Here is a 72,089-nt window from a genome sequence, read left to right as displayed (position 1 = left end):
AGAGTTTGAGACGACATCGTAGTGCCGAAGACGTGACGTTTTATTGGGACAATAGAGATTTAGAACCGTACGAAATTAGCCACTTCTCTGATGGGGACGAAGTAGATCCTGAATTACAGAATGTGCTAGGAGAAATGGATCCATACAGTGACGAAAACTCGGACGAAGAAATGGAAAGAAGAATAAAAAAATTAGTGGAATTGTCGCAATATGCTGTGGAATCCGAAATAGAACAAAGAAATTCTGAACCACAGAGCGATACAATAACGTCAGACAACGACTCTGTTCATATCAGTGAACGTGAAAAACCTAACGAAAGGGATGAGCTAATCCCTTTGCAGAGACGAGAACTATCGGTGACGCCTAATGTGAAAATTGGTGAACCTAAAAGCCGAAGTACTCTATTAAATAAGGGACCAACGGGTATTAAATTCAAGGGACTCGAAGAAATACCGGAAGAAAAGGAAAGTGTAAATACCGAGACTACACAATCCCCGGTCGAATTGAATTTTTCGAAGGCTCCCATAGATGATGACTTCTTTTTCATCCTGCCTCACGCAAAGGGACCCATAAGTCAGTATAAAAGATCTAGTGATTATAATAATCCTAGTTCCTCAAATACAGAAGATAGCGAAACCCTTTTGGGTCCTGGGTATTTCACTTTGCAAAATAATGTGAGAAACTCTCAACAATGCTTGACGTACCAGAGAGACAACATAGTACATTTGATTTCACGGGATTGTGATAATACTACGGCAATAGTCAGATTATTTAGCGAGATAGGCGCTATTGACCTACGTAATATGAAAAATAAAAAACCTAAGATTGGACAAATTTTAACGACAAATTATAAAAAACATAAGATATATTCCGTAGTGGTAAAGGACAAATATTATAACTCAACGAGCGTAGAAACTATAAAGGTCGGATTGGCGAATTTAAAGAAGCTCTTAATTCGTGATAAGGTTAATAGCTTCCGCATATCTAGGAAAGGTGATTACGCAGATGATTTGGGACCAGGTTTGTTAATGGAACTATTGATCGGAGCCTTTGAAGGTAGTCCGATAACAGTTACTGTATGTTACGGGAAAACGACTTTGCCTCCCAAAGAAGAGAGAACAAATATCATTAAAACGTTACATGATAGTTTAATAGGAGGTCATAAGGGAGTAAACCAAACTTATCAGAAAATAAGGGCCCGATATTACTGGCAGGGCATGAGAAATGATGTACTGGACTATGTTAGGAAATGTCCGAAATGTCTAGAAAAGAAAATAGACAGACATAAAACCCATGAACCGATGATTGTCACCGATACTCCTATAGAAGCTTTTGACAAGGTCTCAATAGACACGGTAGGCAAGCTGAGGACGACACCTCGTGGTAATTGTCATTTATTAACAATGCAATGCCACCTAATGAAATACGTAATCATTGTACCCATAAAGGATTTAAAGGCGACTACTATAGCCGACGCACTCGCTAGACATCTGATATGTCAATTCGGAGCCCCTAGGGCTATTCTTTCAGATCGAGGGACGAGCTTCTTGTCGGATATAGTTGAATCTTTGTTACACCTCTTTAAGGTAAATCACCTTACTACGTCCGCATATAGGCCTCAAACGAACGGGTCATTGGAACGTAGCCATGCCCCTCTTATGGACTTTATGAGGACTTATTCAGAAAACTTCGATGATTGGGACAGGTTGGTTTCATTCGCAGTCTTTACTTATAACACCAGCGTTCATGCTGCAACGGGCTATACGCCTCATGAACTTGTATACGGACGAATAGCCCGATTCCCAATGATGATACCGCGGGAAGAAAAACTGCGTACTTATAATCAGTACTTAATAGACCTCGTTAATAGATTATCGGAACTAAAATTAGCTGCCGGTACGAACCAAATAACTGCGAAAGTACGATCTAAAAAACGATACGACAGTAAAATAAACATGTTTAAGGGTAAGAAAGGCGATTATGCCTGGGTCTTAAACGAGCCCCGCGTAGGCAAGGCAGATAGTTACTATAAGAACCCTCTTAAAATTATTGAAATACTAGGACACAAAAATGTTATTTTGGAGTTGCCAAATGGTAAAAGAATTAGAAAGCATGTAGACAAGCTTAAGTTAAAACTATAGTATATATATTTTGTTTTAATTTTATTATGTATTTATTAATCACTATTAGTTGCACTATTATACATGTTGAAACTCCTTTCTTCTCTTCTTTTTGCTCCTATTTATTTTTTTTTACTTTTCCCCTTCTATGACGAATCTGTATTTTTGTTCTTTACATGTGATTACATCTATTTTCAGGACTATCCTACTATATTTTTTTTTTCCTCCTCTTTTGCACTAACCGATATGTGTATTCAATTCTATCTACTGTCGTTGCTATTTCTACCTTTCTTATGGACAAAAGGACAGGAAACATATACAATAGAAAAATTAGACAATAATCCTGGACTGTACTATGAACAATTGAGTCAGGTTAAAATGAAAAGAGCTGATTGGAAAGTTTATATAGCTCTCGATATCGCTTATTTAGTAACACAGTCGCGACAATCGGTAGATTTCCGCTCATTTTATGACAAATGTGTTATTCATCTACACATGGCGACCTGTGCCAATACGTTGGGAGAACAAGTACTGGACCTAAAAATGAAAACTTTAAATAGTTTGCACAAGGACGTCATTCATGTTTTTAAAACAATGGACAGTATTGCTCCGCCCAAAATAAGGAGCCCACATAGTATAAGAACTAAACGTCTAACGCCTTTTGGAGGCATTGGTACGCTTAGCCATAGCTTATTTGGACTAGTAACAGAAGACGAAACTAATGAGATAAATAAAAATATAGATCGGCTATTTGCAGACCAGAAAACTATGGCAAATCTAGTAGAAAAGAAAACTAATGTAATATTAACCGGCATGGACAAATTATATACTATGATGGACAAACATAGCGAAATTATAACACGCCTAGAATCGCAAGTTACGGATGTACTAAATAAAATGGAGGACGACCGGAAACAATGGGACTACATTATGCTCTTGTATTCTTACGGAAAAGCACTAGAGGCGCGTTTAGATCATTGTATTGATGAATCCAGAAGACTATTGGACATATTACATAATGTCAGAGAGGGTAGGACACATCCAGACCTGCTTACCGCCGACGTACTACATCAAATAACCTCTGATATCAATCACGCATATCATGACTTGGATTTTCCGATACCTTCAGAATATTTAAGAATAGAAGAGATTGTAAAAATTTCTAAGGTAGATGCAATTCACAAATCAGGACGGACATTCATAGTTTTGCATCTGCCCTTAGTGGACAGAAACTCATATAACCTTTACAGGTTGCATTCCATATTAGTCCCGCAACCATACACGTCTACAGGAAATTCAGCCTATATAAGATACAAATACCCATACCTGGCCCTGAACAATGACCTAAAACAATATATGCGTCTGGATTATACCAATCTAAAAATCATTTATTTGCCCGACCAAGGCGCCGCTACTGGACATTAACCTCAACCAGGATTGTGAAGTCCGAATACTATTACAACCGTCGCAAAAGGAAATCTATAATTGTGACTTGGTAATTAGGACACAACGAACGACGCAGTGGAATTACATCGAATCTGACGGATCCTGGTTGTTTTCAGCGATAAAACCCGACAACTTACGTATCAGTTGTCCGGGTCATAAAGATGAACCTGTCCGTCTGGAGGGCATTGGTATTATTAGATTAGCGCCAGGGTGTATAGGACACACAACTGACGCAACGTTAATGACCGAAATAGATAGAAGTGCTACAGAGCAATATATCTACAAACCGGACCTCACCCTCAATGTATCCTTCCTTTACCCTATACTAAATGAATCCCCCGATAACCTCCAAATAACATCACCTAAACGACAAGAAACGATAAAATGGGCACCTCAATTGGTCGGCTGGAAAAATAAAGAAAGAACACTAACTGAAATAATGGACAAAATGGAAATAGTAGGCGAGCATAAACGAGTTACATCCTATCATTCGAATCTAATCTACGGAGGATTAGGAGTGAATGGAGTTATATTCCTAACTGCTACACTCTTGCTAACTTATAAATGTTGGAAAACAAAGAAATGGGAAACGTGTACTAACTATACTAAGAAAACTAATGAATTGGACATAAAACAGAACCCTGCTACTGTGATTACCTTCACCAATACGCCAGAAACAACTAACGTCACTCGACATAATCTTACTAATATGTTACCCGACCCCGAAATTCCCTTTCCCTTAACCAACCTAGAGATGAAATCGGGACTTCCGAAACAAAGCCCTGTAACAACCTAAACTACTGACTAACACAATTGGGACCATTAGTACCGGACTTTATCTCGTGTATGGAAACAGTATGGACGGACCCGTATATTTTTTTTTAGCCCTAGCTTTCTTCTTGGACATAATGAATAACCAGCTTGCTTCGAGTATTGAAGATCCAAGAGGCATTAGATTCTTGTATTCGACCGACATAAAATTGAGCGACTTACTCATAAAATTGGAATCTGTAGGGACGATTATAGAATTCCACTCCATAGAAAGTACATCAGGACCAGATACGAAATTGGCACTGTGTCGATACCAAGACGTCAAACAGGCTGAAAAAGCTAGAAAGCTGGCGCAAGGCATTACCGGAACTTCCCGAAAGGAAGCCGTATATTCAGCTGACCTATGATCTCGAATATACAAAAGTATAATAATAAAACCAAAGACACCCGTTAATAAAAAAAGATTATTTTGTAGACTACCTTGGACGGTCCCGGAACAAAATAGGGAAATTGAATTTTTCGAACATTTTGCCGAATTTGGACGACTACTATATCATAGAGTAGTAAGGGACCATAGAGGACGACTTTCATTGGGGTATGTACAATACCGTGATGAGAGTGATGCAACCATAGCTTTACAACTCAGTAACCCTGAGTATGGTGCGCAATACGCTAAAGACCGCGAACAAGAAGCGAAACGAACCATATTATGCTGGTTATGTGACGACTATATCGATGCAAAACGAGAAGATGAACACTTCTATACTTGCAAGTGGCAATACCAGAGGACATTGCGATTGAGCAAAAATAATTCTGCATTTAACAACGAACGACGTGAAGTTAGCAAAAAACGGCGTACATCAAACTCACTCGAACGACTGTCGGAGAAACCTAGATACATGCCAAATCTATTGGTACAAATAACAAACACCGGAGCCGCCGGCTCCTCTAATACACTAACCGAATCACGAATAGGACATGAAATGGACGTTACTGAAATATACAGAAAGAAACCAAATCCAAAATATGACCGTCCACAAAGAACGGTCATCGAACAAGACTTGGAAATGACTGACGGAGAAATCGAGACTGAGGTCAACTCGGAAGATGAAAAATACTTAGAAGATACAACTGCGTCATAAGAAAAATATTATTTTTTTATTTTTTTTTATTTTTTTTTTACTCCTCTCTTACTTGAACTATTTTATATATGCAATTCTATATAGCTTCGTAATGTTACGAACATCTTCATTTATCAAAACCTGCATTATTTTACCTTAAATTTTAGTATGTAAAATGGGTAAAATGACAATAATCATGTAATCGGACTTCACAGACTGTCTTTATCACTCACAACTTCATTCATTCATATACTCTCTTTAAAATTCTTACTAATGTCTCCCTTGTATATCCTTATCCTACTATTATTTTCTTATAAATGGACATAATTTTACAGGACATAATCATGTCAACGCCCAATAGGATGAACGCCTTAATGAAAGGGGTCACAGTAGCACCCTACCATCAAGAAGAAAACACCTTAGTGATTACTTTCCCTTGGACTACCGCAGAATCTGATGTAGTCCAAAACCTTCTAACTTATGGGCCTATCGAACAACTGCATCAATTAGAGTCTAGACTGGATGGACACAAGTCTCTACGTATACGCTACTGCGCCCACGCGGACTATCATTCGGCCTTAAACAACTACCTGAATGATAGTATCCAGTCCTTAAATCCCAACTCTTCCAGAGTTGTGATTAGAGAAAACGAATTTGGACATCGGGTATTCCTCCGAATCCCGATGTACTGTTCGCGGGAACAAGTATTCAAAGACTTGGCACTCTGTGGGACTCTGGACTATATGTATTTCACACCTATCACAACATATGGTTCGCACTTCCATTTGACTTGCAGTGCGCGATTTGTGTCCAAAGGTTCTGCTGCTGAGGCTGTCCGACTATACCATAGGGTATATGGGGCTAAATTGAACGAACTGGAGAGAATTGTACCCCTGTCTCTCCACAACAAGAATCAGCATGTCTTTCATGCACAATGCAAAGGCATTGTCATGAAGAGAGATATCGAAGCCCATAAAAACCTATGCAATAAGCAAATAGGTAAAAATTGGAAGAAACACTGGCTATGTGACAAGTCCTTCGAAAAACGTAGCTTCCACCTCCACCTACGTCAATGTCAATATGAGGACTGGGTGGAACCGGAACAGTCCGAAGAATCCGTAGGACAAAACTTAGTATTCACCACCATCCTAGAAGACATGTTGGACGAGTTGGCAGCGATGCTCACAAACGCTACCAACCTTTAACCTCACCAATCCTTAGAAACCCTTTTTTTTTTTTTTTTTCCTCTTCTTTTCTCCTACTTTTATAAAAAAAAAAATATATAATAATAAATAATGATATAACACGAATAGTAACCATTTTAATAGTACATATATTACCCTTTTTCGTCATCCTTAATCATTCATGTTTACTCATTCTCCTTGGACATATAATTCCCGAGGACGGTAATCATTCTAAGGGGGGGAGGATGTTAAGTGAGAACTTTTAAAAATTCATCCTGATATATGTAATGTAAAACTTATATGTACTAGTATTATGTATAATCGCGCCGCGCGTATTAATTGTACACGTTAAGCACGCGTAGGCAGTTCGGCAGCCGCGTAGTAATGCGATGACGGTAGTAACACTCTCGCGTGGGATGACTGTATCGCCCACGCCTGACAAAGGCAGTCTAGCGCCAGAGCTAATCACGAGCAGACGTATTCCGTTCAGATATACATACAGTTTTTATTCAGCTTCTTTCATATAGTTTTAATCTCAGATTTTTTTTGTCAATCAGTTTTTATTTATTGTTAAATTCATCAAATCAGTATATTCATATCCTTGCTATCAGCTATTAACGCATTATTATAAAATACACACACATATATATATATATATATATACGTATACGGCGTACGTTCAGGTCGATTACAGCATAATTACTTGTACAAGGATAACAGTTATTATAAAGGACCAACAAAAATAAAAGGATTATATTTCATTGGACGAATATTTTGACGTTATACACAATTATAACTATATAATTTCGAGGACAAACCTACTAATAATAATAATAAATAAACTTCTAACAAGTAAGTAACTCAAGGTTCATTAATGTAAACTTATTTTCTTCTTACCTATTTTTCTATAATAATAACAATATTTGGATTAATTACCATTTGGCAAATTTCCGCATATTCATTTTGTATATAACTACATATATATATATATACATATGTATATACGTAAGCGTGTACGCGTTCGTTAAATTTTTTTTAATTATTTTGGCTTTGGTATTTTGCTTTCGCGACTCTTTCCGTTTATTATCATAAATACCGGTCGCGCCAGACTAACGCGATCTTCTCAATTACATAGCGTTATAGCCTACGCTGACTAAGTATTTAGAAATTAAGCACGTCCCCGGATAACATGATATGCATGCGTACGGGATAAATCGTACGTCTACGATATTTCGACAAGCTCGGTTCCAAGCTGCTAAAATTCCTGAGTAAGCTTTAATTCGAACTTTATAAAGAACCCCTATATACATATATATATATTCCAGTTATTTGATCTTTTTTTTTATAAATATACTTATACGATTAAAATATATTTAATAATTAACTAGCGAGCGTTAAGTGAGCGGGGCCTCATGTATGCAGCGATACACCACATCGAGTTATAGTGTCGCTCGTTTGCTAGAAAGACACTAACAACATGTGTGTCTATTAGGATACACATAACAAATACTGACAGTGTCCTGAACCTGCAAGTTTACCACAGACTGTGAGGAAAAATTAAAAGAAACTTATCCACTTCACTTTGAATTTTGAAGGATTGGTTCGCTGACGTGGATTATTGCACGATAAACAACAAAAATAATGTAAGACGCACTTATTCTAACGATTTCATTGGAGAATAGAACAAGTTTAGTGAAAACGACTGTAACGGGGTAAGACCGTTTAATTATTTTATGCGCGCAAATACACTAAAAGGACGCGCGCAGTTAATTATGCTCAGTACGTAAATCGGAGAGCATGTAAAGATAGTCGCCAGTCAACCAGTATGTTCTCTTACCGAAGGAAAGTGAGTGGAAGCTATGAGATATAAGCGAATCAAAAGAAAACACTTGTTAGTAAAATGAATTAGATCTTTTATTATTTATTCCTTATACTCTACAGAAGGTCGGTCCGCGCGTTTGTTTACGTTGACGCTCGCTCATCGACAACACACTTTGCCGGTACGCTCGCTGCTCTTTGTTATTAGAGCCGTTACATTCACGCATCGAATATTAGAAATTAGTCATAAATCATGCGATCGCGATCGCGAAATTAAGCTGGCCAGCTTACCTTATATTTGCAGGCGATCGGAGAACACAGCGATAAATCGCACAGCGCGGAACAGTTTTTAACGTTTGTTTTGCTCGCGGGTCGCGAATGCGCGCACACACTGGTTTCGCCCTCGATGGCGAAACCTCACACACTCTCTCTCTCGTCCTGGTCTCGAGCTGTCGGATGTCTGGCACCTCGGTGGCAGCTGTCACGGCTATCTGGCACTCTCTAATATCGCTGATCTGGCGTGTAGTCGTCAAGGGCACGTGAATCGGCGGCGGTAATAGCGAAAGCGGGCGGACACAATGATGGTCTAAGCTTCACTGGTTCGAATTCTATCGAGCACGTTCCGTCTGCTCGCGTGCCGAATTCCTTCGTTACCTATTTTGTCCCCTCGGCAGGTGCTGCCCTCACATGCAGCAATTAAGCTAAATAATCAGCGCTAATTTGACGTTTACCGTCACACGACATATCGGTTAATGACTTTGTAATAATTCTTATATTCGTTTAATTTAGAATCTCTATTGTATCGAAGTATTGCGAGTGGTGTAAGCGTGATCACGTAACTCATAACATTGTTTAATAAATTGAAAATTAATTGTAAGGATCAATATAGTGTGTTATTGCCATGATCTTGTTCCTGAGCTCTTAGTCGTTTGCCTGTTTACATATGCTCTACCGATATTTAAATGTCATGTTTGTGTTGGCTCTTTAATTCAGGTTTCGAATAATATTTATCTTGTGTTATTATCATATTTAATTTTTTACAAATATCTGATTAAAAAAATTTTTGAATTCTGTACTTCTTGATAATAATGTGTCTTCATGAATAAAAAAATAATATAATGGAAAATCCATTTGGTTGTCTTGAAAATACTTGCTTATATCCCACATTATAAAATGTTGTAAATAAAAAGTAAAGTTTATTCCATTAAAATCATCAATGTCTATAACTCCATTTAAACTTTTCTGATTTGTTGTCCAAAAAAGCAAATTGCATGTAGAGGAATAATATTTCAATCGACGAATATGTAAAAAAATTATACATTGATCTCTTGAGTTTGTTCTATGAGCAGCTTTTATTCTTTCCTTCATTTGTACACTACACATATCAGTTTGTATTATTTTTGGAATCTTATTTTTTATTTTCCATCTAAGATTGTAGAAATTTCGTATTTCTCTATTAAATAAAAATGTATGTAAAGAATCCATTTTTAAAATTTAAACTAACGAAATCGAATATACGTCTACCACTTTGCACGTAATGTGCGTCAGCGATTGTAGCCGATCGTCTTTTGTTTTTCTTAATATGGCTGTATAAACTTTCTTTGTGTATGGAGCGATAAAAGGTAAATCAAGTAAAAGAAATTATATTTATAGTTTGCATATTTATATTGCAATAAATATTTATTTTTATACAAAAAATCAAACACTATTAATGTTATAATTCATATCAATAAATAAGACGTCATATAATTGTCATATAACTATATAAAATTAGATTTGATATTTCGCGATCCGTTCCAATGATATTTGCATAGATTTGACCCTTCGATGTTTTGTAACAAGTCAAATAATTTTTCATTTTTTAATACAATGAAATTCAATTGATAATCATATGTATATATTGTAACAGGCTGCCGTTTAACCTTTAACCTATTTAACACGCCTATGAGTTCGGTAAAACGACGCCTTGTTAGCTACGTGCTGTGGGCACGTTAACTCACCTTGTCCGGGAGTGCGCCTGCGCAGAGTTCCCTTACCAATCTGAGTTGGGTTCTTGAACTCTCCGCTTGGTGGCGCTATCGCGCTTGCTTAGCAGCGCTCCGTCGGCCGCTGCTGGTAACCCAGTTGGCAAGTCGCTTCTCTCGATACCTACGCGATCCGTGCTATTTTACCGGCTTATTCGAATCGGACGTAAACAATAACATGCACCCGGGACAAAGGAAAGACAAAACAATACCTCAGTTAAGAATAACTCCTCTTCACTTTATTTGACTGAATCAAATACACGGGAGGGATTTGCCGAGAGACTCACGCACGCGAATTCGTCCGACAATGTAAACGGGGAGAGAGAGAGAGAGAGAAAATCGGGATCGTCGCGGACTAAACGCTCGCACGCTTTATATAATTTCGCCGCGCACGCTGCGCGGGATCGCACGCTAATTACTATTAATCAGAATAGACATCTACCGCGGATTAGATGGTGATACGGTGGCCCACCGTATCCGACGCACACGCTGCTGATAAACCGCCTCGACGCTCTCTGCTCAGCCGCTGTCACTCCGCTGCAGATGCTGGACTACTCGCTGCTGCTGGTTCCGCTGAGGTTGCTCTACCCGCTACTGGGGGTGTTGCTGAGGCTGTTGAGCGAACTTTCGTAGCTGCCGAGGTCGCGCACGTTGAACAATGCGCGCACTCGGCACTCCACTCGTAACTGTTCCTCTGGTTGTTCACTCACCAGCAACATACTCGTCTCCCTGAATCTCTCAAAACTTCACGCTCACGTTGGCAACTCGAGAAAACGGTAGCTAAGGTGTAGCCGGACTGAGTGACACAGTCATACTGGCTAACGAACTCTCCCCTCCCGGTCAGTGCCCCTACGCGCCCTCTCTCTCTCAAACCGATCACAGCCGCTACGCTCAGCCGCTCCGTAACCTACGCGAGTCGAAACGATTTTCGGTAATCGTTGCAGCCCCCTCCTAGCTTCGGACTACCGGGACGAACTGTTTCGCCGAATCGCGACCCTAAGGACAGGAGAGGGAAGGGGAGAAATCAACACACTCCATCCTTATAAATATAACTCTTTATTCGCCCCGTCCGGGCCACCACTCTCCTCCTTCATTTGCCGGAGCCTCCTGGCGCCTTGTGTCTCGGGTAGCGTCAGTGCTCCACCTTGTTCGGGCACTTCGACGTGGTGGTGATTCCCGGATGGCCACAAATGTAGTAGCCCTTCCGCACCTATCCGGGGGTGGTTGCAGACCCACTGCCCCTGCCCACAGGCCTCCTTTGGCCTGGGGCACTGAGTCGAGCAGTCAGCCACCTCTGGCTTGCTCGGCTCTGGGGTCTGCACCCCCTGGTCCGTCGTGGACATAGACCGACGGCCCTCATCGGACGGACCGTCGGTCTGGGTAGACACTTCCCGGGTTGACGCGTTCCTTGGTTGTGGCCTCAACCCTTTCCGGAGGAAGTCGTCCACCCGCTGGCGAGAGCGTTACTCCCTGGCAGCCACCTCGACCTGGGCCCGGACAAAACTTCGGGCCTCGCCGATCAGACGATCGGCGTCCGGGCCCAGCCTCAGATCCAGAAGCATCCGGGTGGTCACCTCGAACGCCTCTTCGCTGATCACCAGCTTTCTCTCCATCTGCAAAAGAGAAGAGGGTGGTCAAGGGATATCTCAGGTTCAGCCCTTAATCTAACCGTCGTTGCGTCACGCTTGACGCTACACTTTACGATGACGTCCCGGTCCCCTGCGCTTCCCTCGCGAATATGGCCCACTTGCGGGGGTAACTGGCAGGACTATCTTCCGCACATGTTGGGTGGTTCTGCGGGGCCTGCCTCTTCCCTTTGCCGCATTGCCATTCAGGTCATCGCCACCTGATGCCAGGGGTTCGCTCGCAGGGTTCTTGCGCGGTCTACCACGGCCTCGCTTAGCCGGCGCCTCGATCGGCGTCTTTGAAGCCGCTACGGACTCATCACACTCGTTCGCGGGGGCTACAATCGTGGTGCGTTCGAATACCGGATCCCCGCTGGGATCCTCAACCTTCGCGGGCGGGTCGCCTGCGCCCTCCTCTTCCTCCAACGGTGTTAAGTCCCCGCCTTCCGGTTCTTTGTCGTCCTGGTCCGAGAATGGGCCGAAATAGGGCTTCAGATCCTTGGCGTGGACCAGCTCGGGCAATTCCTCCTGCTGGTTACCGAAGTGGTAGGTATTAGTCCCACATACCTCCTCGATAACATACGGGCCGGCATACTTCGGCGCCAACTTCGCCGATACGCCCTGAGCTGCGGAAGACAAGATACGGTTCCGCTTCCACACCCAGTTCCCAACCCTAAAGTCGGCCTGGCGTCTCCTCCTGTTATAATAGACCGTCTGACGTCCGCCTCCTCCCTGGACTTTGAGCTAGTGCGTTCCCATAAGTTAGGCAACGGGCGTATGTGCTCACCCCATTCGGTCAGTTCTTGGCCCTCAGACGCTTCCCTGGCCAACTGATCCTGGGCTCTCCTAAAGGTCGAGGGGGGAGTGGGCTGTCGACTGAAAACGAGCATAGCCGAGCTATAGCCTGTCGCGCTATGAGTTGCCGAGTTCAACGCGAAGTTAAACTCTGGCAGGTGCTCATCCCAGCTCTTATGGTCCCGCTTCACGTACGACATGAGCATGGCCTTGAGGGTTTTGTTCACTCGCATTGTAGGGTTTGCCTGTGGGTGGTAAACTTGGGTAAAGGCGCGCCGGATGCCGTTCCTCAGCAAGTAGGCATCGACATCCTGATTTTTATATTCGGTCCCATTGTCCGAAAGAAATATCTCGAGCGCGCCAAACCTGGTTACCACCCTCTCATGCAATTCCCGCACGATGGTCCTTCCGTTGGCCTTGCGTACGGGTACACACTCAACCCATCGAGTGAACAAGTCTAAAAAGACCAAGATGTATTCAAACCCTCTCGAGCTCTTTGGGAATGGGCCAGTAATATCACTGGCCACCACCTGCCAGGGTCGCGACGACCCATCAGTCCGCAAGGCGGCCTCTGTTCCGCCTTGCACTGTTGGCAAACCGGGCAACTCTTAACGTATTCTCTGACCTGTTCAGACATTTTTGGCCAGAAATACCGGTGCCTAGCCCAGGAGAACGTCCGTTCTCTCGCCTGATGTCCCACTGCTGGCGCATTATGTACCTCCTCTAGCACTTGATGCCTTTTCTCAGCAGGAACTACTAGCTTCCAGGCTTCCTCGTTGTCGATGGACCCTTCGCTCTCCTCAGTCGGATTGTAGTGGTACAGTCTCCCCCCTACTACCTTCCAGGTAGGTTGAGAATGCGGGTCCTGGCATACTTCTCGGTATTTTTGTAGATACCAGGCATCGGCAGTCTCCGGCTCATGAGTCATGGCACCCACTTCTACCACCCCCTCCTCATAGGCCCTAGACAAAACGTCTGGAACCACGTTGAGGTCTCCCTTTCGATACTCTATATCGAAAATATGTCCTTGCAGTGCTAGCGCCCACCGCGCTAGCCTTCCTGTAGGATTCCTCATACTGTGGAGCCACCTAAGGCAACTATGCTCGGTGATGACATTGAAGTGGTGCCCCTCAATATAAGGCCGGAACTTCCCGATAGCCCACACTACTGCCAGGCACTCTCGTTCGGAGACTGTATAGTTCCTTTCCGCACTGTTTAGGGAGCGACTAGCGTACTCAATTACGCGCTCCTGTCCATCGATTTCTTGCGTCAATACCGCGCCTATCCCGCTATCGCTCGCATCCGTTTGTAATACAAACTGCGCGCTGGGATCTGGCGACTGCAAGATTGGTGCAGAGACCATTGTGTCTCGTAACCTTTCAAATGCCTGCTCCTGTTCCTCCTGCCAAGCGAACGGAATGCTCTTCTTCGTCAGGCGGTTTATCGGCTCGGCGATTGTCGCGAAGTTGGGTATAAAGCGACGATACCACGACATCATCCCCGTAAATCGCTTCACCTGCTTAATAGTCCGTGGTGCTGGGTACTCCATAATAGGCTTGATCTTCTCCGGATCTGGCCTTACCCCTTCACGGTTCACAAGGACCCCTAGATACTTGACTTCCGATATACAGAAGTGGCTCTTGGTCTTATTTACAGTGAGGCCCGCACCCAGAATTCGTTGTAAAACCAATTCCAGGTGTCGCTTATGCTCCTCAAAGGACGGCGAGATAATGATCACGTCGTCGAGGTAAGCAAAAGCGAAAGGATCTAAGTCCGGGCCAATCACTTTATCCATCAACCTCTGGAAAGTCGCGCCGGCGTAGGACAATCCGAAGGGCATTCTCTTGAACTGAAAATGCCCCAGGCCGGGGACTGTGAACGCCGTAATGGGGCGCGATTCTTTTTTAAGAGGAATCTGGTGGTACGCGCTACTCAAGTCCAGTGTCGAGATGAACTTAGCATCCCTGATCCTTCGCAGGATGTCGCTCATGAAGGCAATGGATAGGCGTCCGGCTTGGTTACCGCGTTTACCTTCTGGTAATTTACGCAGAACCGATACTTGCCATCTGCCTTCTTCACCATTACCACTGGACTTAACCACCCGCTGGTTGCTGGTTCAATGACGTCGTTGTCCAGCATGGCCTTGACCAGCGCGTGCATTTCGTCTTGCACCCTGTCGGAGACCGGGTAGTACTTTTGTTTACAGAGTCGAGCGTCTCCGATGTCTATCTCATGCTCGACCCCCACAGCACAGCCTAAACTCTCACCTGCGTCGGGAATTAATCCATCGACGAGGCTAGTCACTTCTTGACGCTATGCTTCCGTGGCTTCTACCAGGCCTACGGGTGCGAGGCACGACGTACCAGTGACGCTTGCCACTTCCAACGGTACCGCCACTTTGGCTTTCGCCAAGTACAGCTGGTCCGTGTGAGGGTTCAGGTTGGCGCTGAATTCCCTCACGAAATTCGCGCCCATATAGCAGTCATCAGACAGCAGTGGCGTTATAGCGACCCTTACATCCTTCGTGATTCCCCCTACCGTGAAGGGGAAAATCACATGACCCAAGATGGGGCATGGGCGACCGTCGGCGAGCTTTGTTTCTCCCGCCCGCGTCACATCTAGGCCCAGCCCCATGTCCGATACCAACCTCAGCCCGAGTTGACCCATTACCGTCGATGAGGCCCCGGTATCATATAGTGCCCTTAACTTGTAGGCGCCTATGTCCACCTGGAGTCACCATCTGGTCTTATCCTCGGGATTATACTTACGGGGAGCCTTCTCCGTCCCTCTCTCCTCTGTGGACCGGAGGCTTTCACGACTCTTCTTGCCAAGGGCAGCCGCTACTTGCATCGACGTGCTCTCACCCGTGGTCTTCTAGGTCACAGGCGTATCCTCAGGAGCGTCGGGTGGTCTCCTGGAGCTTTTGGGACCGACGGTCTCCTCTCCGACCCATTCGTACCCGTGCTCCACCACTTGAATTCGACCTCCATACCCTTCGAGGATACAAAATGCCCGGTTACCCAGATCAGGCATCTGCTCGGTCACCGTCGCTTCAAACGCCACCGTACTGCCGGGTCTCGTAGGATCTAATGTCCCTTCCGAGACCTGCCTGAACCCTGGGGTCTCTGACGGGCCTCTGCCACTTTCTAGCGACCCGCGACGAGAGGTCACCTCTATTGGGGACGCGGAGGGGACCTCCGTCCTCCGTTTCCCTGCCCGTTTCCCTTGTTGCAATCCGGGCAATACCTCCTAGTGAAGCCCAGCTTGTCGCAAGACGAGCACTTGATCGGTTGGGAGAAATCTATTTTTCTCCTCTGACCCTCTCGTCGCTGGCCAGGAGACTCAGGGGGAGTTTTATTCCTCCCCCTGTCTTGCGGCCGACCCCTTGGCCGCTTGGGAGAGTTAGCCTTCCTCTCCTTGAAGTACCGATCTATCTCGCGTCACAGGGTCGCTACTTGTGACGACAAGTCTTCGAAACTGTCTGTCGCCTGCGTCGCGGAAATTGAAGACTGGTCCTCGGATTTCCTGGCCTGGTTTTTCATCGGTGACTCGGGTTGCAGCTTCTCCCTACCCCGGGGTTTGATAGACATGGCCACCGTTCGGGGTCCTGCCCGGGGCGGTGGTGCCTTCGCTGACACACCCATGTGCTCGGGGTACAACGTGGACGTAGGCTCCAGCCTGGTCCTCCGGCGCTTGTCGTCCCGCAAAGCGGTCTCGATCTCGTTCACCCGGGCGTGGAATTCGTCCACGTTGGAAAACGTGTTCCTCCGTAACTGCATTCGGATGGCGGGCAGGAGATTTGCGTATAACAAATCTAATTGTCGCTGCTCCGGTAACGGCGGGCGTAGCTGGGCCAGCATGAAGAGGAGGTGGCAGGCATACTCTCAAACCAACTCTCCCTTCTCCTGGTACCGTGCTTGAGCCTCCTGCAGCAATCTTTGTTGCTGCAACTCACTTGACCCAAACCAACGTCGAGCACCAGCTACGAAGTCGGCGTAACTCCTCCACTTAAACTTGTTGAGCTCGTACCATGTCCTCGCGACACCTTCGAGGAGCTCTGATACCGAGCACAAAATTTCGCCGTCGGTTAGCCCGGAGCCCGCGCGTAGATCCTCCAGTCTTGACAAGAAGGTATCCACGCACTCTGAAGCCGTACCTGAATATCGCAGCTTCCATCCTCGGACTATCCTACCCACATCCCGAGTCGCGTAGTATCCTGACACCGCAATGGTGTCATACCAGGCGGATCCTTCCGGGCTCGCCTGCTCTTCACCCCGCGTTGGCAACTCGAGAAAACGGTAGCTAAGGTGTAGCCGGACTGAGTGACACAGTCATACTGGCTAACGAAATCTCCCCTCCCAGTCATTGCCCCTACGCGCCCTCTCTCTCTCAAACCGATCGCGGCCGCTACGCTCAGCCGCTCCGTAACCTACGCGAGTCGAAACGATTTTCGGTAATCGTTGCAATATTCAATTTTAAAAGCTCAAGTTCTTTTTTTTTAAATAAGAAATTAAAAAACTAACATAAATCCATAAAAATAAAAACAATTCAATATTATTATTCAATATATATATTGTAAGAGTAATAGTTAGAAAAAAATTTTAGACTAAAGTAATTAATCTGCCTTTTTATAGATTGAATAAAAATGCATCCAAAGAAAAGGGGAAGACCAGCAGCAGTTTCATCTACAGACATATTAGATAAATTAATCAATTTTGATTCCAGTTTATTTGAAAATGAACAGCTCAAATGTAGAAGCCACAAAATATGGGCAGAAATATGTGCTTCATTAAATAATGAAATAAATCCAGTCAATTTATATAACTTTGTACGTCAAGATAGACATAACGTATTAACTCAGTATTGCAAGTATAAAAATATAGAAAATACAGTCATTGACAATTTTAAAAGTGAACCGAATGATGGGAGTTATTATTTTGATATTAATGAAGATGAAAATGAAATAGATGAATCATCAGCTAAAAGAAGAAGAATTGTTCCAAGGAAAGGTACAAGGCTAAATTTTAACATTTCTTTGACAAAGGCTGAATGGGATACGATAAGCCCACTTGAAATTGAGTCAAAAGTTGAAGAATGTCTGAGAGAAGGATGGGCAGATTTATTTAGAAAAATTATATGGGAGACTGAAAAATTACCTTGTGCATATAGTTTCCAAAGACATAAAATAAATAAGATGAATGTTTATTTAAAAGCAGAAGGAATTTGTACAACTAGTCTGTATCCAATCAACATAATTCTCAAAGAAAAACCACATAATACTCTGCAAGGCACTGACGTTATTGAATTTGAAGTGAATACACTTGATTGTAGACATCTACCCCATACTAAAAAAACAAAATTAAAAAAGAATGTTAAGAATACGGTAGAAAAAGAATTAATAAACCAGCCACCAAAGCAATGGAGAAGAGAAAATGCAAAGAAGTTGATGAATCATGGAGATGTGGAATCCCCTCAACTATATAGCTTAAAGCAATTGCAAACTGCAAAACAAGATGGCAAAAATAAAAAGTTGGGGATAAAATCTGGCATTAGCTTGTTTGACTCATTAGAGAAAATTAAAGCCAGTGTTGAATATAGCAAATTTGTAAGACACATTGGATTGAACAAATTTTTTGTCATGTATTTTTCCCCAGAACAGATTCACAGATTCACAATGATCTACTTGAAACAATAGGTAACCCTCTTTCTTTAGATGCGACAGGATCAATAGCATGCAAGATAAAACGACCTGATGGAGACTCAAGTAATATATTTTTAACCATTTTAAGTACCTATATTGAAAATTCAATCATTCCAGTAGCTCAATGTGTGTCTGAAAAAAATGATACCAATTTTTACATTTTTTGGTTGCATTGCTGGCTACAGGCTGATGCAAAGATCCCAACACAAGTTGTAACAGACATGGGAAAAGCATTACAAAACTCTGTAACAGAAGCATTCAATTCAGTTAGTTTTAGTACATACAATGATTTGTGCTTACGAATGTCAGCAGGAGAAAAATTAAGTATAATATTACATACCCAGTTGAAAACAGATATAGCCCATCTGATTAGAGCAGTGACAAGATGGACCTGTTTTAATAACAAAAAAAGTATAGTGGCATTATTATTTAAAAAATGGGTTGGTTACATGACAACTATTGACAACTTAACGCAATTTACGACTTGTTTAAAAAAGATTCTTATTATAGCACATAGTCAATACTGCACAAACATTTACGTCAAAGCAATGAATGAAATTGGATGTACATTACAAACTTATAGTTTTATTGATAGTTGTCCAGAATCTGACTCAAATAATGATGATCATTTCAACAATTTAAAATATATAGAAAATGAAGAAGATAGACTATCGTATGCTTTTGTAAAAAGAATTGAAATGTCAGTACTAAAAGTAATTGAAAATGAAAGCAAATCTTTTATTGGTGTTCAAGAAAACGACTATTACCTTCCATCATTTGCCAAATCTCTCATAGATTTATGTAAGGAATTTCCATGCTGGACAAATGTTGTGAATCATTATTTTGATAATTCAAGAAGTGTCGCTTGTTCAGCTCGATCTGAAACTCTTTTTGGCCAAATTAAAAGAGATTCACAAAAAGTCCTCCAAAGAGTAGATAAATTTCTCATTGAACATTGTTATGCAATTGAATCAGACATCATTTTAGGTCGAGCCGTATTAGAGAACTTCCAAAAAAAGAATGAACTGAAAAAGAAAACAGAAAAAAAACATAACATGAAAGATCATCTGAAAGCCATAGAAATTTGGCATAATCAATATACGCAAGATATTTCTGATTACCTTATACTTAGTGACGTTGAAGATTTACCAATGAATGATGTTGAGTTGATCATGCGAAACAGTAAGGAGAAAGAAATCAAATCTGATGAAGCTCAAATGCAAAAAGAGGAGATAAACCTGGAAATATCAAAAGAATCAATTGCATCCTTGACTGATCATAGCTATTCAAAGTTCACAACAAGTATTAAAGCATCGTCAAGTTTTTCAAAAGAAGCTGATTCAGGTATTCCAGCACATCTTACAAAAGACTTGGTTAATGTAGACAAGCAGTCAGATAAAAAAAATTATCCAATGAGTCGAGGTTTTTTTGTTTCTCCTGATGCAGAAATTGATATTCGTCTCCAAATGCCTTATAGCAAAAACAAAAATGATCACTCAAACATTCAAAATGGAAATAAATTAAAACCTATTTTGGTTAAGAAAAAGAAAATCTTTTTAATGAACACATGTGCTTATGACTGTATTGCAGAGATTGTTGGTAATGGCTGCAGTAAATCCCAAATGTTTAAAGATTTTATTATTGACAATAAAAATCCAAAATTACATAGTGATCATTTATGTTTTGCAACAATGATAAACGAATATAAAGTGTCAGGAATCAGAGCATCACTCTATTCAACCAGAGTGCACTTACTGTATTCACATTTTGATGTGAATGACAGTATCATTAACTATAACATTAACGTAGCTACACTGTTTACAAAATTGATGAGTCAGTACAATTGCTCTAAAACAATTATGCAGTGTAGTTTGTGTAACATCGTAGATGAAAGCAACTCACTCATTATTCCCTTGCCAAATTTAGATATAGTGTGGAAACATAATTTTACTAATTTACAAGCTGAACTAAATGAATATGTGTCAAATAAAGTGTTTACCTGTAGTAATTGTAACTGCATAAGTGCCTGTTGTCGGTATGATTTAGGTCCTTATCTATGGATAGACACAGATGATGCATATACCTATTCTAGTTATGCTAAAGAACTAGGAATGGAAAATGTAAATCTTGTGTCAAACTCAAATGACATTCCACAAAAATTAATAATAAAAAATGAGACGTACATTTTATGTGGAGCAGTGAAATATGTCCCACCTCTTACATCCCAAGGAATAGGCCACTACATAGCCTTTTGTAGACAATTGAATGGTATGTGGAAAGAGAGGAATGATCTTCTCAAGTACTGTAAAACACATAGCATGAAGGCTCAAATTTTTATAAAATTAAATGCTATTTTTTATGTGAAATATAAACTGTAAATTTTTTGAAAATAAAAATATTAAAAGCATGTTTAACTTGCCTACTTTTGTCGCTACAACTCTACAACTGGTAAACAAAAATGAACTAATAAATCTCTGTAAACCAACTTGCGCTCTCGACTTATTGAGTATACTGAGTATCAGCTGATATATTTGCATACTCAGCGTCACACACACACACACACACACACACACACACACACGCACACACACACACACACACACACACACACACAAGTAATCAGCAGCGCCGATTGCGCAGAATCCGTAAGCTGACGCATGCGTGCGATGACCATTTGATTTGCTTACGGTATAAATTACGATATTTTAATTTTTTTATAAGAAAAAAATTAGTTTTGAAGCATTTTATAACGGGGCAAATTTCTTGTAGTAGGGAGTAATTTTTTAAGATTTTAGGAAAAAAAAAAAGATTGATATTTCGGCAAGATATAATGATTTAAAGTTTGAATTAAATCAAAAGACTAATATATTTTTTTTCTTTTGAATGTAAATTTAGCAAATTATTTGGCCAACATAGGTACACTGAGCAAATTCAACTTTACTGAAAATAATTTTTTTTTTTTAATTTTGAGTATTTTTCGGGGCTGATCTGGGGGGTGTAATAGTGAGAGTCCCAACCTTCGCTCTCACCTGTGAGGTACTTCCTTTCGAATCAACGCTCATGAGTCACCTTTACATTGAGATAAAATTCAATGGAAAGGGCTACATTAAGAACTTTTTTTTTACCTCTCCACAAAAGGAAATAAGAGGATAGTTAAATAAAGGAAAAAAGACTATTTAATTAGATATATTTTTTTTTTATTATTCATAGTGTAGCTATTTACATTAGTATTATAATACATTTAATTACTATTGGTTGAAAATACAATTATGTTTAAATTCGAAGTTTGAACCGACAATATGGTAAATAAATAACTCATCCTTCTCACTAGTCTGATGTAGGTTGTTCAACATTTCTTCATCTTTTTCGAGTACTATGTTGTTAACCCTTTTAGGCAGGAACACATCAAATTCGTCATCAATAGTAATAACAACGCTAAATCCATATTTCGTTGTTAATGATCTAACTTTAGTAACTTGATATAATGTGTTCAATGTTAGTTGGGACATCGCCTTCCGAGGAAGGAAAGTCGTCTTGGAAATTTTATTTATTGCTGAGAAATCCATTCTGTAAAATAAAAAATCAAAGAATTAAGTATTTATTTATTTATTACTAAAGTATTAATAAACTAAAATTATTTAAATATCTTACTTGTTTCAATAGTTAGTGGAAGACGTATTAGAGGTAAGACTGTTGCTTGAGTGAGAGCTGAGCAACTATTTCGAACAAGAGTGAGCTCTTAGTTTTATAAGTGGCATCCCCACTCTTAAAGCTCAAGCCGCCGTCGCCGGTTCCCTCTCTTTCAGTCTCCCCTCTCTCATGATTCTTCATCTAAAACCATTCTCCCACTTTATCGACTCAGGTATCCATTGTTTCTCCCTCTCCATTACTAGTCATCAGCGACATCTAGTAACTGTCGAAGGAGTAAAATTCTTTCGCTGGTGCTGCCCTCTAGAATTATTTTCTTTAATTCTGAATCTGTTCATATTACTATTTTGTTCTATCACTTCGTCTTCTTCTCTATACCTCTTTCTTCGTAGCTGTTCAACTCTTTCTTTCATTTCAGCAATTTCGAGAGTTTTATAATGCCCCCATGGAAGTGTGTCCGGATTATTATTAAAAATACATCGTTTATCATCATGAGGGCTTAGTGCTGTCTTTTCCTCTCTCTCTGTTGATACTTGATGTACAGTGCCGCTTACGCACTTTTACCCCCCCACGGGCAAAATCAGTCTAACTTCAAAGTTTTATATCTCTGGTAGAAATTAACGTACAGAGACGCGCGTGGGTGCGTTTGAAAGGTCTTTCGGAGAGCTTTCAAATGATATGACTCACGGTTACCATCGAGTGTTTTTTTAAATTTTGCAACAATTATGCAAAATTGAAAATTCTGAAACTTTTTTATTATTTTTGACAGTTAGCCAATTTTGGAAAAAAAATAGTACGAAAATTTGAAGTACGCCATTTTTTAGCTATTACCAAGCCCTATCTGAATCACTCATCAAAAATTTATTTTCGTCAAATATGACGCGCGCACGGGCATTTTTTCCTGGAAGTGACAGTTTTTTTCAACATTTTTTATCTCCATCAAATTGTAACAATCGAAAAAAATTTATAGGAGAAAAAATGTTTGTTTTTTCACGTAGAATACTGCAATAATTTTTTTTTTGGTTTTTCAAAAAATTTTTTTTTTCGGTTTTTTTCAATTTTTTTTTCTCACAGTCGGTACGCTAAAAAGATGAGAAACCACAAAAAAAAATTTTTTTCCACCCATTCAATAATACTACATAACAAGTATCGTAAATTACATAAAAAAAAAACTCTTTTTTTTTTCGATCTTGAAAAATAATTTAAACCGAAAAAAAAAATTTGTCGAAAAACCAAAAAAAAAATTATTGCAGTATTCTACGTGAAACAACAAATATTTTTTCTCCTATAAATTTTTTTCGATTGTTACAATTTGATGGAGATAAAAAATGTTGAAAAAAACTGTCACTTCCAGGAAAAAATGCCCGTGCGCGCGTCATATTTGACGAAAATAAATTTTTGATGAGTGATTCAGATAGGGCTTGGTAATAGCTAAAAAATGGTGTACTTCAAATTTTCGTACGATTTTTTTTCCAAAATTGGCTAATTGTCAAAAATAATAAAAAAATTTCAGAATTTTCAATTTTGCATAATTGTTGCAAAATTTAAAAAAACAATCGATGGCAACCGTGAGTCATATCATTTGAAAGCTCTCCAAAAGACCTTTCAAACGCACTGACGCGCGTCTCTGTACGTTAATTTCTACCAGAGATATAAAACTTTGAAGTTAGACTGATTTTGCCCGTGGGGGGGTAAAAGTGCGTGAGCGGCACTGTAATTTAGATCGAATATTACATTGAGTACGTTTAATGATTTCCATTTCGTTTAAACACCTTCGATAATCTGAGTGAGTTATTGTATTTTTTACTGTATGTTTTTTCACTCCTTTTGCCTTTTTCAAGGGATCCTTATTTATTATTTCAATACTTTATAGTTTACTTCGTAACCCAATGTACTCCCTCATAATAGCAGCATTGCACTCATCCTTCATAACACTAAGAACTTTTTTGTTAGCTAGAGGTATTCCAAATTGATTTATCAGCAGGATAGTCCGATGTGTCAAATTCATCAATGTCTACTTTCATGATCTTATACATATCGACATCTTGAATTTCATAAATGAGGCTGTCAGTATCAGTATAAAGTAATTTACATTTTTCACCAATTCGTTGCTTCATGTAACCATAATGAAAGTCATAGACTAATGTTTTTGAAAGATCTAATACACATAGACCGATGTATATAGGTTTTTTAATACTGATAGTTGTCCACGATAATTGAATAGCAGCTAAATTTTCATGAAAGATGGACCTACTATAGAAATTTGGTTGGGCAATTCGAGCTTCAGCGCCATATCTACCACCCCATTGATTGATCAGCTTGACATCTTTTCGTTTTCTTTCGTCTTCCATTGTTTTTCCATATACTGCATTAATCATAAGCTTGTAAAATAATTTTTCAAACTCATTTTTAGCTTGCTTTCTTTTTTCAGTATTTAAATCACATATGGTTTCAGCTATTGTTTTTGTTTGAATTCTAGCGCTCTATATATCTTTTTGAGTTTTAATCCATATTTGAGAGCTTGTTTTAACGCTCTATAATGAATAACGTATCGTTCTTTATCATAAAGCGTTGTCAAAAGTTTTTTCTGTTTTGATCCGGGTGGTTTAGTATGTTCAGGACAAAGAGGTAGGTCTTTATGTTCATCATGCAGCTCTTGTTGATACTCTAGATCTACTTCTAAAATATAGCCTACGTCGCTATCATCAGAGATATTGAAAAAATTTGACATATCCACATTTGAAACCCATTTGAAGCCCTCAAATGATAGTGATTGAGTCATAGCCCAACCATAAAGGTTGTTTACGTCATAATACATTAAAAATTTGTTTGACTAGTAAAAGTACATCAGTTTTCAGATAGAGATCAGAATACATTCCTCAATCTATTTTCTTCCAAATACTACCGAAAATATTCCATACGTTTTGAGCATGCTTATATTCTTCTGTAGGAATATCACTATCTGTCAATTGACTATGAAATTTTTCAATAGATGGTAACTCTGTCTCAGTTAGTCTATTTAAATTTTGTATGTATTCATATGGGAAAACTCCTTTTCTTTTGAGTAAATTAATCTGTTCTAAAGTGTAATTATCTTTCTAAAGTCTCTCTGTACAATATCTAGCTGAGGTAAATAATATGCTAATTTATCTAGAGATGTAGGCATAAATCGAAAGAAATCAATGAAACGAAAGCTAATTCGACTGTTTGCAACTTCTTTTGTGAAGGATATGTATCGCTCCTTGTTTTCAGCGAGAACAGAGATCTTTCCTTCAAATTCTGAGTTAGTAGTAATTTCTGTTATAATAAAATGTGAGTCATAGCCTGTAAAGTTATGAAATACGACTGGTATGAAAGCAGCATTTTTATAATTCAAATTGCAATGATTGTGAGCTGCACCTCTAAATTTTCCTGTTAAATGACAATGATCACGAACTCGTTTTTGGTTATCTTGAAAATATTAGTTGCAAATATGACATCTTCTTGCCGTTTTGAATGTCTGTTCATTAATAAATGATAAATCCATTTTTATTGCATTATTATATATCTTTTCTATTTCAATCACTAGGGACTTCAATTGCTTTATAAACCATAATGCTGGTGATTCGTCTTCATTTAATTTTTTTCTATATGACTTATATATCGATTTACTATCATCATAACGGTATTTTACATATAATCCAATGATATAGGCTTCATGTTCTTGGAAACTATGTCTCTTAACATTGAGATTTCTATTCGGATATTCTATAGTTATTAACAGACATTCAAAATCCGCGTATATAATAAATGGAACTACCTCTTTATGTTTAAAATTTTTAAATTCTAAAGTAGCATCGTCAAGTAAATTAATCCGACACTTATTTATTTTGGAACAGTCAACTTCATGAGATTTCAAATTTTCCTTGTTAGTAAAATAATGAAGGCAACGTTCGGAAAGATAAATTTTTTCAGTATGTTGAGTAACTTGTCTACGAAGGAGAGCAGATAAAGTTTTAATCCATACGTAGTGAGTTTCTAATTTGAATTTTTCATCATCTATTGATATTCGTGGTCTATTAGTCTCATTTTCATCAATATATTCGTTTTGTATTAAGAGTAAGTTCACATGTTTAGTTTGTTTTAATTTCGTTATACAGGGTGGACCATTTTAAGTGAGCCAGTACGTTTTCTCGGAAACTAGTGGGGATAGCGAAAAATGTTTGAAACAAAAGTTGTCCAACTTGGAGAGGGACATACCCTTATGACCTTGCCTGTGTCCTTGGATGTAAGGTTCAAGGTCATTTCAAGGTCAACTTTGTTTTCTTAAACGGGACCCCCTATTTTTTACCTTGGATTTGGAAAGAACGGGAAATTCTACGTTCAGATGACCTATTATACGTGGGGTCTGGGGTGACCCTCAAGGTTATTTGAAGGTCATTTTTATTTTTTTACGAGTGTAAGATTTACGAAAGATAGTTTCATACAAAAGTTGCTCAACTTGAGGACATACCCTTATGACCTTGCCTGTGACCTTGGAGGTCAGGTTCAAGATTATTTCAAGGTCAACTTTGTTTTTTTAAACGGGGCCCCTCATTTTGACCTTGGATTCGGAAAGCGTTGATTCGCCCCTTTTATCATATGCTAGCGCAAGGCCGTATGCTTTTCTAGCTTAACCATCCATTTTACCCCATAAAAGTAACATTTACCGTGAAGATAGAATATCTGTCATTGTATGGTTTGGCTTATCGAATCTCTTCATTGTCCCAAAATAAAAATTATTTTTTAATACAGCAGCTTAGTTTATTCGTTTATTTCACTGAATAAAGATTTTGTGTTCATTGAAGAGAATTTTTTTGTTACAAATTTTTATTAAAAATTAAATCAAAAACCTTTTGTTTCGGAGTATGCCGGATTATACTGCGCGTGAACGTGTTGACATGATTATTATTCTTGGTCTAGCCGGAGGGAATTATCGTAGAGCTGCAAGACTTTATCAAGAACGTATCCCGTACCGAAGACACCCTAATCGTAACACCATGTGAAGGCTCATGGTGTTACGATTAGTGTCTCATGGTGTTTCAAAGGGTTCATGTGAAAGCTCAACAAGGACATTTATTTCGTACGCGAAGACATCATACTAACGATGAGAATGATGTTCGCGTGCTTGTGATATTGGCAATTATTCATGACAATCCTCATATTAGTACATACACAATTCAAAGAGAAACTGGCATACCAAAACAAACTGTCTTGAGAATTTTGAGAAGCCAAAAATTCCGACCATATCACATCACTCTCACTCAAGCCATCACACCAGATGACATGGAAAGACGACTGGAGTTTTGTCGTTGGGCAAGAGAAATGATTCAAAACGACAGAACTTTTTTCCGTAATGTCATGTTCTCTGACGAAGCTACATTCAAAAATAATAGGGAGCTCAACAAGCACAACTGTCATTATTGGTCAGCTGAAAATCCTCATTGGCATCGACACACAGATCATCGGCATCGTCGGAGCGTCAACGTGTGGTGTGGCATTATCAATGGACATGTGATTGGACCTTACTTTTTTGAGGGAAATGTCAATGGGGAAAACTTTTCTCGATTTTTACAAAATGAAGTAGATGCACTACTGGAAGAAGTTGACCTCCAAACAAGACTGAGAATGTGGATGCAGTTAGATGGAGCTCCTGCGCATTTCCACAGAAATATTAGAGCTTATCTGGACAACAGATTCAATGGTACATGGATCGGTGGCGGTGGACCAGTTGCATGGCCACCACGATCTCCCGACTTGACATCTCCTGACTTTTACTTATGGGGATACTTGAAGAATGTCGTTTATCAAGAACAACCAACTACCCGAGAAGACATGATAGATAGGATCAGGATCGCATGTCAGAACATACCGCAGGATGTACTACTAAGGACAGTAGATAATTTTCATCCGAGAATTGAATTATGCATTCAAGGAGAAGGAAATATCTTTGAACACTTACTGTAAAATATTTCACATGTAATTAAGAATTGATTAATTTGGTAAATAAATAGTAAATCTAAAATACTTTAATCACCTATCTTCTTCATCACATTACGACCATGAATAAACAGGGCAACATAGACCTTACACGTGACGGCTAAACAAGACGTTGAGTAGAATTTCCGGTCTTTCCGAATCCAGGGTCAAAAATAATGGGGCTCCTTTAAGAAAACAAAGTTGACCTTGAAATGACCTTGAACCTTACATCCAAGGACACAGGCAAGGTCATGAGGGTATGTCCCCCTCCAAGTTGGACAACTTTTGTTTGAAACATTTTTCGCTATCCCCACTAGTTTCCGAGAAAAGGTACTGGCTCACTTAAAATGGTCCACCCTGTATAGCACGGTGAGACTTCATATTTCGATCCATATTTTTTTAGTATATATAAATTTACACTTATATTATCCAACTTTTCACATTTAGGAATACTTTTTATTTTTACAGGGAAGCTTATACCATCAAAATTCAGTTCATTCTCATAGGGCTTGTACTTAATTACTCTGTTTGGATTTCTTGCAACTGGATGATGGCATGAAAGTATAGCCCATTTAAAACATTCATTGTCTTCATTTTTAACATTAACACAGGCTCTTTTATTATCTATGCTTGACGGTAATAGTATATACGAGCATGGTTTAAATGGATTATACTTATTTATATTAATAGTGAGACCGACAATAGTTTTTAACGACCAGCCTGAGTCTCTTTCTTAAAATTCTTCGATTTGTTTAAGTATTACGTCTCGTGCATAAACTACGAATAGCAAATGTGCGAAACGTACCAATATAGTACTAGTGGCTGATTGAGGCTCACAAGTAATGAATAATATACGATGTATGAATAAGAATGAATGTATTTATTTATTTTGTTGTACTTACAGTTTGTAGAGTACTTTCAGTATCGTAGAACTTGGTATTTGGATAGGTTCAATAATGAATTTGCACGTTCTCACTTTTTTGGATCGCGTATTTATTGAGATCAAATAATGTAGTTTGACAGGTAATAGTTGAATAATTAGCCAAATTGTCGAACAGGCTTGCACGCGACTGTAGCGTCGATACGTAGAGTTTATTCGTCAATTGTCGAACTGACGTGTACGGAGTAACGATAATTGCTGATCACCTTTCGGGTGATTCATCTTATATACATAAATTTGTGCTCAATAAATCGCTGATGTTTCTTGTGTAGTTGAGTAATTTTCTTTTTGAGTTCATTGTGTGTTGTGTAATGCTGAGTATGGTCTTTGTGTTTTGCTGCCGTATCGTTTTCTGGTGGACGTGTATATAGTTTTGATTTTACGAAATTCGGGATTGCACTTTTAAAGAATGTAAATGAGTAAAGATACGTCTTGAGACGTAACACCTCGGGGCATAAGATATTGCAATTAATATGTATTGATTGCAATGGTTGGTTTTCGGTGGAAAAGATTATTTCATTATGTGCATTTCCGAGTTTCGGAAGTGTTGGAATTTGATTGCGTCGGTGGGATCATTTTTCTGCAAGGTGTACAAATTATTTGGTATATAAAGGCTGCGTCGTTTCAATAGTTTACAAAGTGTTCTCTGCGCTTGTGACGAGAATACAGAATTCAACATGTATGGTTTCTCGAGAAAACGCCATTTGATGGTTTGCGTAAGTATTTTACAATTTGATTTCTTATTCATTGTTATTATTATCATTATATTTCTTTATTCTAGTTTGCGGATTGGCAGTATTCCCGTGCGGTAAAGAAGGCCAGACGGGAGGGCTTGCCTTTACCGGTCGCACCTAAGCCCGGGACCCGAAAATATGTGAGAATAGATGTAAGTGTTTTACAATGTATGTTTGTATATTGGTATATTGATATGTCTAATTTGTTTCCTATTTGTTTGTTAGTTTCAGAGATGGCAGTTAGTGCGTACTCTGAGGCATTGCGATCGAGTGACGCGGACGGCCTTCTTCTTGGGGGAGTATGGTCCAGATGAAGATACTTGGAATCTACGCGAACTATTTTTTTATGACTTGTTAGTGTATTGTAATGGTTTTCGTCGAGTATGCGTGGAGGTTTTTAGTGAGTTTTACAATGTAATCATAGGTCCAAGTGTAGATCATCGATACAATTGTAATTGTATATAAGTGTAATTGTATTTGTAAACATAATTGTAATTTTGTAAAAATATATTTTTCTTTTGTTTTTAGATAAGGAATTTGTTTTTAATTTAGATTCCTAAAGCGAACATCTCGCTTCCCTCCCCGCTTAAAATGTAGCAACATTTAAGGAGTGTCATGTTTGTATTAGTTTAGTTCTAGTGAAAACAAATGTTTATGTGTAGTTGAAAGAGCGGTTTGATTGTTGAAGGTAAAAGGTGGTCTGTTTGGTAGAGGAGGTGGTGTTATGCATCTAGGTGTTGAGATAGGTATTGTGGGGATAATCTTGATTTCTTGCAGTTCTATGTGTTTTTCTTTGTCGTTGTCTGTTCTGTTTTTGCTGGGTTTCTCGAGTTTGATGAGGAGGTGTGTAATAGAGCTGAAGATGGCTCCGAGTAGGTGGAGCGACCAGCCGTAGATTGCGTGTAGTGCATATCCTCTAATTATTGTATCTATTATTAATTTCATTGTGTTTATTAAGATCAATGTCATAATTATAACTGAAGAGATTGATCCGCAAGTGATCATTTTATTTATGATCATATTCCAGGTGCTGACTGCAATGTTTTTTATGGTATTTTCTGAGAAGATGCTCCCACTCGTTGTCACGTCTCCCGTTATTTCTCTTGCTATGTCGTTGAGTATTGATGTTCTCTCCATAGGGAACATTATTTGTTGTTGTAGTTCGTCTAGTTCGTCTTGAGAGTATACTCCACTTGTTGCTAATGAATTTATTGATTTGAAATTCCATCCTATTTTTGTGTTAGGTCTGAGTGTGTTTGGTGCTGCGCATGGTTGAGGTTTGGGTGTGAGTCTTACCCATTCTTCTTCGAGTTTGTACTATGTTGGGACGAGTGCGTTACAGTTTATCTGTTCCCCTTTCTTTTTGAGGATGTGTGTTTTTGGTGTCAGGAACCATGTTTCGTTTCCAGAGGTTACTGGGAGTTCGTTGTAACATTCTTCTAATTTAATTATTTTTACTGTCTTTGGTACACATTTTATTAAGTGTACTGCTTCTCCTGCAACTCTTGCGATGTATCCTGGTTTTTTCATGATGTCGTATGCAAATTCGTCAGGGGAGAGGGTGGCAATGGATAGGGCATTTTGTATTACCTTTCTTTCAACTTCGTATCTTTCTGTTATTAAATTTAAGTATAGTTTGTTCAATTGACTCTTTAAATGTTTTTCTACGTATACAAATTTTGAATTGACATATGTAAATAGGTCTAGGTTTATGGTGCTTCTTGTGCTTACTAAATCATTTTCTAGTTGGTATGCGTTTATGTAATTGTCTTTTTCTACGATGAATAGTTTCGGGTGTTCCGTTCTTACAAGTTCTCTGTTGCAGCGTTGTATTTTGTTTCTGGCACTTAGAGCAAATGTTATTTCACTATGATTTAATGCGTAGATTATTTCATGGTCATAGTCACTAGAATATTTCGTTGCTATGCCTTTAAATAGTACATCAAATTCGTTTTTGAAGCATTCTTCTCCTGGTAAAATATCCCAGAAGGTATAGCCTGCTTCCATGTCTATACATGTTTTGTCAGAGAACTTGCATACGGTCCCTGTGTTTAATTTATCTTAATTTATCGTTATCTAAGTTTACTTTAGCTCTACTTTGTATTAATGTTATTTTGATAAAGCCATGAACAAATACCTTATTCCATGATCCGAAGCTATCAGCGTAGGCTGCTCCATAGCAGGAATTTCCTTCTGCGCTACCCGCGAAATCGATACTTTTTGAAGTAGTTTTTGGAAAAATTTGCATTTACTCGTTTCAATTTTTAATCCTGCTATTCTTAATTTTTCTGCTATGAGTTTGAATCTTTCATTATGTTCTTCAACCGTATTTGCAACGATAATTATATCATCGATGTATAGGTAGCAGAACCCTTTTTCCAATAGGTCTCCGAGTACTTTTGTTAGTGCTCTTTGGAAGACTCTAGGTGAGTTTATTAGTCCGAAAGGTAATACTTTGAATTCAAAACGTCCCATGCCAGGGATACTAAATGCCGTTTTATGTATATCTGACTCTTTCATTTTTAGTTGATGAAATCCGGAAACCATATCGATAGTGGTAAAAACTTTGTTTTTTCCTATGCAGTCGAAAATTTCCAATATATTGGGTATAAGATATGGATCTGGAATAGTTTTTGCATTCAATTTTCGATAATCTATTACCATTCTCCATTTTTTCTTTCCATCTTTTGTTAATCCCTTTTTTGGCACAATCCATACTGGCGCGTTAAACGCACTTGTTGAAGGTCTAATTAAGTTATTTGTAATTAGTTTTTTTGTCTCATCACATGCGATTTGCTTGAGTGTATATGGCAGAGGAAATTGTTTAACATATACTGGTTTATCATCAGTTAAATTAATTTCGTGTTCTTCTATGTTGCATTGGCCAAGTTTATCTCCTTCTAACCAGCATATGTCTTCAAATGACAGTATTAAATTTTTTATGTTTTCTTTTTTTCGTTGAGTCAGGTGTTCTAAATTTATTGTATCTATCAGTAGCTTTCGTCGTATTGTTATTTCATGTTCTTGTTTCTCTTTTTGTGTAATTTCGTTGTGCGTAGTTGTAAATATATGTGTCGGTTTTAAATTAGTTTCTTTAGGTGTGAATTTTTCATTGATGTTTTTGAAGTTATTTTCTATATCATTTATAATGTGAAGGTTCGTCATTTTGTCATATTTTCTATCGATCTCTCCTGCAACGTTATCTCTCAATGTGTCGCAAAAATTTGAATAATCATTAATAGTATAGTTCTCCTTGGTTTCATTGGATTCGTCTTCCAGGGCTTTATTAATGTTTCCAATAAATTGTGTTAAGCTTGAGTTATAGTTAGGTTGAGATATTTTTGTTTCTGGATTCCCATATATTTGATCATTCGTACTATTTTTCGTTTCTTCTTGTATGTCGCTTATTATATTTAGGATTTGAATTACATCTTTATGTATTGATACTTCTTTGCTGTGTGTAATCGTATTTATTTCGATATCATTTTTGCTTACTATGTATCTTTTATCAAATGCTATGGGTTTCCATGTGTCATGATGTTCATTAATTTCTTTTGAGGTTTGTACTGTAAATGTGTTTGTTTGATTTCTGCTAGTGATTTCTTTTAATGGCACTTTTTGATTATTTATTTCCAAGTATCCTCTGTCTAATCTTAATTTGTGTTTGGATAAGGCATTTATTCCTATTATTCCATCGTAAGGAATAGAGAAGTTATCCGGTGCTACATGGAAATCAAATGGTTTATCTGCAATATATATTTGTGTTGAACCTATTGTTCTTATTGCGTCTTCTGTGATTCCTGATATAGATATTTGTTCATTTCTATTTAACTGCTTTTGTTGAATGCTGCTATTTTTGATAATATTTAGTTGTGCTCTACTGTCTACTAGTAGTTGCAGTTTATTATTCGAATTTGGTTCGGCTATTTCTATGTACTTGAGCAGGTTTTTTAGTTTGATAATGTATATTTTGGTACAGTCATTTGTAATTTGTTGGTTAATATCAGTACTATTTTAAGCTATATCTGTTTGTAGCATGGTACTCTCTATTTCCTTTATATTTTCTTTGAATTTGCTGTATGTATCTATGTGATGTTTTGTTTGTGTTGGGAGAGTGAGTGTTTTGTCGTGGAACGTTTTTATTGTCTGCTCATTCTTTAGGCGTTTCTTCCCAAAGGAGCTCCAGAGTTTTCCGAGTTTGTCCCATGTTTGCGACATTGTTCTGTTGTATGACTGACACCTTTACAGATTCTGCAAAATATTCTTTCTTCTTGTAATCTTTTAATTTTTTCACAGTTATCTATGTTATGTCCAGTTTCGTTGCAACCTTCGTATGTGATTGAAATATTTTGAGTTGGATAATTTTTTAGTGCTTGTAATTTCCTACATTCACTTGCTATGTGACCTATATTTTTGCAATAAGCGCAGAATTTTTTCCTTTGATCATTGTTAAAATTGTTTCTGTATCCGTTGTTGTGGTTTCTATTGTAAGTGTTATAGTTTTGCTGATTTTGCTGAGGGTTTGCAGATTGTTGTGTATTCGCGATTTTTCTGCAGTACTTTGCTGTGTGACCTAATTGATCACATAATTGGCATTTGTAACTTGATTTATTTCTTTGTTCTGTGAAATATATTCGCGCTTCTTCACAATCTTGTTCTTCGTGTCCCTGTTCTTGGCATAGGGTGCATATTCTATAAGGTGATCTATTTTTACCTGTTGTGCAAAATTTGATAGAGTGACCTTTTTTATTGCATTTTTTACAAAAGACCTCAGGGCATACTTGCGTTGAATGACTTCCTTCGTCACAAATATCACATTTATTTACCTTTTGTGTGATCTTATTTTTACACTTGATGGCTTCATGTCCTGTTTCTCCACATTTCCAGCATTTTATGTAGTCGGCAATGTAGGGGCATTGACCTACCTCATGTCCTAATTCTTGACAGTATTGGCAATGGATATTTCTTCGTTTATTCAGTGGGCAAGCGCTTATTGAGTGTCCTTTTTGGCTGCAGTATTTGCATATCAAATTGATTTTGTCTAATGAATTTTTACAATTATTAGAAAAGTGATCTGATCCTTTACAATAGACGCATGCTACAGAATGGCAAAATAGTGCTTCGTGTTGGGGGTCATGGCAAATTTGACATATCATGATTTGTTTTGGTAATTCAGGTCTATAATAATCATTGTATTCGGCATATGTGTTATTAATTGTTACATTTTCTGTTGTTTTTCTAATATTTATGTCATTTTCAATTTCTATGGCTTTTTTGGACATTTCTTGTAATGTTGTCTCATTGCCCAGTTCGTATTTTATTTCCGTTCGCATTCCTTTTTTAAAACATTTTGCTGCGTCCGCATCTAATTCTTCGTAGAAATTCTTCCTGGCTATTTCATTTGTTTCTTGTATTCTATATATTTCTTTTATTTCTAAGACTAATTGACATAATCTATTTTTGTGTATTGGATAACTGATTCTGTAGTTCCTTGTGTTATTTTGCGTATCCTAGCACACAGATCGTGTATGTCTTCTTGAATTGGGTATAGACTTCGTATTGCTGTAATTAATTCGTATATTGTTTCTACACAGCTGTTTCCTAAAGCTTCTTCTGCCTCTCCCTTCATTCTCACTTTCAATAATTCTACTAAATTATGTTCATCTTGGTCTTCTACTAAATTTTTTACTCGTCGTAATCTTCTGATGTACTTTGCGGGTGGCATATTTTTGCCATCGAAGTCCGGAACATAATTTACCAATTCTTTGAGTGATAATTTGATTGGGTGTGAATTTGCCATGTTTATTGGGTTTGTTGCTGGACTTGTGATACGTTGGTTTTCTTGAATTTGTCTTTGAATTTGCCGAGTGTTTCTTTCACTCTCCTTTTCGTTTATGTATTGTGTTTTGTTTATTTTTCTAATGTCTTTTTTTGAATCTTCGATGTTCTGTTGTTGGTTAATAGGTTCGTCAGAGTTTTTTGGTAATGCGTATTTTGTGTAGACAGATTCTTCGTTTGTGTTTATGCTGAATAATATATCTTTTGGTGTCCCTAATATTAGGCTTTGTTCACCTAAAAATCCTCCAATGTCTGAATATCTATCGTGTTTTTCTGAGTCAAATGTGTCAAACGTCTGGTTTAATAGTGAATATTTGTCTGAATCAGTGTAGTCGGTTTTATTTGTTTGTTTTTCTGTTAAATCAACTAATTGGTCAACTGTTGGTATGATTTTCTTTATTGCTCCTGTGTTTTTCTCTTTTCTTACGATTTCTTCTTGGGTCTTGGTCTTAATAGGCGATCTTTGTAGCTTGTTACTCTTTTTGAAAGCTATCTCATCCAGTCCTTTTTCTAAAAGGTCTTCTAATTTTGGATTCTTGTCGATTTGTGATCGCGTAAGTTTCCTAATTATGGATGATGTGTCCTTCGTTGTGCTGGACTTCTTGCTCATTTATTGCACTTTCGTAATAAACGGAATAAACAAAGGGAATTCGACAAAATCAAAATAGATGAAGTAGAAAAATATATAAAATAAGATAAATTATTGTTAGCAAAAAAAAATTATGGTAGAAGTATATGGAAACACAATTACTTATTTAGATGGCAAAAATAAAAGGGGAAAAAGAAAAGAAAAAAGGAAATTCTATCTACGTATGGTATTTGACCTACTGGCTGAAAATTATTTCTTGGTCACTTATTTCTGCTGTTGTCTTAGTTTCATAATTTTGCAAAATTGCAATTTTGAAATTCGGTCACTATGAAAGAAAGTGACGTGTGCTGCTTACTTCTGTAATACAACGCCTACTCGTATATCCGCGGTTTTCGAACTCTCTCTTTTCCGTTTGATGCGTTAATTCATTAATAAGAACTAAGTTTTAATATGTATAAAAATAATTTTCTTTATCTCAATCAAATGTATTTTTCGTACCGGAACCAATTGTTACGTCTCGTGCATAAACTACGAATAGCAAATGTGCGAAACGTACCAATATAGTACTAGTGGCTGATTGAGGCTCACAAGTAATGAATAATATACGATGTATGAATAAGAATGAATGTATTTATTTATTTTGTTGTACTTACAGTTTGTAGAGTACTTTCAGTATCGTAGAACTTGGTATTTGGATAGGTTCAATAATGAATTTGCACGTTCTCACTTTTTTGGATCGCGTATTTATTGAGATCAAATAATGTAGTTTGACAGGTAATAGTTGAATAATTAGCCAAATTGTCGAACAGGCTTGCACGCGACTGTAGCGTCGATACGTAGAGTTTATTCGTCAATTGTCGAACTGACGTGTACGGAGTAACGATAATTGCTGATCACCTTTCTGGTGGTTCATCTTATATACATAAATTTGTGCTCAATAAATCGCTGATGTTTCTTGTGTAGTTGAGTAATTTTCTTTTTGAGTTCATTGTGTGTTGTGTAATGCTGAGTATGGTCTTTGTGTTTTGCTGCCGTATCGTTTTCTGGTGGACGTGTATATAGTTTTGATTTTACGAAATTCGGGATTGCACTTTTAAAGAATGTAAATGAGTAAAGATACGTCTTGAGACGTAACATAAATATAATATCTTTAACGTTATTTTGAAACCATCTATCAAGATCAGTAGTCTTATAAATGCAAACATTTTCTGTATTGAAATACTTGATTTGAATATCTTCTTCTTGATTTTTCTTTATGATAAATTGTGATGCCATTTCTGTATTTATTTTTAAGTTATTATGGATAGCAAGAAATTGAGGTATTTTAATTTGTAATAGTTGATTTGCGGCAACTAGAAATGTTTTTATATCTAAATCATGTTGATTAACTATACAGACTGTACTAATTCGATTTTCAAAGGCTGAATGAATTGGTCTCCATACAACTCCATCTCCTAGAATTTCATCCTGAATAGCTGTTAATGGTTGTATACTTCCACCAACTTTTATAGTTTTACTTAAATTGACTTCAATAGAATTCAAATGACAAGCACAAGTTTGACACCTTTGTCGAATTGCTCTACTTAAATCAGATCGTTTCATAAATTCATTAATTGAAATTATAGCATTAACTGTTAGATTTCTCCATCTAATACAATCGTCTATATCTAAATCGTTCGAATGGTTATAAGCTTTCCATAAATTTGTAATTGTTTCTTCAAAATAGGCGATAGAAGTCATGTTGTTAGTTATCTAGTTTTTATTGTCTTGTACAGTCACTTGTCTATTGTTGTATAAAGGATTATTATGATGAAAGGATGGAAAAGGTAGTGAACAGCTCTAAAATGAACTTGTTCTCAGTTGGTAATGAATATTGATTTGTTAAACAAATCAATAAGGATTCAACTAACTACTGAGGAACTACTTGCAAATGGCGTAAGGTAAGGCAAGCTTAGCTCGCAGGCTGTCTCGAGAGACGGCGCTCTTTTGCTAGGCCAAAGCTGCTTTTAAAGGTTAAGTGAGGGCGCTGTCAGCAAACTGAGGGCGCTGCCAGCAAACTGAGAGCACTGCCTACAAAGTGTGGGCGCTGTAGGCAGTATATGGAAGGGTTAGCTCAAACGAAAGAGTGGGGGTGAACCGACTGTAGCACCATCTAACTTATTAATTTAGTATTAAAGGATTTATATATAGATCTTCAGAATAAAAATATAGTCATTATTGCTTTGAGATACGATTCAGCTCACATATCATAGAGAATAATGGGATTTATACTCTAAGATTGACTATATTTTAGATATTTAAGGCTTTCAGAGTCTTAATAATACTTTTATTTGTAAGGAGTTTGCCTATTTAACAGTAAATTCTAATACTTCACCTACAGTACTACTTTTTAAACCTCCTGCAACGGTAGTCGATTCAATTAATCGAACCGTTCGCGATTCTGATTTTCGCGCGTTAGTTCTAAGTATTGAGAGAGAGAGGGGACGCGCGATCTTTTGAATTAGCAGTTACGTCTCAGCTGTTACTTGTGTAGTACCGTCAAAATAGTTTAGCATAGTGTTACAACGATTTGCCAATAAAAAAGTTTACTGGGATTTTGGATACGTGTGCAAGGGTGAGCGAGGAAGCAGCAACAGTAGCAGCATCACGGAAGCAGCAGCAAAAGTGACAGCTATTATACAGCAGATTTGCAATCGAGGCAGCACAGCTGATTTGGATCGGAGGAGCACCTTTAATTTGCTTCAACAATTACGGCTGATCACCGTAATTGCACCGCAGGGTAGGTGCACCTCCCTTAATTATCGCGTGACAAAATACATTTGGTATTTTGTCCAACCGTGTTAGCATTAATTTTTTGTATTCGCGCCGAGCGTTAGATCGCGCCAATATTCGTATCTTCTCTCTCTCTCTCTTTCTCACCGAAAGTTATTTAATTGTAAATCCTATTCGCGTGCGTCAGTCTTTCGGCCCGACAAAGACTGTAGAGATTTTTTTATTAATAAAATCTATTAAACTTATTCGCCGATTTCGTCATATAATTTTTCCCAATAGTTTAAACAATTGAAAAAGGCTTAGGTTTTAATCCGATTATAGCTAGGGGATTAAGTGGATTAGGAGCAAAGTCGATTACACTTAAAACTCATCGAGTATCACAAGGCACGTGACTTAAGGTGAGTTCAACTCTGCTTGATCGAAGACAACTAAGTTAAGTCAGCTGACGTTAAGGCGAATACACGTATCAACATACGTGTTAACGTGGCGGCGGTTTGCTCTGCATCGTGGGAGTTTGTTCTTAAATAAATTTCTCATTTTTGCAGATTTATCCTCCCGTTACACTCCATATCATTGGCTCAAACTGTCTATTGAATATCAAAGTGTTAATAAGTGGTTGGAATTACATCATCATGGTATTTATTTTTATTATCGTTAATTAACATTGATTTTATTTGAAATATTCAATATAATCAATTTTATAGGTATATTATGGAGAAATGGTATTTTACCATATAATTTTTTAAATTGTATTATACGCAATTATTTACATAATTGTAGAAATATTTATGTGAAAGGATTACAAAAGAAGCAATGGCTCAAAAAAATTATTCCTGAAAAGTAGGTTCAAATAATATACAATAGTACAAAATTCTAAATTCGAATTTAATTAGTTTTTTTTTTAATTACAGAAATATTTTAGATATCGAAACTGAAATGAGATGTCTGCAATTGAAAAATTTAAGTCTTAAATTTAAACCATCATGCATATATCATAGTCAAAATCGCGAGAATATAGTATGTGCTGCAGTAAATACACAAAAGATACACAATTGGATGATAGAAAGACAAAAACAAGTAAAATCAAAAGGGATCGACACAGTCGAAAGATTTACAGATGAATATAATTCATATAAAAATTCAACTGAATATTTAAAAATGTCAGACACTGAACATAAAGATTATAGATAAAGTGTACTCTATTCAATGTATAATTAAAAATAATAAATATTAAATAAATAATAAATGTGTGCTTATTTAAATAGTAAAATAATCATAACGATTGTAAGAAAGGATGAATGGATGGGAATAAGGTTCTCTCCTAGCAGAGATGTTTAGGAGAAACATCTCAAGGAGGTGTAAGTCGAGCAACTGCATTCGTAGTCTCTAGCATTCTCACGAAAACAGTTCCCTTCGTGGAGAGAGCACGTATTGACTATAGACAGCATACGCTCCCCTCCGCGCACCATGGTCCACGCTTAGCTAGAGCGTAGGAGAGAGAGAGAGAGAGAGAGAGAGAGAGAGAGAGAGAGAGAGAGAGAGAGAGAGCGCACGTTTACTACTACTATAGTAGCGCATCCCCATCAGGCCAGAACGATAGACAGCATGCGCTCCCCTCCTCCTCCGCACGCTCAGGCCCTATACCAAATGTATGCGTGTGTAGCTAATATACACAATATGCATCCTCTAAGGTACATGTGGCATTGGCTCTAATGGTAGAACGCTAGCCTGCCAACCCAGAGGACTCCGGTTCGATTCTCCGGTCTGTCTCTTCATTTTTTTCAAAAAATCGTCGCTATTTTCTATTCGTTTTATTCTCAATGTAGCAAGTAAATTGTTAATAATATATATATTTATAACTTTAAAAAAAAAACATTTAAATTTAATTAGACTGAAAGCACTAGGTATAGGGTCCCTACGGACTAGGAGCCCTAGGGACTAGGAGCCCTAGAAACCTTCCTCAAAAATTATAAACAATTATTAACATTAATAATAATAATTAACATGGAAGGGATAGAGGCCAGGAAATCAAAGGGTAAAACCAAGGGACCTCCCCACGAATATTGTTAATAATAATTGTTAACAATAATTATTATTATTAACAATAATAATTATTATTAACATGAAAGGGTTAAGCCAGGGGGCCAAAGGGTTAAGCCCGGTGGGGTCAAAGGATTTCAGACCCTCCGCAGGTGTGCTGGAACATACATTGCTATACTACTGAGAACAAATAATAACTGATTTCTTTTATATAATTACCAGTCGAATTTGCTTGCGAGTTTAATTTCAAATACGTCATCTACCTAAGCATCTGCAATTTATGGTACACCAAAAGATTTGACTTAGTTGGGTTACTGCGTTCGTTGTCCTAGTTGGGTTGGGTTGGATTATTGTCTTAATGGATTCTAATTCGCAAGAAAGGAGTCATTAATCGAAAAAAAAAAAATGAATCCGTGCAACGTAACCCCCCTAAATATTAACCTGCTATACGAGGGTACTCTTGGAAAACCAAAAAGGTAAAATTCACGGGTGAAAAGTCACTTTTCTAGAAAAATATATTAAACAAATTTTTTTAAATAATTTTTAAAAATGTGAAGCGTTAACTATTGGATAGCGTTTGGAGATCCAAAGATATCGAGCCCTGGCAGAGCTCCGGGGGTTGGGTGGTTGATCGGAAAAATTTCGTAAAAACTGAAAAATCCTTAAGTTTCGATAAAATTACGAAAAATGCGAAAGATCATTAAATTTTGATAAATTCAAGAAAATATTGAATAATTCTAAAATTTCGATAAATTAACAAAAAAAGTGAAAAATCATTAAAGTTCGTCAAATTCACGAAAAAACTAAAAAATCTTGAAATTTCGTGAAATTGACTAAAAACGTGAAAAAGTGAAAAAAATCATGAAATTTCGACATATTGACAAAAAATGTGAAAAATCTTGAAATTTCGAAAAATTGACGTACAAAGTGAAAAAAAAGTAACACAAATAAGTATATATATATGTCGTATCTAATATTAATCATAATTATATTTCATTGTATTAATTAATTTTAAAAAGGTAAAATAAAAATCTCAAGAATTCCTGAAAAGAAGCTTGAATTTTATTCCGCGCCGGTATCTGGTTTTCCCCGCATGTTGAGACCGATGCCGCCAGGCAAGAGTCTATATTTTATTTACACATTTGAATTCGCGCGCTAATTATCACGCGCACTCTCGCGGGAGTGCGAGGACCGTGTTTTGCTCCTCCCATTTCCGCGCAGTCGAACGTCGCTTCGTTTGACCCTCACTTTTGAATTTGGAGTTCGGTGAGTGCGTGCTGTGCCTCATCGCTCCATTTTTATAACCGTTATTTTCAACTCTTTTATTATTAAATTCAATTGCCTTTAACTAGTCAACCTTTGTAAATAGTAGTACAAATAAATTGTTAAGTTTGAAGTGGAATAATCCAATCGGTTATTTTTCCTACTCCAAGACAACTCAACCGCTCAAAATTCACCGACACTCTCGCTTCGCAAAAGATCCGCGTAGTTTTACTTGGATCAAGAAGGTAGTAATTGATCGAGATTGCTCGCGAAAAATACATGGTCCTTCGAGCCGGATCTTCGATCTCCGGTGAAATAAAGTGCCTGGTGATATGTTGAGTGAAAAAGAGTTCGCGAGGTGAAAGTGCAAAAAAAAAAACGTTTTTTTTCCCTTTTTTTTTGCCCTTAATTTACAAGACACGCCGAGGAGACGATCCCGTGTTTTGTAAATTGCGGTTTTTTGGGGCTTTTCACGGAAAGTGTGAAAGTTGGAGGAAAAACGGCGAGTTTTTCAAGAACGCAAAAACGACCGTTAACGGTGGCGTCGGTTTTCTCGGCGAATCACAGTGCCGGAACATCATCACGCCAAAACGAAAGTGAAAGGGGCGGAAGGTGAGTGACCTCGCACGCACTGCTGCGACACCCCTCTCCCTCTCCCTCTCGATCACTTTTGCCCTCAGGTGCACACGCACTTGCGCGCTCCTTCTCTTCGAGGTCCGCGCTCTCACAGAGACCCCCTGCGGATTTTCTGGAGTTCGAGCTTGGCCTCTCTCCGAGCCGCGCTTTCCACGTGACCTTTTGATGTCTTTTGAAACCAAACTGTCACGTGACATTTTAAAATTTTCGTCTGCTTTCAAACGACAACTTGTTGTGACAGCTGTCACGCAGTGCTGGAGCTCGTGCTGTGAGACCAGTAACTATTCATTGCTAGTTGGTGGTAGCAATAAATAGTGTGTGTGTGTGTGTGTGTGTGGTAAAGTGGAGTGATTACAGTGAAAAATTGTAATCTTGTGCTGTGTTACTGTGAAGAGTCACCATGGGTGAACCATCAGATTCTTTGGAAGACCAGCTTGATGATGGCAAAAACATCATCAACTTTGTGACCAACACTGACAAGAGTAAGGCCAAGAAGGACCAGACTCTCCAGTTCCTCACCACTAGACTGCAGCTGCTCGAGAGCTACTGGCAGGCGATCAAGGACAGAAGGTCGTTGGTACGCAGGGAAAACAAGGCTCTGGCCAGCACGTATCCTAACTTCAAGGATGATCTCTACCACACTTATGAGTCGGAGTACTCAATTGCCAAGATAGAGCTAACCACTCGCATGGCTCCCATGGCAACTCCAATCCAATCCGCTCCAGGTACAAGCACCGCTCCAAACATCCAAATGTTCTCCACGCCATCAGCATTTCCAGCCTTGAAACTCCCATTGTTCAGTGGGGAGCAGAGAGATTGGGAAGCGTTCAAGGAGAGATTCGACGCCATGGTGATCAAGAAGACTCATGTGGAGGACTCTGAGAAACTGGATCGACTACTGTCTTGTGTAGAAGGCAAGGCTGCTCAGAGGCTCAAGGGTATCCAGATTACCAATGCCAACTGGACTGTGGCCTGGAATATTCTGCTCAGCACTTACGACAATATACGTGTCAAGCTGGCAGATCAGATGGGACGTCTCTTCACCATGCCACCTGTCTCAAAGGCTTCCGCCGCTGAAATAGGTAGACTTCTGGATACTGTGGAAGAGGCCAAGCGATCCTTTGAGTTGCTTGAGCGACCAGTCGACCAGTGGGACGACTGGTTTGTCCAGCTTGTTGAGAGGAGACTCGACAAGGTCACGAAGACTGACTGGGAAAAATCCATTGAGAGGAATGATGGATTTCCTCCCTACCAGGATCTGAAAAAATTCTTGGAGTGTAGGTGCCGTACGCTGATGACTGCATCAACCATGGATACTGAACCAGTCACATCCATTGCTAAATCCAAGCCTCTGGAGAAGAGTAATGGTGCAACGAAAATGAATTCAGCCAAGACACACAGCAGTCATACTACTCAAGTCCAGCAGCCACCTCCAAGTGCCGACAACAAGAAAGTGGCCAAAGTGAAAGAGCCATGCTTGTCGTGCAAGGGAAATCACTCCCTCGGTTACTGTCACAACTTTGTGAACACCAACTGTGCTGGAAGATGGAGATTGGTGGAGAAGCTGGGAGTATGTGTCAACTGTCTACGCTTGGGACACAACTCATCAACCTGCCCATCACCTATACGCTGCAGGGTCACGAACTGCAACCAGCTTCATCACTCCTTCCTCCATGGTAACAGTATGGGCCCAGCTGCTGCCTCTTCGAATGAGCCAACTGGACCATCCCTATCTTCACCCTCAACGTATCACACACAGAGCAGAGGTAAGCGAGTGATACTTATGGCCACAGCCCGTATAATTTTGGAGACAGCAGCTGGTGAGACGTTGCTGGTGCGTGCCCTTCTGGATCCAGCCTCCGAGGTGTCTCTCGTGTCCGAACGAGTGGTGCAAGCCCTGCGTCTGTCCAAGCGACGCTCTTGCACTAAAATCACTGGCGTTGGAGGAGAGACTGGAGCCAAATCAGTTGGAGAGGTGAACCTCATGGTGAAGTCCAATGGCTCAAAGGACTTCAAGCTGCACTTGACTGCCCTGGTGGTACCACAGATCACCACATCGCTCCCAGCAGAGCCCATCCAGTATGGTGACTGGAGTCACATCGCAGGGTTGGAGTTAGCGGATCCTAAGTACTACGTGCCTGGAGGTGCTGACTGCCTTTTAGGAGGTGACGTGTACAACCTGCTCATCCTGGAGGGTCTGAAGAAAGCTGCTGAGGACGAGCCGGTTGCTCAAAATACCGCTCTTGGCTGGGTACTGACGGGACCCACAGCGGCCACATCGTCATCAGCTGCCTCATCGGCATACCACATCGTGCGATGTTTTCACACATCCACGAGCTGCTGCCAACTGCGTGACGAGATTCGTCGCTTTTGGGAACTCGAGGAGGTTCCAATGAAGGTACCCCTCTCTGCTGAGGAACAGGAGTGCGAGGAACACTTTGTGCGCACTCACAGCAGAGATGAGACAGGCAGGTACGTCCTCAGAATACCTTTCTCAAAAGAACCCGAATTTCCAGGTAGCCTCAATATCGCTAGATCCCGGCTACTGAGCAGCGAGAGGCGCTACCACCGCAAGCCCGCGGAGCGCCAGGCCTACGTTAACTTCATGCGGGAGTACGAGGAGCTGGGGCACCTGGAGCGCGTGCCGACTTACGACGTCAACTCTTTACGCGTGTACTACATTCCACACCATGCTGTCTTCAAGGCCGACGGCAGTGGGAAAATTCGGGTCGTCTTCAACGCTTCACAGCCAGCCGAGAACGATGTTTCCTTCAACGACACGGTACACGCTGGACCCAAAACACAGACGGAGACTCCGGTGATAATGACACACTGGCGTAATTATCGCTACGTTTTCTCCGCCGACATCGTGAAGATGTTTCGCCAATTCCGGATCCATCCAGAGGACACCGATTGTCTCCGCATCGTTTGGCGCGACACCATAGAAGAGGCCATTCAACATTACCGTCTCACCACTGTGACGTACGGCACGGCTTGTGCTCCCTACCAAGCCAATCGAGCACTGCGACAGTTAGCCGAGGACGAGAGAGAAAAGTTTCCGCTGGGTGCGTCCATCCTCGAGAACCATACCTATGTGGACGACGCATTTGCCGGTGCAAACACCATCGAGGAGGCTTTGAAATCCCGATCACAGCTCATCGGCATCCTCAAATCTGCCGGAATGGAACTGGATAAGTGGTCGGCCAACGATCATCGTCTCCTCACCTCGCTCAACGACGTCCACACGCAGGAGCTGGATCTTTCCGCTGATGATGTTGTCTCCACGCTGGGCCTACGATGGATACCCTCGCTCGACCAGTTTTGTTTTAGGGTACAATCACTGGCAGCCGAGGCTCCACCGACGAAGCGCGGTCTCCTCTCTACCGTCGCTCGTCTCTTTGACCCTGTTGGTTGGCTGGCACTCATTCTCATCCGAGCGAAAATTTTGATCCAGCTGCTGTGGCTTCAAGGATACGACTGGGATCAAACTCTTATCGACGATTTGTTGGACGAATGGACAGCGTTCCACCAGCAACTCCGAGACATCGAAGCAATTCGAATTCCAAGGTACTTCGGCTGCAACTCGAAACCTCTCTGGTTTCTTCACGGGTTTTCAGATGCCTCTGAGCAAGCCTACGCAGCCGTCCTGTACTTCGTAACCCAGGATGAAAATCAACAGTGGTCGTCATCCATCATCATCGCCAAGAGCAAGGTATCGCCCATCAAAACTGTCAGCATCCCACGGCTGGAGTTATGCGGGGCTCAACTGCTAGCTCGTCTCATCGCTGCGCTCACGCCGCAGCTTCTACATCCACCAGCCAGGACTTTCTGCTGGTGCGACTCAACTGTCACTCTCGCTTGGCTGCGCGAGCGCGCCTCCCATTGGAAAACGTTCGTAGCCACGCGAGTTGGTGACATCCAAACGCTGCTGCCTGATGTCTCATGGCATCACGTCGTCTCCGAGGACAATCCAGCAGACTGCGCCTCACGAGGCCTTTCTCCGGAGCAGCTGCAAGCCCACACGCTCTGGTGGAATGGACCATCCTGGCTTTGCAAGGACTGGTCTTCATGGCATCCCACACCAGAGTCGGCGTCGTCGGATCTCGAGCGAAAGTCTCCGAAGTCTGTGGTCCTTCATGCGGCCAAGCAAGACACGACTTTCGAGAGCTACATCACCAGGTTCTCCAGCCTCAAAGTCCTCATCTACGCCTACGCCTACGTTCTACGGTGGCCTGCGATTAGAAAACGCAAAGCGCTACCTGACAAGGATCATCAGCCTGGTAGAGGTTTGACTGCCGACGAAGTGAGAGGCGCTACTCGCTTTATCATTCGAGCAATTCAGGGTGAGTTTTACGCCATCGAGCTCAAATGCTTACGAGAGCACCAGCCTTTTCCACGAAAGTCGTCAGTTCGTTCTTGCTGGCCATTTATCGATGAGCACGGAGTTCTGCGCCTTGGCGGCCGTCTGGACAATTTTGGATTGTCATACGACGAAGCTCATCCACCAATCATCCCTTTGAAGAGTCGTCTCACCACTCTCATCATACGCGACGCCCATTTTCGCACCATGCACGGAGGACCTCAACTTGTCCTCAGCTACATCCGTCGACGCTTTTGGATCCCGCAAGTGCGCAACACCGTGCGGCAGTTTGTTCGTCGCTGCGTACGCTGCATCCGATTCCAAGGCCGAGTGGAAGAGCAACAAATGGCTCCGCTTCCAGCCTCTCGAGGAGAACAGTCTTCTTCATTTTCTACCTGCGGCCTTGACTATGCCGGCCCGTTTCCGGTGCGCACAAGCAAGGGACGAGGACAAAAGTCGACCAAAGGCTACGTCTGCGTTTTCGTGTGCTTCGCCACCCGAGCAATTCATCTGGAGGTTGTTTCGGACATGACAACGAGGCCCTTTCTCGACGCCTTCTCTCGCTTCACCGGACGACGGGGAATTCCACACACTGTCTACTCCGACAATGCAACGACTTTTCAGGGAGCCAGTGCAGAGCTTTGTCGCCTCTTCGATGAAGCTTCCTCATTTTCAAAGGAGGTCAAGGATGCCCTCGCAGCAGACTGTGTCAGTTGGGAATTCATCCCTCCACGCGCTCCTTACTTCGGCGGCCTCTGGGAAGCTGGAGTCAAATCCTTCAAACATCATTTGAAGCGAGTCCTCGGCGACGCCACACTGACGTTCGAGGAGTTTTCCACCCTCACCACGCAGATAGAGGCCTTATTAAACTCTCGTCCCATCTGCCCTCTCAGCAACAATCCCGAGGATTCGACAGCGCTCACTCCTGGATATTTCCTCATCGGCAAGGCTCTCACAGCTCTCCCCGAGCCTTGTGATATTTCTCGTCAAATTGCAGGTGTCGCGCGCTACGAGTTGACTACAGTGATGCGGAATCACTTCTGGTCCCGCTGGCAGCGGGAAGTGATACATCAGCACCAGCTGCGCTCCAAGTGGCTCACCCGCAATTCAATTCTGAAGGAAGGTGACCTCGTGCTCATCACAGACATCAATCTTCCTGCTACCAAGTGGCCCATGGCTCGAGTACTTCAGCTACATGTTGGCCGAGATGGCCTCCCTCGTGTTGCGACTCTCAAGACCGCTACAACGACATTGGATCGCCCCTTCGTGAAGCTCATCCGCCTCCCGGTGGAAACCGAGGTTTTAGACGCTGGCTTCCCGGACAATCCCATGGCGAGCGGCCCCAATGTCTCCACGGCGGGCGGCCTCGGTGACGACGTCTCGGACGCCAACGACTCAATTTCCAGCGCTAGCGAAGACTAATTGCTCTCTCTTATTCCTGAATTTGCTTGCCATTTATTTAATCTTGAAGATTATTTATTTTTTTTTAATTTGATATTTATTATTTGTTAATTTGATACTTAGTATGTAATGAAACAGTTACTCTCTTTACCGTCGTTGTTTCTCACAACGAGGCGGGCGGTGTTGAGACCGATGCCGCCAGGCAAGAGTCTATATTTTATTTACACATTTGAATTCGCGCGCTAATTATCACGCGCACTCTCGCGGGAGTGCGAGGACCGTGTTTTGCTCCTCCCATTTCCGCGCAGTCGAACGTCGCTTCGTTTGACCCTCACTTTTGAATTTGGAGTTCGGTGAGTGCGTGCTGTGCCTCATCGCTCCATTTTTATAACCGTTATTTTCAACTCTTTTATTATTAAATTCAATTGCCTTTAACTAGTCAACCTTTGTAAATAGTAGTACAAATAAATTGTTAAGTTTGAAGTGGAATAATCCAATCGGTTATTTTTCCCACTCCAAGACAACTCAACCGCTCAAAATTCACCGACACTCTCGCTTCGCAAAAGATCCGCGTAGTTTTACTTGGATCAAGAAGGTAGTAATTGATCGAGATTGCTCGCGAAAAATACACCGCATTTTACGCAATATCGGCGCAACGCGCTTCCCTTTCCCCCACTAATGACAACCGTCCGGAAAATACACAACGTCTGCCGCCATCCTTCGTCATTGAACTCACGAACCTATTGAATGGCCGTGGAAATATGTAATATTAATTAAGTCAATTAATTTTATAAATTAACACTGCCGGTCACGTAAGTTTGCCTCCTCCCTCGGGTAAAATCAATCGAAATCGCAGGTAACTCGATCTTACGCATAAAAAATGACATACCATTCGATCACAATATAAAGTTTTGTCCCGAACGAAAAAAATTTTTTTTAATTTTAATTTTTTTAAATTCCAAAAAATTTTTTTTTTTCAAATTTCCCTATTTCTTTATAAAAAATCGGCCATATGTCATTCTGTAAGCAAAATTTTTGAATTTTGAGCCCGGATGTAGATTCAGCACACCCAAAAAAATAAGGTATGGTACCCTGGATCAATTTATCGTTTCGTTTTACAAATTAATTTTGCGGTCAAAAATATGTCCAAAAACTGACCTCTTTGGTCGTTAATGGGTTGAAAATTTTTTAAACATTTTCTCGAACGGAACGTCGTGGTAAATTTATTCGAATAAGAATTTCCCCATCAGCTGTTGTTGAGAAAATAGCAGCTACTTAAAACAGATAAAATAATACATGACAATAGAAGTTTATTAAACTATTAGCTTATTTTATTAATTTATTGATTGATTATTAATTTATTATTTTATTTTATTAATTTATTAAGCTATTAGCTTAGTTTAACCCATTAGGCTATAACTGGAAAAGATGGCGTTAAACTAACTATGCGATTCATAGGCAAATCGAAAAAAAAATACCCGTATTTTTTTTTGTCATTTGGAATAGTTTATAAAAAATTATTTAAACAAAAAATTCTTATAATATATACTAAAAATAATTAAATAAATAACCGAAGAATTATTTTAAATCGAAGTAAATAAAATTCATTATCATTATATATGGCCTGTAACAGGCTGCCGCCTAGCCACAAATCCCGGGTAATCGTAATCCTCAATACAGCCAGACGGTGCGCTATTAACTGTGTGCCTCCAGCACACTTACTCACCTTGATCCGCTGTGCGCATGCGCCGTGTTCGCTCAACGATCTGACTTGGGTGCGCGATCCCTCCGCACAGTGGCGCTGGCGCGCTAGCTTACTAGCGCTCCGTCGGACACCGCAAGCACCTCGGTCGACGAACCGCTTCTGCTACGCTCGCACGATCCGTGCTAGATTACCGGCGCATTCGAATCGGATGTCAACAATAACACCGATCTCGGACAAAGGAAAGACTCAATGATAAGATCGTTCTCGGGGATCTCTAACCACTTTATTCAATTAACTCTGATTTGTATAAGGGAGGGATTTGCCGAGAGACGCACGCTGTTTCGATATAATAATTCGAACGGGGAGAGAGAGAGTAAATCTCGCGATCGTCACGGACTATTCGCACGCACGCTGTCAATAAACCCGCCACGCACGCTGCGCGGGATCGCACGCTAACACAATGGAAAAGTGCCGTGCACATACCGATAAATCGAAGGGGATACGGTGGCCAACCGTATCCGACTATCTGCTGGGCGATGAACTGCCTCTGCGCCTGCTTCTCCGCTGGGGCTGTCGCGTTGCTGTTGAAGCTGCTGAGGTTGCTCTCGTAGCTGCCGAGGCCGCGCACGTTGAGCAGTGGGCGCACTCGGCACTCCACTCACAATTATCCTTTACACTAGTGGTGCACACGTTCTGCAGTGTGCACACTCGCCTTGTCACTCGCTAATTATCTGTTCTATCTCACGGTATCACTCGAGTGGGAGAGAACTCTTTATTTTTCCGACGCAAAGAGCTGCGAGGTCGCCTGAAGGACACAGTCATACTGGCTAGCTAACTCTCCCCTCCCGGTCATTGCCCCTAACGCGCCCTCTCTCTCTCTCTCTAACTCAAACCGATCGCGGCTGTTACGCTCAGCCACGCTTAGTAGCTCACGCGAGTCCAAACGATTTTCGGCAATCGTTGCAGGCCATAGAGTAAAATAATAAGATAAAAATTTTGGAACATTTTTTTTTTGGTGATTTATCCAAGAATTGCATGGCTACAGGTGCTCCAAAAAATTTGTAACCAAAAAATTTGAAATCACTGAAATACAGCCTGTTGAAAATTGCTAAAAAAATTAGAAATTTTCTTTATTGCTTTAACTTATGCGTGAAATGTAGTTAATTATTATAATAATTTTTATAACTATATATATTATAATAATTTTTTTATAACTATATATATTATAATAATTTTTATAACTATATATATTATAAAAATTTTATAGCTTTATAATATATATTTGATTTATTCTAGATCATGGCGTCATCATCTTTAGCTTCTGGTGAGGAGAATCGTCTTCGTCGCAGTTCACGGCTTTCTTCACGGGATCTGAATGTAAAGCCTCAGCCCATCGAGAGGTAAATAGTTAATTTTTATGTGTATAAAAGATGATTGGCAAATTATTGATAAATTTATGTTTTTTCTTTATAGGCCGTCTGGTGAAATCAGTTTAGACGAAATTGATTTGCGCGCATACTACGACTATTTCCCTCACCGTTATTTCAACGATGACGTTGAAATGAAAGTTGAATGAACAAAATTTTGGGATAACTGATTTCACGCTCCGACAAATCACAGTGAACGTGAAGAAGTGTGCTTCTTTGCAGCAAGTGACTGGCACCATCTTGCACAAGATGTGCCATATTCACCTCTACTGCAAAGACGGTGAAAAGTTCGCTGACTGCGCCGATCATGGCAAGCTTTTTGAAAAGAAGCTCAAGATGATTAACGACCAAGGCGAGGACAACTAATACACGACAATAGTATTTTATTAAACTATTAGCTTATTTTATTAATTTATTAATTGATTATTAATTTGTTAATTTATTTTATTAATTTTGAGCTATAACTTGGACCAAACTGCGCCTAGCGATCGGCCTGCCCTTCTCCTCAATTAGTTCAGTGTACTTACGCATACGTTCCTCTCATCCATGTAATGTGTATATAGTTAGTGGTTATTTGATCTGTACAGTCGTGTGCGTCATCGAGAATTGCGCCCTCATGATCACAATCAAATACTTTCATATCTAGGATAAACACCTTGTTGCTGCCTTTTATATTTTTGATCAATAATTTCTTTCCAGATGATTGACCAAACGATTGGGCCTCCTGCATCTTTCGGCTTCTGAGAAGCCACAAACAAAAAATTCAGTTCCGACACGTTCCGACGTCTAAATCGGTCGGTCCCATCCCTGACTTTGGTCCCGAAGGGCACAGAAAACGAGCAGGAGCAAAGAGCTTCAAGCTCGCGGACACCTGTGAAAGGCAAAACGAACGGATCATTCATACGGGGCAGCAACATTCTTCTTAGAAGCCCGGCCTGACGCGGGTCGCGATTTGGACCAAACAGCGCCTAGCGATCGGCCAACCCTTCTCCTTAATTAGGACAGTGTACTTAAGCATACGTTCGTAAAGTCCCCCCATAATCTAAACAATTGCTTCTACCTATGAGACTCCCCGCCCTGGCTTCTTAGAAGCAAAAATCTTTGAACGAAATACGCAGCGAGACGCGGGTCGCGATTTGGACCAAACTGCACCGTGCGATCGGCCTACCCTTCTACTTTATTCGGACAGTGTACTTAAGCATACGTTCGTAAAGTCCCCCCACAACCTAAACAATTGCTTTTACCTATGTAACTCCCCGCCCTGGCTTCTTAGAAGCAAAAATCTTTGAACGAAATACGCGGCGAGACGCGGGCCGCGATTGGGACCAACCTGCGCCGAGCGATCGGCCTACCCTTCTACTTTATTCGGACAGTGTACTTAAGCATACGTTCGTAAAGTCCCCCCATAACCCAATAACCCAAATCTATTTCTACCAATTTTTAACAAGGAATTCTCATCAAAAAAAACAAAAATTTAATTAAAAAATTAATTTATTAAATTTTCCTTCAAATACACGATGATTACGATTACATGATGATTACAAAGAAAGATACATAATTATATATGCGATATACACTATTACGCAAGTTTTGTCATTCGCTAAACACTGTAACGGGGTATAACCGTTTAATTATTATATTCGCGCAATTACACTAAAAGGACGCGCGTAGCTAATTATGCTCAGTACGTAAATCGGGGAGCATGTGGAAACGTGCGTCAGTCAACCAGTATGTCCTCTTATCTAAAGAAAGTGAGTGGAAGCTATGAGGTATGAGTGAATCGAAAAGCACTTGTTAGTAATACGAATTAGATCTTTTATTATCCCTCATAATCTACAGAAGGTCGGCCCGCGCGTTTGTTTACATTGACGCTCGCAATAAACATGAGTACAGCGGCAACAATGACAACAAGATGGTACAGCAACTCAATGACAACGATAGCTACCACAACAGTCTTGACGAGCAGCAAGACCAGCCTGGAAACAACAGCTTCAAAGCAATAGTGAGTTGTAACATTTATTAATATTCATTCTATTGTGTGGGATGACGTTGAGTAGTTAATAATTTATCCTTCTTGTAAAATGGATCAATCACATTTTTTATTCGCATATCCTCATCCCTCACAAATGTACGAAGAGAGTTAAACAAGCTGAATCTACTTGAGTATCTAAATGTTTTCTAGGTACGCAGTAAATTTACAATCGCAGAGATTCATGAGCTTATTCGAAAATCTTTCCTATGTTTTAATCTTATATGTCTTGCCGCAAACGCGCCGGTAGAAGTATCCAAAAAATGAACTCTCACGACTTGTCCAATCTTTTGAATTATAGCTTATCACATGCTCAAAACTTTCTGGATTATGTACAAACTTTGAAATTTCCTTGAAAATAAAAAAAGTAATTTAAGCATTGTCTTACGTCAACGATTCAATAAACTCTCCGCATTAGAATTTATTCAACACTTTTTTTCCGACAGGAAACCAATGCCTGTCCCACAGATTTGGAAAATTTGCAATTTTCCGAATTGAAAGAAATCATTAATAATACACGCATAAGACGGTGTACTGCAGATCTGGATTCTATTGTAGTTATCGGTCACGATCTCAGCTTGTTTAATATTACGAGATCATTTTCTCTTAATACTGGACAAACATCTCCACGGGTTTCTAATCAGAATAAATCGTTAATAATTCTCGATCCTAAAAAAGAAAAAATTTGGCTCGAGTTCAAATTAGGTGGAAGATGTACTGAATCTATAAATATATTGATATCTGTTGACAAAAAATTTATAGCAAAAAAAAAGACGCTAATGGTGAAGGTGATACTAGTGATGATGATGATGATGATGATGATGATGATGATGAGGAGGAGGAGGAGGAGGAGGAGGAGGAGGAGGAGGAGGAGGAGGAGGAGGAGAAGGAGGAGAAGGTGGATGATAGCGAGGAGAGAGACAAGGAAGTGGAAGAGGAGAAGTATAACGATGAGGATGAGGATGATGATGAAGATGATAAAGATGATAAAATGGTTCGTCTAATTTACCAATATTTTATGAACGCAATTGTTAGGAAAGCGTGCCATTACTTGCCTGCTAAATGTCGAACATTACATTATGGCAATTTAAAGAATTTTATTCTGTACGACAAATGTAAAACTCCAACTATATATCCGGAAGATTGGCAGCACTTTTGTAATGGTATAAGTACGCTGTTGCGTGACCCAAAAAATGTAAAAAAAATGGAAAAGAAATTTGGTATCAGCGGCGATTATGTTATGAGGTACGATCATGCCATAGTTATCAGATATAGGGAGTATGCCAAATTTCATTCGTTTCATGACAGAAAACGTGAAAGTAGACCTGACGTCGAAAAGTGCAGATCTCGTTCAAGTACATGAGGCAAACACTCTAGAACCAGAAGACGATGTTGCTATTGTTGTGAATCATTCGAATTTGCATAAATCAATCTTTAAAAACGTTAATCGTTACAACAAATTTTTCTTACATGGGTACGGTTATGTGACAACAAACAGGTACAGAAGATAATATAATATATTTATAATATAATATATAACAAATGACGTGTAATAGATATAAAACTATTACACGTCATTTTTTACTCTTAAACCACAGAATTATAATATTTCATATACTTTCTATACCTTAACAGCAAATCTTCGGAGCCATTGTGGGAAAACGTGACCTACGTTCAAGCGTACTTGCCTGAGATACACGCTTATATTTGTCGTCGCCCGAAAAGATGGGGTAGCGTAACAGGCTACGTCGCTGCTGGAGGCTACAGGTATGGCAAAATAAATAAATAAATTAGTATATAAATAAGTCATTCAAAAACTATTGAATTGCAGTTATTTTCCAATGGTGCCGAAACAACAAAACAAGTCCGTAAAACGACTTATGTCGGATGTAGAAGGATTAATTTCAGATTATAAGTGTGGTATAGAGGTCCTGACATCGTCAGCTTCGTTAAGGATCGAACAAGTTAAAACTTTCATCGGATCCACGTGTCTCGTTGACGCACAAAATTCTTTGGAACAAAGTTCCTTTTTAACTTGCGGTACAAAAAAGTTTTTAGACCACGGTGCCTTATATTTAGCCAGCAACTGGACTCGTTACATGCTCCAGCGAACGAAAAAGGACTTTGATTTCCTTGAGAAAATCTTCATAATGGTTAAGACTACAGCTGGTAATTCAGTCACAAGATCTTTAATAGAAGAATGCTATGACTGTGAACAGCGTTTACGTTTTTTTTTGATGGGTGACTGGAAGAATATTCCTACTGCACGGTTAACTTAGCTATTAGAAAATCCACGAGAAGGTTGGCGAGGAAAAAATGTTCGAGAAGGTGCATACTATTCTAAGTACATATTTAGAAGTTGGCAGAAAAATAAAATACCTACGTTAAAGGAGCGACAACGTTTACGGCAACCCGTCATCGGATTGAAATTGGAATATTACAGATGGCCGTTCTTGAGAGAAGCCATTGCTGAAATGTCACAATACTACCCAGAAGAAGAATCAGATTTACATACGCCTATGAGCAACAATTTGGACTTGAAAATTCATTATTTGATAACAAGGCTAATTGGTTTTTCTCGACTTTTACATGGCTTTCCATATTATAGTTTCAAGTTTATCGAACATGCTTTTTCAAAAAAAGTTATAAATGCCAAAATATTACAACAAGGTTGCGAGATCAAAGCGTACATTAGCGGGGTCGTTCCTGTATCAACTCTTGTTAGGAAAATATTGAATCCCACCACACTTATAGGTAAGGAAAACCACTTCGTTATATTTAAGTTTTGCTAAATAAAATTGGTTATTTGTATACTGTTAAACTTTTTAGGTAAGTTGATCAGAAGTACAGTACATATATCAGAGCCAATCAGACAATGGAAAGATGTACTAACAAAATTCTTCAAAGCGGATACTTGCGTATTTCCGCTTGCATTGTTGAATCAAAATAATCGTAGCAACACGTACAAGTGGTACATGATCAGGAATACTTACACGACTCATGAAAAACAAATGATGACTAAAGTGCTAGATTCCACGTTCGTTAGTCAGCAGAACCTTAAACAGAATCAACGGAAAGTGAGTACTAAACGAATTTATTAATGAACAAACTGAATATTATTATTATTATTATTATCGTTATAAAAACTTTGTTTTTTTTCTCAGACGTGGATGAAAAAACTGCAAAACTCAACAGAAACTGCAACGAAAACAACAAAGATGACGACTAACGATGATGGATACAACATCGTCGTCAACGTCGAAAAGCGCAAGTTCAATGTAGAATACTTCAAGAAACGACAATCGTCAAAAAAAAGACGTCCACCACAAACCATAGAACAAGACGAAAACAATGAAGACGAGGAGGAATCTTTTTTGCAATCATCAGCAAAAAAAAAAACGAATAAGAAGGCGAATTATCGAATCGTCGTCATCATCATCGTCATCATCATCATCATAACTGTCGTCATGTCATCGTAATCGCATCGCGATCTATGTCGAAATATTATTATAATATTTGTAAACATAACATTTTTTTCTGTAAACAAATTGTCTTCCATACACTGTCAATAAATCTTACTGTCTATAAAAAAATACATACATTTTTATTATTTCAAATGCAAACACTATCAAATCAATATTATCAGGACATATGAACATGTAACGAAAGCTCCGCTCGTTATCAATTTTAAAGGGGTGGGCAAGTGAGGCGCACTCGCTCATAGTAATCGAAAAGAGGAAAAGTAAAGAAATGAAATTAATCAAACATAACACTTCAAATCAAAATCACACTTCAAATACCATAAATGAACAAACCGTATAATTATGATCATAACCAGCTTTACAAACCCTTAACCTCTAATGAACACAACGGTGTTACAAACACGTCTTAACTCTACAGAACACAACGGTGTTCTTTACACCTACTACAATAAAAGAACACATTAACTGATTTACCGTGCTTACAACAAATCTAACCGACATATAAACATGCCGCCCGGCAGGTGACCGCCTTGACGATAAACCGACTTAGCCTACTTATACTAAAAGAGGAAATCGCCCGGCGAGGGATCGTCTTGACAGTACGCTACCTTAACAAATTAATGATGCCAACCTACCGTAATTACGGCAGGTAGCGGGTGTGTTCACGCCTTGCTACCTACCTGACTCTTACAACTACTCGCTATGCCATACTGCTGAAGAGAGAGAGGAGAGAGAGAGAAACAAACAGAGAGAGAGAGAGAGAGACAAAGACAAAGAGAGAAAGAGAGAAAAAGAGAGAGAGAGACAAAGAGAGAGAGAGAGATTACGAGCCTGACCTTACGAGCCTTGACCTTATCAGCCTTGACCTTATCAATGCGTTGAAAATCGCATTTTCCATAAAAAAAAAAAAAATAAATAAAACTTTTATTTTGATACTTAAATCGTCTCTTTTATTTTATCACTATATTAACTGTAAATAATTTATAGTAATAAAATAATGTATTACAGAAAAGTATTACATTATTTTCTTTTGTACTAACAATAAATGAAATCGTCCAAATAAGGAGGAAAAATTCAAAATCAATTATCTCGTTAAATAGCCCTAGAAAAAATTCGATAATCACAATATCAACTTATTTTTTTCCATCTTTATTAATTGTCGATGAGAATGAAAGCTTAGGGTGAATATTATAATTTAGTAAATTTTTTCATAAAAATTTTCAAGATACTAGGGCCCTAAGACAGACCGAACAAATCAGCGCATGAACTTACCACTATAATGTAAGGCCTATAGAGAGAGATTCAACTTAGAACAAAACTGCTTTTTTGACAAATTTGAGACCTATCTATTTTATAACGGAGAATCACGGTTCGACCGATATTCTTCCGTTAATATCTCGTCAACTTTGTTGCAAAATCTTATGCGGCTCGAGAGGAGGAAAAATTTAATGTAATATAGTAGGAGACAAAAAATACGCAAAAAAGGGTATTTGTAAAATTTTTCTTCAAAGAAATTCTTTCACGGCCGGTTGCATATTGTGTAACGGAGAATCACGTATCAACAAGAGAGAGTACGATTCCAGTCATAGACAATTATATTCTAAGTTGCAAACTTTCAGTCATGAGAACATAGTATTCACACAAATAATAAATACATTAAAGTAATTTATTTTAAATCGAGCTGGCTTACAAAAGAAAAACGGAACAATTTGGAGTGTCAAAACCGAGTTCAGTTACTGTAACGTCTTTGGTTTTGCAAAACTTGTTAATTGAAGAGATCCGCTGTAGAATTTATGTAGCATCCCTTGAATTTAAATACTTCATTCCATGAGAGATTTGTTACTGATCAACTTTTTGTGAAAACGAAGTTTGCGCTTTCAAAGCTAAACCACTCAAGTCTTCTATAGGTCCACAGTAACCAAAATAGATAAAAGAAATTAAAATTAAATTTATAAAAGAATTAGTGCGGTTTGTTGTAAAGACTAATAACACAGGCCTGCAAGGTTTTGTTCTTTTGCAACTGAGGGTCATTTCCGAAGTAATTTTTGGCGTAGAATTCGAATCCGTCATCAGAATTTCTCCATCACGTCAGGTTTTTGAGTAATCGTCCCCTAAAGGTCATAAAAACACGTTTTTTGGCCATATTCAAGGCTTGATTACATCGTGAGTTTATATTCTTTTCAAAAACGGTTGACGGCATCTTAAAGAAGCTCTCTTACCCTTCTAAACCCATTTTTCAAATTTAAGATATCATTTTTTTTCATCAAGATATCATCAATTGAAGTTTACCATTTTTGAGGTTTCCCTTTTTTTAATTTTTCAATGATTTTTTTTTTAGTTTTTTAGTGAACAGTCGACAGGAGTCCAATTAAAAGCGCAAGAAGGCTCAAGCAGCATCTCAGACCTCGATAACACCACCGAAAATGTAATTTTTTTTTTTTAAGATGTATTCTTTTTCTTCTGTTTTATTTTACGTTTTTTTTTACGTTACATTTCAGAATCAGATTTCATTACATATGCCATCACTCTTGGTAAGTTTTGTTGAGTTGTTTTTCTTTTGTTCTTTTTATTAATTTTATATACTGTGACGGTAAACGTCAAATTAGCGCTGATAATATAACCTAATTGCTGCCTGCGGGGGCAGCACCTACCGGGGAGACGAAAAACGTAACGAAGGAATTTGGTGCGCGAGCAGACGAAACGCGCGCGATTGAAATTGAACTAGTGAAGCATTGACCGCCATCACGATCGTCCGCTTTTCCTCGCTAATACCGATCCTTGTGCCGCTAACGTCTTGACGATCAAAGAGGAACGCAGAGATCAACGCCGATAGTGATTGCTGCTACCAAGGTGTCGGACAACTGCCAAGGAGAGAGACCTGAGCCGACGGAGAAGCGTCGCCTTTCACGAGACCGGCTGAGTGTGTGTGAGGTTTCGCCATCGAGAGCGAAACCGCGTGTACGCGAGTTCGTGGTCTGCGACATAAACACAAAACGGTTCTCTCGCAGTGTGACTGTTTTAGTGTCATCTTCGCACGCCTACGTTATTAAGGTAAGCTGGCCAGCTTAATCTCGCGGCCGCCATGCGATTGCATGAGCGACGATTAATTTTCCGATATCTCAAGCATGCATGTAATAGCTCTTCCAACAAAGAGCAGCGAGCATCACGACACTGCATGTTGTCGTCGAGCGAGCGTCGATGTAAACAAACACGCAGGCCGACCTTATGTAGCATTTGATAGATAATAAAAGGTTCTATTCGTGACATTAACAAGTGCTTTCGACTCGCTCATTCCGTATTGCTTCCACTCACTTTCTCATAGGTTAATAGATTTACTGGTTGACTGACACCTGTCTCCCCATGCTCTCCGGATTGCGTTTGGAGCATAGATGATTACATTCGCCCTCTAATGAATCCGCGCGAATAAAAATAATTAAACGGTATCTACCCCGTTACAATACTTTTTTTTTTTTTCAGGACGAAAATGAAGCGTCTGAAAATGCTTCTCAAGCAGCTGAGAATGAAATACAGCTTACGGTAATTTCTGTAGTTTGAATTTTTGTTTTTTTTTGTATAATTCTTAATTGTTTTGTTTTATTTTTCAGAATGTAGGTCAGTCGGAGAACGCTGGTAAGTCCATTACCCAAATGGCTCCTGCTCTGCGCAAAGGAAAACGGCAGCCCAGAATCGATCCATCGCCGATCTACAATGCAAACAACCTTAAAACGGTATATATGATAAATAATAATAATAATAACAACAACAAAAACAATAATAATAATAGATAATAATTAAAAATAAAATAATTATTTTACAGTATGCCATTCCTCCACCATTTTATGAGAAGGAAAACAAAGGGTCCTTAAGCGATGAAATGCGGAACTACCTGGTAGAAAGGGCTGCATTGAACTTCTGTAACGGGGATTTAGTCCGGTACAATATTTAATGACCGAGAGGTGCGTAATAGATGACGGAGCGAGCTCGTGCAACGGATTTGCACGACCGGCCCAGTAGCACAGACTGCCGATGGATTCGCAGGGTGGCAACGGCCCGCGGAGAGCGTCGTAGGTCGCGTAGCTGAAATCGCGAAGGTGTAGGAAACGAAAGGAATGATAGAAGGTGCAGAGAGAAAAAGGCGATAGGTGTAATAGAAATATATATTCTACGTGTATTTGTACAGGGCGGTACAGAGAGAGAAGCAAAGCAGATAATGCGAGAGAGACGCAAAGAACGAGTGGTACTTACATCAGCTGCCGCTGTCGGCGAGATTAGCCACGAGGCTCGACAATCAAAGTTCGGTCTATCGAACGTCGATACACGCCGCAACCGGTAGCACTCAATTTAGCACTCGATCTATCGCTCAAATTAGCCACGAGGAGACGCAGAATCACAAAACGAATCTAGTCGTCAATGGCACAGCCAAGCCATGAATTTCTAACGCAGTCGCACGCGTGTCACCAATTCGAGAGGCGTCAGCTAATTGCCTCTTTTCTCAAGCAGCACCTCTCTTTCGCGGCACACCGGCTCGCCAGTCCTACCAACCTACGCGGTCTCTCTCTCTGCTAGCGCTATCTCTCTTACCTTAGTTCAGCTGCTGTCGTCCACTGCGGCTGCTAGTAATATAATATAAAAGTAGATACATGAGTATGAACATATATTATTGTTATATAATTAATGTGGAGAGAGAGACAAAACGAGTTTTTGACAAACTCGTTATATCCCCCATCTCCAGACGTTGGTAGCACGGTAGTAGGTAAACTAGAGGGGCATCAACTCAGAGGGGTACTAGCTCACTGAGTTGAAGCGTGTGAGTTGAGGTGTGTGCATGTTCACCTCACCTCCCCCCCTCCCGATCGGCCCGTGCGCTGTCGACTCACCCCCCCCCCTTCTACTGAGTTATACCGATGCGTTCTACGCACTCCCCCCCTCCCCTACTGAGTTGATCTGATGTGGCGTGCGTTCTTCCCCCTCTCCCACTGATTTGATTTCCTATGCACTGCGCGCGCGCGCGCGCGTTCTGTGTTTCGCGTTTTGATTTTCTTATTTTGTGTGTGTGTGTGTGTGTGTGCGCGCGTGTGTTAAAAATTTTTAGATTTATCTGAAAAAAAACGGACGGATCGGGGGATCGAACGCGCGTCCTCCGGATCCGCAGGCCGATGCTCTACCGCTAGAGCTACAGCCACTGTTACCACGGGCAATACCGTATTGTGTATACTGGCTACACACGCGATTGATATGGGGGGGGGGGCGCCGGCGGCTGCTGCTGCTGGGGAGGGCCCAAGCGCTAATACATACATAAATATTTATTATAATTGGTATATAACGAATAATAATTTTTTTTATGTTCGATGTGTGCGCGCGGGCGCGCGCGCGCGCGTGTGTGTGTGTGTGTGTGTGTGTGTGTGTGTGCGTGCATGCGTGTCTTATCTACCGAAGATGGTTTAATAGAAAAAACGTGCAAGTACCTGCTTTCTTTCTTTTATTTGTAGACTTCGTGGTTGTAAGCTACTATAAATAGCACAGCGTAAGAATTATCGAATCTTTCATCAACCAGCATTCACATAAAATGGATCGCTACTCTAAAGTAAAGTACTCTCGTCTTCCACAGGAAGACCCGGACGAAAAGAAGAACAAAGAATCATCGACATGGAAACAAAGTATTTCGAAATTTTCGAGCAATACTAAAAATTTTCCTGAACAAAAAGGCTATCAGCAGTTCAATAACGAAAAGAAGAAATAATCATATTTATACATGTCATCATTGTACACCACCTCAACTAATAAATAAACATTTTTTTGTCTAAATTCTATGTTGTATAAATTTTTTTTGTTGATAAAAAAAATACAAAATTTATTATAAAAAGATGAACTGCTGCTACTGCTGGTGTCATCGTCAGAGTCAGCGAAGAATTTCGCTTTTTTTTTTTTTTTTGGATGGTTTAATAAAAAATAAAAGAATATTTTTTTTGTATCTATTGAAACAAAAATTTTTTTATTGATAAAAAATATATCTTATTCTACATGTTCTTAAAAAAATACATATTATTCTACAAAGTATTTACTTAAAAAACAAAATCACTATAGAAATCCTTCAACAACTTCATCGCTCTCTTCCCAATCCATACAACAGCCATCGATATAAAACTTTTTCATTATTTTAACGTTTTGATGTGCACATGTCGTTACGTATTTGCCGTTATGATTAGGGCACACGGTAACTAATTTTAATTTTTCGAAAGGCGAATAGCCCCAATCATTCAAATCGAAAACTTTGAGGCCATATCGTTCTAACCACTCTTTTTTCAAATCTCCGGAAACGAAAATTTTTGTGGCATCTTTGAGTGTATCTGTGATGATGAATTTATGCTCTTCGTATTTATAATCGCCAGAGTTCCATGTTAATCCATGATAGTAGAGTTCTAACCAGAGATTTTCTCGCTTATATTTCTCCGTTAGCCTTCGCCATGGAAAGGGAGGTTTGAACAAGCGTACGAGCGGTTCTTCGTTGTAGTTAAGTGGGAGTATCGCTAACTCTTTCACAGCATAAGTTTTGCCAGGCATCATGAAGCCTTGCATATCCACTACGTACTCCATTGCGATAGAAAGCTACTACTGAGCTGCTTAAGGAAAGAGTCAATTCTTTAATACCCCCCCCCCCTCCTAAATAAGTTTCTTCACATCTCCATTTATCGGATTATACTGAACGATGCGATCGTGTAGAATAAGACAATACGCTGTAGTTCCTTCGGGAATATTTTCTCTGGTTTCGAACTCCAAGCGCACATCTACTGGAGCAGTCTTTAATGATTCGTTTTGTTTCGAACAGTCAATCACTACGAGTGGCATGTAATTTTTATATTCCAGTTTTTTGAGCATCGGTTCGGCATCCTTACCGTAGTATACGTTTTGAAAATTGGCATACATATCGTACAACATTGCGTACTGGTTTTTACTGAAATCAATGTTGAGATTACCGTATGGATAGCACTGAGAGTTGAGGTACAGTTTTACATTTCTGATGTTACAATGATCAAATATACTAGCGTTAGAGTTTGGTTCATTTTTTCGATTGATTTGGAAGGCTAAGATGACGTAGCGTGGTTTCTCCAACTGATTTGTCGTTTTAACTGTCCAGACGTGATTTGTGTTTGCAGGCAGCGCTGGATATTCGTACAGTTCCCAACTACGAAAACTCATTGAAATACTTCGTTCGCTTTTTAGAAAGTCGAGTAGACGTATTTTCTTTGCATTCGATGCAGTCACATAGGGCATAAGCCATTCGAGTCGTGTTACATTAATATTGAATTCTTCGTAAGCTTCAACGTTAGCCACGGTCTTCTTCGTTTGATAAACTGCATTTAAATCAGTACTCGATCTTACGAGAATTAATTCATGTTTCATATTCACTAGCACTTTGCGATAGTCCTCAGCGAATCCAAGTATGAAGCTCAGAGGAATCAAAATGTCAAAGTCGCCATTCGCATTAGTTATTTTACGGTCCTCTTGTTCTAAGGTATTTATCCATCCGGCATTTTCGGCAATCAAGGTTTGACTTGGAGTGAGAGATAACCAGTTCTTCATAATGGTTGTGAGACCAACGTTCTTACATTTATCTATTTCTATAGCATTCAGCTCATACCTAATTTCTTCAAACATGTGACAAATGGCATTATTAACAAAATCAGTATTCGTTAACAAAGTGTTATTGTTGCTGCGTAATCGTCCACAAATGTGTAACGAGCTGCGAGATGGTAAAAGACACAAGTCTTGATGTTGAATTGATATACGAATCTCGTCACTATTTTTGAACGATGAATTGGTGTAAGGTTGATGAGCGTGGATCTCGTAATGAGCCAAAGATTCATCGAAGACGACAGGTGACTGTATTTCGAGAATGTTCTCCATTGTTTCGTTGAAAGCAGAAGCAGCAAAAAGAAAAAATTAGGCAATTTATTTTCCACCTGGAACTACTCTTAACCCAAGACTTTTTAGGAACTTTATGCTTTGACGTGTTAAAGCTTTCGCTTTCCGATGACGATTGATGACTGGAGTTCGTCGTGTTGACGTTTTCAATTTCAGTCGACGACTGATGATGGGTTTGCATTTTTCAATGCTTATATAGTCCCTACCACTCTTTGAATCGTAAACAATTCCCATTATACGCTTTTGAGGTGTAATCTGATGGTTATGACTTCACCGCGAAAATTAATTAAATTTCCGTCTTGATCGACGATGCGTAATTGTAAATAATCTATAGACTTTTTCATAACTGGAAGATAAATCACGCGAGAGGGAATTTCAATAATTTTATATCCAGGCGGTACTGCTGGACAAAATTCGTGAATATCGTGAACGGTGTTTCCGTTCAAGTAAGCTCCAGCGGTTATATTACACTCGACTCTGAGAATACTGACGGGAAGATCAGAGTTGTGAGAAACGTTTGCCTCTAATGTACGTTGTGAAAAACCCAACAATCGTCCGATAGAATTCTGCGGACGAAAATCGATAGGTTCGGAACACTTGATTGTACAATGCAAGGTGTTGTTGTTTGGTTTCAAACTAAATATTATATTATTATTATTATCAGTACGGAGAGGCTGCAGAGCTTTGCGAAGAAATTTATCAATGTCGTCGATCTCGTAGGTCCCGACAGGTATGTCGATTATTTTGATTTGCGACGTAAAATTTATTATTATGTACGTCGATATTAGGTATCGAGTTGAACGTTAGAAACTCGACTAAGCCCAACTTGTAATGTTTATGCTGTGATAGTTCGATTGGTGGGAAATCGTGCGCTTCCAACAGTGAAGAATTACCCGAGAGCGTCAGAGTTAACGAATCCTCCATGACTGTGTGAACATGACTAGCGATATTTTCACGTTGCCTTTACTTTTATACCCTCGCACAAAAACTGTAAGCAAAGATGACCGCATACGTGAGAATTGAAATCTTGATATCTTTTCGTATTATATTTGATCTCGATATCGCCAAGATACATCATTAAATCAATAGGTGGTCTAAGATCTCCAAAGCTATCGAAATATGTGACGTTTTTTCCGATTTTGCGATAAGCCACCCAGTGCGTTCCTGTTCCTTCGACGCCGTCAAGATTGACTATAGCTGATTCGTGATAATATGGTCCAGAACTCGGTAAGTCATTTCTCATGAAGACTCCGCGAAAATTTGGTATATTCAAAACTTTTGCATACTTCATCAAGTCGGCATTTGTGAGGGCTCTATCCGGTAAATTTATTTCGAACTTTTTTTTTTTTTTAAACCTGATCCCAGATAAGGTTTGAGATAAAGTCCATAGCCTTTTTTATAAGGTTTGAGATACAGGCCTTTTCCCAGAGTAATGGTCTCCATCGTTTTGTTGTGTCTCTTGTTCTCTTCCAATTGCTGTTTTGCAGACTTTGCATCGTTCACGGCTTTTGCGATTCCCGCGGCGCCACCAGCTAGAGCGCCAGTTGCACTCAAGCCTGCAAAAAGTGGTATGAGGAAGGGCAAAGCTCCACCCATCTTAGTTGATATTGGCAGAATTCGTGGAACATTGATGTTTGCTTTTCCACCAGCTTTTTTAACGGTTGTACGAGCTTTTTTCAAAGCAGAACCGATGACTTTGCGCGCACATTTACCCTTGGACCATTTGAATGTGGCCGCTTTGATCACGCTTTTCAAATTAACTAACTTTTTCGTTTTCTTGCGTCCTTTCGTCTTGGTTTTCTTTCTTCTCTTCGCGAGACCCATACCAAACTTTGATTTTAATTTCATGGCGTTAGATATAGCGTAAGCAGCTGCTTTCTCATCAAAACTAGAATCCTTAGCGAAGACTCTTTTGATCGCTTTTTCAGCTAAAATGTTGTCTGCGATATTTCTAGCCTGGATATTTTCTCGATTTTTCGAGTACGCTATATCGTGTTGCTTGCAAGCTGCGTCGAGAGGATTGATTCCTGGATCACCGCGAGCTAAACGTGTCTGTAACTTAGTTCCTGGTCCGCAATATTGATAGCCTGGAATATGGAGTTCAAACGGAAGTTTATTAATGATATTATTGACGAATCCTCGTCCTTTCTTTGCTCTTTGACGTTTGCATATGATCATCCCTCGACCAAGTCCAACACACGACTAACGTTTTAAACTATAAAAACAGGTATATATATAGCCATGTGGTCAGTTATCGTTCGAACTCTGTCTCGTGAGTATGAATTTCAAGAAACAAACTGTGAAACTTCCCGTAGAAAATTTTGACGTCATCGTGCGGGAGGATAAACAACCAAAGCGTCACGGAGATTTACTGCCGAATAGCATCAGAGCTATTTTTTGTGGTCCGTCCAACTGTGGCAAGACCAACAGTCTTTTGGCGCTTATCACTCACCCCAATGGCGTTAGATTCGAAAATGTTTACGTGTACCCGAAATCGCTCGATCAGCCAAAGTATAAATTATTGGAAGAGATGTTAAAGCCGATAGACGGAGTGAAGTATTTTCCGTTCAAGGAGCACGAATCCGTGATCGATCCCGAGCATGCATTGCCTAATTCAATTATGATATTCGACGACATCGCCTGTGAGAAACAGGACAATGTACGCGCTTTCTTTTGTATGGGCAGACATAGGAGCGTCGACTATTTCTATCTCTCGCAAACGTACGCGCGTATTCCTAAGCATCTCGTGAGAGATAACGTCAATTTATTGGCAATTTTTCGACAAGACGAAGCAAATATGAAACATATATACGACGATCATGTGAATTCAGATATGACTTACAATCAATTTAAAGAACTTTGTGCAAAATGCTGGTTGGATGATAAATATGGGTTTTTAGTGATCGACAAAGACAGAGCTATAAACTGTGGAAGATATCGAAAGGGCTTTGATTGTTTTGTTATAAATATATCACGATAGTAATGCGGTACACAGTCTCTCGATGATCGTCGAAGCGTTAACATGGCTGATCATCAAAGGGAAAAACATGTGCTTTCTCAACTCGTAAAAGCGCAAGACGCGATAAGACGAAAATATAGTTTATTGAAGCATAACCGAGAGTATACCGACGAAGTCTTGAATAAAACATTCAAACCAATAGTCGATCCTCTTAAAGTCATAATAAGTGAGAAGGAACAAAAAAAAAATCTTCCCCCCGAAACTCCCGTTACAGTTATTAAAAAGCCGAAATTTCTAAACAAAAAAAAATTAAAATACGAAATCAATTCGACTGATAATGTCGACAAGTACGAAACCGCTCAGTCTAGTGGCGGAGATAGCGATGCTACTGTCACGCACAATACTACACAATTTTATAACAGTTTATCCGACGAACCGAGCGAGGATGAGCATTTAGCTGGCGACAAGTACACGAATGCATTGGATAAAAGTGATTCGAATTTTGTGGACTTGATTTATGGAGTACGTAAAGAACGAAATGGATCATACACGCTTGGTAAATCTACGGTGATTTTTGACAAAGATAACGTAGACGTCGATGATTTCAAGTACCCAAAAACACAGGGTTTGATGGAGTTACTGGTTGCAAAGCAACCTGATCAAAGGTTAATCACTTCCAATGATCTTAAGAGCTACAAAGAAATCTTGGAGATTTCTAATATTCATAGGAAGAAAAATAATCCAAACGAGGCTATACGAGCGCACAATAGTAATAAATTCAATAACATAATTGGTCCGTTATTTGGTTTGACTAAAAAAAATACAAAAGGAGGCGAGGGGCTGCTACAGACGACTGATACGTCTTTGCCTACCTACAAGATTGCTCGAAACAATACTTCTATGGATTACATATACTGGGATGATCCGAATGAGCTCGTTGATCGTCTTCGATTGTTATTGGCTGAGCAATCAGCTGGTAACAATAATCACATCAACGAAATTCATTCGATAATCGAAGAATTACGCGAGGGTGGATATATATATATACTAAGAGCACACCTATCGTTCGAGCATTATCAAAATGAACGTCGACGTATTCGGACGTAAATATAAAGAGCAAGGAGTTCCCGGTCTTCGCGGTCCGCCTGGTATTGGGTTCAAGCTCACGAGCGAGTACCATTACGATCTAGAGAATAAAAGATTGGAAAATCTTGCTCCTCCGCGGAAGGCTAAAGATGCTATAAATTGGGAAACTGCGGAAAACATCGTTCAGATGGCAATCAAATCTACGAGAGACGTGATCGCACGATTAAGGAGTGATCTTGAGGATTTGGATGCAATTATCAAAGAGGAATTACCACGAATAAAGTCAAATGTTGAAAATTTAGAAAACAGTCGATTAGATGGAAGCGGTGGTGGAGGAGTTGCACAAACCAAAGAGACGTAATTATCCAAGACGAAAGTACGACGTTCGAGGTATCGATGAGACGTGGCAAGCCGATCTCGTCGAGATGCAGGCCTATTCTAGACAAAATCGCGGCTATAATTGGCTTCTCACGATAATTGATAATTTTTCCAAGCACGCGTGGACTGTGCCAGTGAAAAGGAAAACCGGTCGCGATGTGACAGCGGCCATGAAATCTATTTTAGCGAAAGGTAGACGGCCAAAGAATCTTCATACGGATAGAGGCAAGGAATTCTACAATACAGATTTTCAAGCTCTCGTGAAAAAATATAATATCAATCTGTATTCTACCAATAGTTCGCTCAAAGCTTCGATATGCGAACGATTTAATCGCACGTTGAAGAACGCTATGTGGAAAAAGTTTAGTCTCCGTGGGAACTACAAATGGTTCGACGTACTACCGGAGCTCACAGCTGCTTACAATAATCGCAAACACAAAAGTATTGGTATAAAACCTATCCAAGTTACAGCGGCGAATCAAGCTCAAGTATTAAAAAAATTTATACAATACGTGGGAAGAAGAAAGCCAAAGTTCAAAGTTGGCGACAAAGTCAGAGTGAGCAAAGCGAAGCAAGTATTTGAAAAGGGATATACACCAAATTGGTCAACGGAAATATTTACAATTGTGCGCGTGGCACCAACAAATCCAACTACTTATCATTTGAAAGATTATAAAAATAAGCCTATCCTAGGTGGCTTCTACGAACAGGAACTTCAGAAAACCAAATATCCCGACATCTATCTAGTGGAAAAGGTTATTAAGAGGCGTGGTAATCGAGTTTTGGTAAAGTGGTTAGGATTTGATGATTCGCACAATAGTTGGATAAATAGAACCGTATTGTAGAGAAAAAAAGAAAAACTATGTAGATTGAAGAATTAATAAATAAATAAACACACACACACACACATATTTTAATTTGAAAAAAATATAAAGGAAGTTTATTCTCTTCTTTTTTTTTTTTTTTTTCTTGTTATGCGTACATTGATATACATATATTTATGCAGTTGTAAATTCTATACAACCATTACCCTTATGGCGGAGAAATAATTTAAGTTTATTAGCGTAATCCGACATATCGTTGTACAGCTTTTCATTCACGATCAGCGCACTCGATACCTTGTTTGGTAGAAACAGCTGAAACTCCTCGTTCACTTCGGCTACGATTTTTGCACCGTATCGTGTTTCAACTTGTTTGAGTCTGGTGATCATATGCTTGGATTCTGTGTCCAATTCACGAATCTTCATAGTGGGTTTGAATTGATTACAAGCTAAATTATTCAGCTGCGCGAGATCCATCTGTAGAAAAAAAAACAATGATATTTAAACTCAGTCGACTTGAAACAAAACACACACACACACACACAAAATCACAATTACCTCGTGTAATTTTTTTTATTTTTTTCTAATTTTATCGACGAACCGAGCTTCCAGTAACTTTCTTTTCCTCGGTGCAAGTTGACTAAGAATGAAATTCGAAGACTGCTGCTCGCTACTCGTCGTCGTCGTCAACGTTGCTGGTAACTTTGTCTCGATGAGAATGAGCTGCGAAGCCTCGGGCGTCGATTGATATAACCCGTCCCCCACTCCGCTCTTTTTCGGTGACGGCGGCTCGACAGCGGCGGCGGCGGCGGTCGGCGGCTCGACGGCGTCGGCCGGCGGCTCGACGGCGGCGGTTGGCGGCTCGACGGCGGCGGTTGGCGGCTCGACGGCGTCAGCCGGCGGCTCGATGGCGGCGGCGGCGGCGGCCGCGGCGGCGGCAGCAGCGACCGTTGGCTCGACTGCGATCATTCCCAACGCCTCTATCCGCCCGTCCCTCTCCACCAACGGAATGCCGTAATGGCCCCAAGGAAGCGTATCGGTGGTTCCGGGCAGCAAGAAGCGTTTATCGTCGTGCGCGCTGAGCGCGATCTTTGTTTGTCTCTCGCTGTACAATTGATGATGACGCGATCTGATGAACTTTTGCTGTCGGCTCATAATCACATTTTCTCGGAGACATTTGACGTAGTCGGCGAACGTAATCGTGGTATTCAGCACCGAATTCTTGATCCCCTTTGCCTTCTTTATCGCATCTCTATTCCGAACTCTCACGCTGTACATTTTGCTTCTGAGTCCCACGAACTCGAGCATGAGCATTCCGGCGTTCTCGTCCTTCATCTTGCCGACCACCTTCTTATTGGCTCTGGGAATCGCGAAGCGATTCGGCTCTGGAAAATCCGACGTATCGAATTCGTGAATATCACGACGCATGACCTCGTACATGTCTACATTGGTGATC

General features: G+C 39.8%; 2 protein-coding genes across 2 annotated transcripts; both read left to right on the top strand.

Moving 5' to 3' along the window:
• The first annotated feature begins 43,462 nt into the window (after positions 1-43,462).
• Positions 43,463-48,844, top strand: LOC131664177 (uncharacterized). Its single transcript, XM_058935066.1, has one exon. It carries the CDS (start codon positions 43,463-43,465, stop codon positions 48,842-48,844), a length of 5,382 nt encoding a protein of 1,793 aa, XP_058791049.1.
• Positions 48,845-55,113: 6,269 nt separating this feature from the next.
• LOC131664176 (uncharacterized) lies at positions 55,114-61,896 on the top strand. The gene is given in 11 exon segments (XM_058935065.1): positions 55,114-55,244; positions 55,246-55,482; positions 55,620-55,751; positions 55,816-56,738; positions 56,814-57,061; positions 57,149-57,459; positions 60,475-60,517; positions 60,944-61,003; positions 61,072-61,194; positions 61,284-61,399; positions 61,836-61,896. Coding segments are annotated over 11 exon segments (2,310 nt in total). The 5' UTR covers positions 55,114-55,188.
• The last annotated feature ends 10,193 nt before the right edge of the window (positions 61,897-72,089 follow it).

Source organism: Phymastichus coffea, unplaced genomic scaffold (genome assembly GCF_024137745.1).
Source record: "Phymastichus coffea isolate CEN01 unplaced genomic scaffold, Cenicafe_Pcof_1.1 PCOF00042, whole genome shotgun sequence".
Lineage (NCBI taxonomy): Eukaryota > Metazoa > Arthropoda > Insecta > Hymenoptera > Eulophidae > Phymastichus > Phymastichus coffea.
This window is presented reverse-complemented; position numbering and strand designations above follow the sequence as displayed.

Bases quoted from the DNA above. Each gene is read 5' to 3' on its own strand.
- LOC131664177 (XM_058935066.1), top strand. From the start codon at position 43,463: ATGGGTGAACCATCAGATTCTTTGGAAGACCAGCTTGATGATGGCAAA.